The following is a 72,089-nucleotide window of genomic DNA, read 5'->3' as shown; positions in this document are numbered from 1 at the left end:
CATTGTCCATTCAATTCCATTAATAAAGGGACAAATAAATATTTATTTTTTTATCAGTCACAGCTTAAGCAGTATGTTTTAGCTTTTCCCTGAAGCTAAGAACCAATCAAGTAGACTTGAACCCAAGACCTCCCTTGTAGGAGGCTCGCAGCTAACTGTTGCATTGTGGTGTCATCCCCCAAGGGGACAAATAAATATTAAATAGTATGTTTATTAGGAAAAATGGGACATTGGAAAATGTGCCCCTTCAATTCTACAAGTGAAAAGTAAATTACATAAAAAAATATGGTGTTAGAAATGTATCTTTTGAGTGAGAAAAACAAAAAGTAAATGAAAGGCTTTTTGTGGCAACTCAATAGTCATGCATCCTAATGGATAATGGATTTTGCATGGCTATAAATATGGATGTTGGGGTCATTTGGAGACATCTTGATTTTTATCTCTATTAGACTTGTGTGAATAATGTTGTCATTGATGTCAAACCAGTCTTCTAGTTCTATACCAGATAGTGCTTGCAAGCCCGTACATCGGTCCAGACATTATGGATGTTATGGATATGCAAAGGTGTTGCAATTATGTAGATGTAGTTCAGGTGTTGTGGTTTTTGGTTAAAAGTCATTATGCAACATGGTAGGTCCTATCGAGTTCTCATTGACCTCGGTATCCCGGTGTTAGGAATTATGGTTGATCCCGGTATCAGTCATGTGTTTCGGTGTCATCAATTTTCATGTGCTCCAGTGTCATCAATTTGCAATATTGGTATCTAATAGAAGTATCTCTTCAAGTTATGTGATTGTGGTTTCCTTGGTATGTGTGAAGTCTGCATTTTGATATTGAGCGTGATCTTGTGGCGATAGGTCCATTCTTATATATATATATGAGTCTGGATGACCCTTGCCCTTCTTCTGGTAATCATGGAACATACATTGGTAATTGGAAGTATGCAAAGGAGTTGTGTAGAAGTATTGTGAAGGCCAACATAAGCTTATTGGTAACGTGTTGGGATTAGCCGACACACTATTTTGTATTTGTACTCTCTGATATATATATATATATATACATGTTCATGGGTGATGGATGAGTGACATATGAATGAAACATACTTGAGAGGATCAATCAAGAGTGATGTGCAAAATATTGTAGGCAACAAAAGAAGCAGTGTATGTGAGTATTGCAAACAATGAAGGAAATTAGTAGTGCAGTAGTCCTTAACTGGATCTATTGTGGAACAATAGTGCAGAGATCTCTAACTGGATCTTCTATGAAGTTTGATTTTTTTATTTGAGCTTAAACCTGAAATTGATCTCATGCATTCGTAGATGCAAATTCTCTTAGTTCAATCTTTTCTATTGCAGTGAGAAGTCCAACAGTTAGTCGTTTTTGCCATCTTTGTATCTGCAGTGAGTAGTCCGATAGTTAGCCATTTTTGTCATCTTTGTATCTGCAGTGAGTCGTTTTTGTAATTTGGCAGTGAGCAACCTGGCAATGAGCCACCTGTTTGTAAACATAACTATAGCTAGTTATATTTTCCAGAGAGTTAACACTCTCTATGGTTTTTCCCATTTTGGGTTTTCCACAAACAAAATCTGGTGTTCATCTTGTGGCTATGTTTCTAATGTTTATACTGAATTAATTGTTTTTTCTTCAGTCAAGTCTGGGTGATGTTTGAAGATAGCTTCAAAAAGTTTATTGTTTTCTTTTTAAATGGGAATATTGATTCACCTCCCTCCCTCTTAGTATTTTGGTGCATTCAACCTGATCAACAATTGGTATTAGAACTTTGGTCCCTTGCTTGAAAATCTTAACTGCTTGAGGGCGATCCATGTTGGTTGAGTCATGGTACCTATGTACTTGGATGAAGAGTTTCATATGGATGAATATTTGAAGACAACCCTTGAATATTTGGAAAGTGTTCAATCAAAGAATGAAGAACTAAAGGAGAATGTGAAGATAGCAAATGAATGTGTCCAGAAGCTAAGAGAGAAAATCCAAAAATTTAAATTGAGATATAAGAAGGTTAACAATCAATTGAATCAAGTGAATGACACCAACAAAGACTTGATGCAGAAGATAGAGGACAGAGATAAGACAAAGTAGTTCCTAAAAGAGGCTTTGAAACTTAAATTTGAAGAATGTGAGAAGTTTGAACAAGAAGTGAGGAATCTGAAGGTAGAAAACAAGATCCTTGACACCATCAAGCTCCTAGAAGATTTGATCAACGTGTAGCAAGTTAAGTCAGACAAAACTGAACTTGGTTACCAAACCAGTATGTGTCCAGATCAGAATGTCAATGAGGATATTAAGGAAGTCAAAGTTGATATAGGGAAGAAGTTAGAAGATGAGAAGAAATCCCAGAATCAGAAATCAAATGCAAAGAGACCACCAATCCGGCAACCCAATGTACAAAGGTACCCATCTTTCAATGGCTATTGTTTTAAATGCAATAAATTTGGATACAAGGCAATGAATTGTAGAAGAATTCAATGTTATAATTGCAAGATGTTTGGACATAATGCAAGCTTTTGTAGGAATCATGTTGTGAATCAAAATCATAACCCAATTGTTGCAAATAAGAAGATTTATAACATTCAAGGAAACTGTTAAAATTGTAATATCTATGGACACAAGGCTAGTCAATGTAGATATAGATCTTTTCTGACAAAGATTTCAAAAGAAAATCGCTAGTTGTTTCAAGTGCAATCATCACAGACACTATGCTAGCCAATGCAGGAAAGGAAATGAAGGGAAATCTATTGAAAAGAGTGCAATTAAGTGTGATTAGTCAAAGAAGAAGGAAAACTTGGTCTGGAGAAAGAAGAATGAGAACAAAGGAAGTGAGCCTGAAAGACTGGAATTCAATGCAGGCGCCTCTTCCTCCAAAAATTAAGTTCAGAGCTTCAGGTCAGGGGGAGTTGTGATCTAAAGGTGAAATCTCCCAACCTCCCCATTTGAATGGATCATGTCACTAATCTGGCATGATAGTAGTTGTATGGTATCTGGTATCTGTGAGGCCCTAGCTCGGCTCATCCTGGCATTTTTGTTATTTTCATGATGAGACTATTATGGATGCTTTATTTTTATGCATTATGGATTTAGAACTTATATGATTCCATGATTTGGATAACATTGACGTATATTGATGCTTCATTTTTATGCATTATGGATATGAAACTTTATATGATGCTAGAATAAAATTACTTTGAGATGATGTATGTCATTATTGGATTTGCAGGACTTCATTATGATGATAGAAATAGGATGCTTATAATATGAATGGATCAAATTTTGAGGATTATGATAATTGCTTATGTGGATCAATTGGGATATATGAGATATTGATTTATTACTGTCAATTGTATGAGTGTTTGATGTGTATTCAAATTCATGTGTTTAATAATATATTTGTGGTTATTTGGAATTACTAATGTATAAATTGAGATGCGCAAGAAAATTATCCATGTGACCATGAAAATATTATGGAGAACCAAACCTAGACTTATGTACATTTGTAAAGCCAGGGGTTGTCTATTTGGAGAGACAACACCCCGTTTGTATCGTAATTTATTTGTGAAAGTAAATGATGCATGTGTGTTAAATTGATTTTGTTAATTTGTGTAAATCCAACAAGAGACAAATTCCATGTGTAACTTTTATAATGTATTTTATTGTGTCACTTGACACATGTGCTGATTAGTGTCATTGATTTTGACTTGTCTCTTGGAGGGAGTTTGTTTCTACCAAAGCCCATTCCAAACATTTGAGTGTGGTCCCAAATTTGCCTTCGGTAGGGAGTCTTGGGAGTGGTTAACTCAGGTTTGACCCGTAGGTTAACTTCAGTTGGGTTTCTAAGGGGTCAAATGGACTCTTAGGGTTAGTTTTAGGGCTTTTCCAAAGGTCCAAAGGGTATACCTATGGGTTAGGGGTATTTTTAAACATGTGACTACTCCCATGTGACTGTTTAGTCACCTCAAAAAGTGGTTTTTCCAAGGTGAGCGAAAATTCACTTAGAAGGTTCCTCCTAGGATAGACAACCTTCCCTTTTGGTGTCAGACTCTCTTCCCCATCCTCTCTTACCTTTTCTCTTTCCAGTTTTAGCAACATGTAAGAGGTTGGGAAGACCAACCAATGGGAACTCTCACTCTATCCAAGGGGTTGGGAAGAGTGAGAGAGGCCTTCTTAGGCAAGGATTAGGGACTTAGAAAGTTAATCACCCACTCTCCATTGTTGGAGATTATGCAATTTTGAAGAATAGTTGTAGGATAGAATTTTTGGCTAAGTGTTGGTGAAGAGATTGTGTGGATTTGGGCTGCTCATCCCCAACTAGATCTATCACAACCTTTGGGCAGATTAAGGTTGGTTCTTACTCTTTTTTGTTTATGTTGTATATGCATGTTGGAAGAAATGCTTGTATGGAAGAGTTGTATATATGTATTTTACTTTGTGAAAGAAAGTGTGATTTTTCTCCTTTGTTCTTTTTATGCTTTTTCTTGTATTGGGAGTGTCCAAGGCCTTCTACTCTTGGGAGAGTAGGATGGTCTTGGGGTGGAAGAAGTTTGACAGCCTTGGGTGAGAGGCTCTCCTTTATGGAGAGTGATCTCAAGGGTATTCTTTGTGATCCTTGCTGCATAGCCTTGTTTATGCATTTGGGGGTCACAAGGAGAGATGAAAAAGCTTATATGCCTTTGGGGGGCATAAGGATGTGGGGATGTGTTTGTGTTGTATTTGGTTGCCATGAGGTGGCTTGAGATGTTCCATGCTTGCAGTCTCCCCAATGGTATTTGGTCCACTTCCACCCGTGGAAAATCATCACAAGTTGTGGTGAAGTGTAGCCTTGGTTGGGAAAATTGTTTGTTGTATGTTTACCCCTTTGCTTGTTGTGGTTGTTTGTGTGTAACCCATCTAGTGCTTGGTTCTCCAAGCTCGGGGGTGGCTTCTAGTAAGCCTAGGCTGGGAGGTGAGCACTCCATGGTCAAGCCTAACATTTTATTTGCAGGTTGCTTGGGATGGGAAGGAAAAAAAAAGATATAAGTTGCTGGTTTTTACTTGAGTTGCAGAAAAGATTAGGCAAAGAGAAAATGTAATTAAGTTGCAGCTATGTAAAAGAAAAGCCAAATGTTGTACTTATTTTTCAAAAGCAAATAAATGTATGTATTTTATTCTAAGTTCTTATTCAATGGAAGGGAGAGACTAGTAGGGTTTCAAACCCATTCGTTATGTTATCTACATTGCATTCTAAATATGCTTAAAGAAATGCATTATTCTACTTAGTTATTTTTGCAAAAATGATATGTATAAGTTTTATTAAGTCCTATAGTTACCAAAAAGAAAAAAAGTTGTTGCATTCATGTTATTTTTGAAATTTAAAGTTCTTTTATTCCCTCATGCAAATAAAATTATGGGAATGGGAAAAGCATGCATATAGACCTTTTGAGTTAAATACAAATACAAATTATGTTAAATAGGTTTAATATATCTATCTCTAAGTTGATTTTAAATGTTTCTAGGCTATTGTAGCTGCTGTTAAAACTTATTACATCTTGTCATTTTATCCATTGCAAAATATAAAATCTAGTTTATTTCATTCTGTCACTTATTTATTGTAGAAAATGTATTTAAATTTAAATAGTCATCTAATTCCACAGTTAGCATTAGATTAAAAAAAGAGAGAGAGAAATGCATTATTCTAAATCTACTAGCTTGTTGTTTGTGTTTAAAAAAAAAAAAAAAATAGTTACAGATTGTCTTAAGCAATGAAAATATAGTATATCCCCTCTAAGCTAGGGTTAATGTGCAGGAAAAAGAAAAAGAAAAAGGTTAGATTAGGATTTGTGATATTAATGAAATAGGATAAATTTTAGGGCATTCTCATATATTTAAAACTTACAAAAAAAAATAAACAAGAAAATTTACAGCAAGCTAAAGTGTGTTTATATATATATATATGAGAATACTAATCTTTTTATAAAAAAACAATGTCACTGTTTGGTGAACTTATTTTCTTTTTTACCATTATAACCCCAGAAAAAAAAGGAGATATATATATATATATATATATATATATATATATATATATATATATATATATATATATATATATATATATATATATATATATAAGTGATGCATTGTATTTTTTTTTTTTTAAATAGTATTAAAAAAAAAGGGGAAACGAATTTATTTTTGAAAAAAAATAATAAACCAGTGGATTTCGGGTGAAGGCCGAACCCCTGTGTTGGTGCACAGAGGGCGGCGCGGCTCATGCCGCCACTGTGGCTACCCACAGTGGACGGCTCGGCGCCACCACTGTGGGCAACCATAGTGGTCGGCACGGGGTCCCCCACTATGGGCAACCACAGTGGTAAGGACTCCCAGTCGCCACTATGTTTACCCACAGTGGGCGGCACCTGGCCACACTGTGGGCAAACACAGTGTCGCCCGGGGGTATCCCCGCCGACGCTCGTTGTTCCCACCTTCGCCCTTGGCCGCCACCACCCCCCTGCACGTCCACTTGGCCCTCCGCCCAGCATGAGTGCCTCGGCTCCTCCACCGTTGTGCCTTCCTTGGTCGCCGCTCCCTTCTCAGACCTGCTCAAAAAAAAAAAGTAGAACACACACACACACAAGCCCTAACCCAATTTTCGGGTTAGGGCAAAACACACATAAATAAATTAAAAAAATATACATGTGTGGGTTATAAAAAAAAATATATAAGAAAAAGTTAGGGTTCAATTTATTTTATTATAAAAAAAAGAAGAAGGGGGAAACCCTATTCGAAATTGGAATAGGATATTCCCCCATAGACTTTGAACAAGGTTATTACTTTATTTGCCAACTCTTAAGAATCTTTTATGGGGTTAGATATACCTGTGTATAAATGTATATATATAAATATATAGACATATATATATATTTATATATGTTTTTATATCTTCCTAAAGTAATAGTGCCTAGTTATATATGTAGTCATATATATACATATATATGACATATAAATTAAGATTTTAATTGGATTAATTAATCAAAAAGTGAAAGTTCTTTGTTATTGAGTAGAGTTTTTACTAGGGTTTTAATTATAAGCTAGTTCTAGAACCCTTTTTGGGTTTGATCCTTTGGAGAAATCATAATAAATACTTTGGGAATAGTTAGCCTTAGAAGTTAAATTTTATTGGCCAACTATAATAAAATTTTATAGCACAACTGCACTATGGGTTTAATCGACCCTAGAGTCATACTTTAGACAAATTATAATTATTGTTAAAATAATAATAGGTTTTATAAAGCTAAGTGCTAGGGCAAATTAATTTAATTTCTAGGCAATTAATAGGCTACTTGAGATTAATAAAATCTCTTGCAAATTTATTTCGAGACTTTTGTTTAAATGAAATTATTATTACTAATTGCTTGATGAGATAATAATAATTCTTTGGAGAATTAATATTCCGCATTTAATTTAGATTATCTCGCTTACTTGATCTAGTGTTTAGATTATTTATTAGATGAAAGAAATCCAATGCAGTTAAGACAAGACTTGTTAATGCATTATTTAGCAAATTTAGTTTTATTAGATTATGTTTTAAAAAAAAAATTATTCCATTTGTGCCCAAAAGTTTGGGCATGACAGTATCAGAGAAATCATGATGACATCATTGAAATGACAGTTCTTGGCAAAAAAACCCTAATGAATCTTTTTAGTGAGATAAGTATCGGTTCTTGAATCCATTTCTTTCACATCAGTCAAATTTTCTTGAAATCATTACGAATAGTGAAGCAGCAGTAAAGTAAGTAGTGAAGAGAACTCATGGAGGAAAATATGATCGTCGAAGGATCTAGCAGCAAAGAATTTGAATTGTGGACAAAGTGTTCCTAGAGGAATTCATCCCAGAGAAAATCTGAATTGTTGAAGCAGGCTTGAAGGATGATGAATTGCAGAGAGTCAAAGAGTTAGGAAGAAAATGTCTGGATCTATGGACCGAATTCCCGTGGTTCAATAATGTTGAGGTAATCGGGATAATCCTTAGCTATGTGCGAGATAACTGTATTGTGTTGGATAAACCCTATCCAATCACAAAGGAAATCATTTATGTGATCATTGGCTTGAGTGAGAGTGGAGGTGTCCCAGCTTGAACAAGGAAGTGGAAGCCCTAACTAGTGTGAAGGGTGATCAACGAGCCCTTGTCATCAATACAATCATTAATCTCGTAGTGAGGTATGTTGCCTATGGCATCTCTTACAAAGTATATTTCAAAAATAGAAGGATCCACCTTCGCAATTACAGTGTATATGGCTTACATGTTTGTGATGGAGAACATATTGTTTGACTTGTGTGAATTCCTAAGAGAATTCCTATTATAAAATATCAAGATGACCAAAGAAAATAATTATCCTTTCTGGTATGGGTCATTGCTTGTGTGTTTAGTCATGTGTAAAGCGGAAAATCGCGATCGAACCCTAGTTGTTCTCCCCTCTTCCAACTCCGAGGAGAGAGAAGGGAGGTTTGCTAGGATTCGATGGCTTTTCACTTAGGGGAGAGACTTTACATTCAAAAGAGGGGTTGAAACTCATAAGATCCAATCCCACACAATGTAAGGTTGGATGCTAAATGAATTTCAAGGGTTAGGAAAGCAAGGCTACCCTCTTTTGTAAAGAATGTTGTTAAGGAAATTAAGCTAAGCATGCATAGAAAGTCATAAAGATTCGCTTATAAACTGAGTTCGGGTTATAGGATGAAGCTGCAGACCTGGAATTAGCAGTAGAATGTCGATACGGCGCTGTCCTGCAAATTTGAGCAAAAATTGTGAGGACGATGGCGCCCGGCGCCACGGTCCTCCGAAAAATCCGCGAAACAAAGGGGGACCTATTCGTCTCTGCACAAGGATTCCAGATCTTCAATTTCAGCCGCGTACCTGCAACCTACACACAGAAAAGCGAAGACGATTGGGGGGTTAGGGATTGGGGGTTTGCCTTTAGGTCAAACCCCGGTTTTGGAATTAACCAAGAAATGAGCAAGAGCTGTAAATGTAAATGACTATAAAACAAGTACTAATACCTTGTTCTAAGGATGTTGGTATCCTTATGTGCGAAGGTTTAGATGTTGTATGTTGTATGTTGTAGCATGTAGTATATGATCTCCTCTTCAATGGTTGAATCCTTGACTTGAATGCAACACTTAGCCTTGAATGGAGACTTGAAATGATCAATTGCTTGAATGCTTGAATGCTTGAATGCTTGAATGTTTGAGTATAGTTTCCACGCCTTTTCCATCATATCGAATGAAAGAGGAAAATGTAGTTTATATACTTGTCATTTAGGGCTGATAGACTGATTTTCCCGACCTTAGGCCAACCAGGAAATGTAATTTCCAAATTGCAAACAAAAAGACCCGAGCCCCTTAGGAGACCGGGCCCAAAATAGGACCCAGGGACCAGGGCGCTGGGCGCCATGGTCCTGGGGACCAGGGCGCTGGGCGCCCTGGTCTTGAGGGACCAGGGCACTGGGCGCTCTGGTCCCACCTCCCGGGACATCAGGGTGCAAGGAGGTTCAGGCCAGGGTGCTTGAAAAATGCAGTTTTCAGTCTCGCGAGCAAGTTTTGGGGTCTCCATTCAGGTTGCGTGTTGTGTCGCCATCGTGAAGACCGAAATGCAGTCGAAATTGCAAGTGTCGCAATTTTAGGACGCTACATTTAGCCCCCACTTTAGCAGGAGTATAAGCGTATGCTCATACTTCCGGTAAAGTACAAGGAAACAACATTGAAAGACTTTCACCACGTCAAGGAGGCAAGATACACCAAGCCCCCAGTGGACTAAGGATCTTACGACTTCGATTGACAAAGTAAAAGAGAAGATCATGAGGGAGAACCATGACTGTCAGTAGTAAGGTTCCCTCACTATGAGTCATGCAAGAAAGATATCAAAAATTTTCAAGGCAAGGTTAAATTTACCAAGAAATTTTCAAGTATCTTGAAAAGATATGAACGGGATGTATACCCCCCTACGTTAAAGCGATCGCACACGCCTCACCGGGGGTGATTGTTTTAACGTAGTGATACATATAAGAAATGAGAAAGGAGCACGTTATCGCAAGGATTTAGCCCCCAAGTGTGAGATAAGCCCAAGGATAATAGACACAAAACACAAAGCACAAGGTGACTTCGCTTTCCTCGGGGTCAGTATGCTATATGATAAGTCATGTATATATCATATGTATGTATGCATAATTGTTCATCATTCCCCAATCAAGGAAGGTCACCTAGAAGAAGGGAACACATGTGTCTTTTGAGTCAACATGAGAGAGATCGAGAGATCTCAATGCTTTGCATCGTCCTCAAGTAGACAACACTAAGGACAACAAATAGAAGAATGAAAATAACATATAGAAGAAGTAACAAAAGAGAGGGGGAGAGAATCTGCTATGCTAATGTAACTAGTCTAGCAAGTCATCTACCCCCCGATCTTGCTGATCAATGTTTCGGGAAGGCAGGGAACACGCTAGAGGAGGAACATCCAACATAGCAGATGGAGCTATCACAAGATCCAAACAAGGGCTATGTTCATGTTCCGAGCCACATTGTTCTTGTCTAGGAGCTAGGATAAGTGCTTTAGAAAATTCATTAGATAAATGGTTATCAATATCAACAAGTTCATATTCACTATCAGAAGCAAGAGGAGTAACATTTTCATCATGAATAACATTTTCATCTATAGCATCATCAAGATTTATAAAAATAGGATCTTTAACTCGCACAGGATCAAGATCATCATGCATCTTATGTTTAGGAGATTTAGGCTCAATGTCCGGCTGAGGAGAAAATGGAATAATGCTTGTTGAAGGTGTTTTTGGAGATTGCAAAGTTTGAGAAACAGCTGCCTGAGCTCTAAGACGACGCTTTCGTCGGCGTTCACGTGCAGAATGATTTCGTCTAGTCTTAGTAGGAAGTGGAGAAGATTGAGGAGGAGGAATGTTCTCATCCTTAGCACTTGGGTGTTTAGGTTGTGGTCTCTTAGGCTGGATAATAGGAGAAGAAGAAGGTCTCTTCTCTCTATAAAAAGAAGGAGGAGGAACTGCTCCATATAAAGGAGGAATTTTTGGTTTAGGGAGAAGACCAAGTCCATCATGACGAGGAGGTATAGGTCTACTCTTAGGAAGTTTATTAGGCATAGACATAGTCACATCCATAGGGATGGGTTGAGAATCTTCTTGAGGAAAGACATTAGTTTTATCTTTCAAAGGAAGAACTTCCTTCTCAAGAATGATAGGAATGTCAAGTTTAGGTGTTCTAGGTTCACTTAGAGATAGGATCATATCTGTTTTCCACTTTTGATAAGATTTGAAAAGATGATCACTTCGCGGAGGAAGAGATTGGAATTGTTTAGGCCAAAGTAATCAAGAGGAACACTAGAGGTTCTTTCAGCTGGTTTAAAGAGACTATGATTGACAGTAACAACTTCACCATTGTGGGGAAATTTCAAACACTGATGAATAGGAGAAGCAATAGCTTTCATGGAAGATAGCCAAGGATAGCCAAGCTTCACATGAAATTGTTCGGAAGATGGAATAATAGCAAAGTTCACATCAAGAGATTTGTTATGGACCTCAATAGGCAATGTAATAGAACCAATTGCAGGAGAAGAAAATGCATCAAATAATTTCACAATCACATCTGTTTTGTCATAGATCACTTGATTCAATTGCAAAGTAAAAAGAAATTCTTTAGTAATAACATTAATCATGCACAAAGGATCAATAAGCACTCCACGGCAAGGTGTATTCTTGACTTTTGCAACTATGTATAAAGGACCATCAGGTGCCCTAATGGTTTCGCTAGAATCAAATGTGATGGAAGGTTCTTCAGGGATTTCTTGCTGCTCTACAAAGTTAATCACATTCAGAGTCATAGACACAAGACCATCAGATGAAAGAGAGGAATCATTAGCCTCAATTGCATTAGAGGTATGAGAAGGTAATGGATCAGTGAAAATCTGAAGATTTTGATTAGGAGGAGCTACAGATGTGTTGCCTTTATCATTCACTCCAGAAACAGAAATAGTATTATTATCAATCAAATCCTGAATTTTACCCTTTAAAGAAAAACATTTTTCAGTATCATGACCAGGCTGATGATGAAATTGACAAAAGGCTTTGTTATCAAAATAAGGTGAAGTAATCTTTGCAGGATCAATTTGTCTTATAGGAGGAAGAGTAAGCACATTTTGTTCCAATAACTTATTCATAATACTATGCAATGATTCATTCAAAGGAGTATACTTTCTTTCTTTCTTGAAAAATTTAGAAATAGGAGGCACACCTGATGCTGCATTCACATTGTTGTTGATGATGTTTTCATTGAATTTGATGGAATCTCTGTTCGGTTTAAACTTTCCAAATGGTTGTTGACTGCTATCACCCTTATCACTCAGAGCCATAGGATGTGATTGTTCCATTTGACTCACAGTCAGTTGATAATTGTGAAGAGTTGCACACAACTGTTGGAAAGAAGTAAACTCAGAAAATAGAAGTTTGTCTCGAATATCTTTTTGTAAATTATAAATAAAGATTCTTTGAATATCATTGTCAGGCACTGGAAAAGAAATTTGAGCATACAAATGCTTATATCTACCAATGAAATCAGTCACTTTTTCTTTAACACCTTGTTTACAATGCATTAAATCAATCAAAGTAACTTTAGGACTTATATTGTTTTGAAATTGTTGAATGAAAGCATTTGCAAGTTGTTCGAAAGAAGTAATAGAATAAGAAGGCAACGAGCAATACCATTGTAGGGCTTTGTCTCTTAATGTTCTAGTGAATAGTTTTGCAAGCAACCTTTGGTCATAAGCAAAATTAGTACAAATTGTTTGAAAAGTCTTAACATGTGTTAGAGGATCTCCTTTACCATTATAAAGTTCCAAATGCGGGATTTCAACATGTTTAGGAGGAACAGCTCGGACAATGTCAAGAGAAAGTGGGCTCGCAACATCAAATGTGGGCACACTAAACTTAGATTGATTCATAGAGGCAATTTGTTGCTGTAAAGAAGAGACAGTTTGTGCTAGATTGTTAATGGTCGCTTCAGTCGAAGAATTCATATTGGATGTGTTAGATTGAGATGGAGGTGTTATGTTATTGAAAGAAGGTAAAGAGTAAGGTGGTGGGACTCTATGATAATTAGTCATAGGAGATGATTGGACAAGAGGAACACTACAAGGAGGGATGGAATGGTTAAATGAATTGCCCCCTTGCGTCATGTTCATTTGTGATGATATAATAGGCACACTCATTGAAGGGACGAATGAAGAAATCGGATTGAATGAAGGAATAGGGTTAATTGAAGAAGAGGGATTGCCCCCATGACTGGTGATCACAGGAGGAATGTCTTGTGTAGAAGTAGCCATTATGTTTGATGTAAAAGTAGGTATACTAGCAATAGGAGTCGTCAAAGGAATAGAATGATTGTCTTGGGTAGGAGGTTGTGTATAACCTAAAGTTTCGGCACAACTCTTCATAGGCATCACATTCAAATCCACAATGTGTGCAATACCACGCAAAATATCAATTCCATTCTTATCACTTTGAAGCATACGTTTTAGACCCTCAATTAAAGGAAGAGCTTGACTATCAGGGTATTCTTGAGACATCCATTGTCGAAAATCGTCAAATTGGTTATCCAATTTCGAAAGTTGTTCTACAGAAACCTCATGGAGAGTTTCTTCATCATTAGGAGGATTAGAGGAATTACCCATGTCCTCGTTAAAAAGGCTATTCAAATTAGGTTCCATCTCCTCAGTAGTTAAACCTCGGAAAGACTTAATTCTACGGCTTCGTCTAACGGGAATAGTGTAAGTAGGGCTTATTGTTGTAAAACTCATGCACTAGAAAGAGAGAGAAGATTTTGAATTTAGAGGTAGCAATTTTCAGTAAAATCAGCCAATCTTCTGTATTTAAGCTGTTAAATGCAATCACAACAGTCTCCCGAAATTTCGGAAAAAATGTCCGGGACCATGGCGCCCGGAGTGCAACACGGTCCTTGCAACTTTTTTCGAAATTTGCAGGGATGAAAGGTATGATGATTTTAGAGCTAATCTGAAAAAATTGAGTGATTTTACGATCTGTAGATAGGCCAAATTAAAGTTGCAATCTCAAAATTGAACCCTATCAAGATTGTCAAAAAATGCAAAATTTGAATTTTGAAAAAGAGAGGGAAACTGAAATTTTGAATTTTATGATTTTAGAGGGAATGTCAAAAGCAATGCAAATTTTGAAATTTAAAAATTGACTCAATTTCACGCAAAATTCAATTTTGAAAGCGGAAATCGAAGTTGTTGTAATTAAGCACTTAATTTCAAAAGTCACAAAATGCAAGAATTTGAATAAAGTACTGAAATTTTTAATGAATGATAACACACTTTTCAGATTTATGATAATAAAAACGCAATTTTGACACAAAATTTTAATTTCAATGATTTTTGAATGATTAGAAGCCTTAGACCAAGCAATCGCAAGACCAACTTTGACTGTAATTTTGAAGGTGTTAAAATTGATAAAATCAGCCAAAATTCTGGATTTTAGCAGGAAAATACAGTAAGATCTCGCTCCCGAAATTTCGAAAAAAATGTCGGGGACGATGGCGCTCGGAGTGCAACATGGTCCTCGCAACTTTTTTCCAAATTTTCAGGGATGAAAGATATTGTGATTTTATTGCGCAATCCAAAGTTACAGCTGATTTGGAGATGTTTTGATCAATGAAATTGTCGGACAAAGGTTGAATCAAGAGGGTTTCAAAAATTAGGGTTTTGACACTTAACCACTTAATTTTCAGAATTAAAGCACAAATATGAATTGAAAATTTGTAATAGAAGGGCAGATCTGAAATAGGCATTAACATTTAGACATTTCGCAAGTTCAATTACTAAAAAGAAAATTTAGGGTTTTTATGCAATCACCTCTAAAATTTTGCAAAAGATCCAACATGGAAATGTAATCAATTTTTTCAGATCTAAGCATGAAAAATCAGAAAGGATTTTCACGTCAGGTTCACCAAAATGTAAAGCGGAAAATCGCGATCGAACCCTAGTTGTTCTCCCCTCTTCCAAATCCGAGGAGAGAGAAGGGAGGTTTGCTAGGATTCGATGGCTTTTCACTTAGGGGAGAGACTTTACATTCAAAAGAGGGGTTGAAACTCATAAGATCCAATCCCACACAATGTAAGGTTGGATGCTAAATGAATTTCAAGGGTTAGGAAAGCAAGGCTACCCTCTTTTGTAAAGAATGTTGTTAAGGAAATTAAGCTAAGCATGCATAGAAAGTCATAAAGATTCGCTTATAAACTGAGTTTGGGTTATAGGATGAAGCTGCGGACCTGGAATTAGCAGTAGAATGTCGATACGGCGCTGTCCTGCAAATTTGAGCAAAAATTGTGAGGACGATGGCGCCCGGCGCCATGGTCCTCCGAAAAATCCGCGAAATGAAGGGGGACCTGTTCGTCTCTGCACAAGGATTCCAGATCTTCAATTTCAGCCGCGTACCTGCAACCTACACACAGAAAAGCGAAGACGATTGGGGGGTTAGGGATTGGGGGTTTGCCTTTAGGTCAAACCCCAGTTTTGGAATTAACCAAGAAATGAGCAAGAGCTGTAAATGTAAATGACTGTAAAACAAGTACTAATACCTTGTTCTAAGGATGCTGGTATCCTTATGTGCGAAGGTTTAGATGTTGTATGTTGTATGTTGTAGCATGTAGTATATGATCTCCTCTTCAATGGTTGAATCCTTGACTTGAATGCAACACTTAGCCTTGAATGGAGACTTGAAATGATCAATTGCTTGAATGCTTGAATGCTTGAATGCTTGAATGTTTGAGTATAGTTTCCACGCCTTTTCCATCATATCGAATGAAAGAGGAAAATGTAGTTTATATACTTGTCATTTAGGGCTGATAGACTGATTTTCCCGACCTTAGGCCGACCAGGAAATGTAATTTCCAAATTGCAAACAAAAAGACCCGAGCCCCTTAGGAGACCGGGCCCAAAATAGGACCCAGGGACCAGGGCGCTAGGCGCCATGGTCCTGGGGACCAGGGCACTGGGCGCCCTGGTCCTGAGGGACCAGGGCGCTGGGCGCTCTGGTCCCACCTCCCGGGACATCAGGGTGCAAGGAGGTTCAGGCCAGGGTGCTTGAAAAATGCAGTTTTCAGTGTCGCGAGCAAGTTTTGGGGTCTCCATTCAGGTTGCGTGTTGCGTCGCCATCGTGAAGACCGAAATGTAGTCGAAATTGCAAGTGTCGCAATTTTAGGACGCTACATCATGTATTGTTTACAATCCCTTCTAGCAAAAGGCAATGTTATTTGGGAATCCGGTGTATCGATTGGAAGACAAATATTCAGACACCTGAATAGTTTGGATAGCAAAGAAGAAATATGCAATAGTTGCTTTAGATCATTTGTAGATATGTGGAGAGCTAGCCCAGTTTCTTTTTCCTTATCTTTTGGTCCTGGAGAATCATCTTCTGAAAAGAAGAAAAGGAGGAAGTTTGTTCCTATTGAAGCCTCAGTGCCAAATAAAAGCAAGATTGAAGATATTGTTGTAATTGATGATCCAGAATCCCCTACAGCTAGAGGAGTTTCAGAAATGGTTAAGCAGGAAGTTGGAGACTCGGATTATGAGTCTAATTTGTCAAAGCCAATTGTTAGTGCAGGTGGAATTTAGAAGATTGGTGTAAAATGGCTAACCTCGATTGAATCAGACAAAATTGGGAGCATTCAATTGAAGCACCTGATCCAGAACAATATCAGTCTAGAAGATGTTAATAATATGCTTCCGGAATCACTGACATAGGTCCTGAAAGAAAGAATGTTTGAACAATCATTTGAGGAAAAAAGTCTGGATATGAAAAGTATGCTAAATGGATGCACCATTGCTTGAAGTAATTTGTCAATATGCATAAAGAAATTAAAAGATTGCATAGAAAATGCCAACAAAATCTATAGGTATTGTATCTCTTGGCTGGCAACAGTTGTGACATATAAAGGTAAAATTGATGCTATTGAGGCCGAACTAATAAGTATAGGTAAATCCTTTGATTTTTTGAATGAGAAAAATGACGAGCAAAGGAAAAGATTAAATTCTCTTTAGGTTGAGTTTATTTTGTTGCAAAGATAGAAAGAAGACATTGTGAGCACTTTTTTAGAAAGTTAAGGAGATTGTGGAAGCCAAGCTAGAACACTTCTCAGGTTTGCTTGAAGATGCAAAAGAATATGAGCAAAATCCAACTGCTCCAAATAATTTTTCAAATTCAGTTGATGTGTTGGTTGAGTGTAGAATCCTTTCAGTGAGTATCAAGTTGGCTATGCATTCTTGGGAAGTCCTTCTTCTGAAACTGAAGGAAAAGTACAAACTCATATTTACAAAGAAGAGTACCTGAAGGTTTTCTTGTGTAAGATTCACATTTTTGGCTATGTGTCCTTTCTTTTTTCTTTCTTTTCTTCATCAAAAACATCCTTTTTGGAAACAATGTAGAAAACTAAGAGGGGGGATGAATCGGTTTGCCCAAAAACTTACTACAACTTAAACTACAATTCAGATCTGATAAATAGCAGTTTAAAGAATGAAACAACACCACAACAATAACACACATAACACCAAGATTTTTGACATGGAAAACTTGGTTAAGGGAAAAAACATGATGGAAACCTACCCACAATGAGATAATACCCTGTTAGGAGTAAATGAAATATTACAATGGGGAATGCACATGCATTCAGGCACATTGCCTAGAGCTCACTGCTCAAACAACAAACCCAAAAGAGCTACAACTCTTAGGAAAGGCTCACTGCCTTACAGGAAGTCTCATTTACTTACAAAATCATTTGGATTACATCTAGAGAATCCTGAACTGATGAAATAGCATCTCCACATGCCTGAGTACAATTCCAATTAAGCTCACTGTCAAATCTTCTCTGCAACACACTTCTTCGCATAACTTCTCACAACTTACCTGATACTAAATAGTTGATACAATATTCACACATAGCATGATACCTCTCAATGATTATTACATTCATTTATACAAGTCATCAACCCATGAAATAGAGGTCGGCTCAACACACACTATATATTACAAAAATATAATTACACATGCTATAACAATGCATGCGAACCAAAACAATGTCGGCTAGGACATAGTCTGGACATAAACAACCACCACAAATATGGAACACCTCCAAGAATTACGCCTCGATCATCTGCAACACACTACCACATCATGAATGTCGCATAACATGAAGAACATCACCGAACAAGAAAAATATTCAATACGCGCACAATAGTCAATGTAGACCATCAATACGCATAGAAAATGATCTAAAAACATTCACAAGCAACATCAATTGCACCATAACAATCACAACAACTTGGATTGCTAGAATCATCATCATCTCTCTATTGGAGCTCAAGAAAATCAACATAAATAACTATCAACTTGAAAGATTTGCTTTTGGATTTCCAAATCATGAACCAATCGAACTGAGGACACACACCAATGTCCAGAATACATCCCACACATCCACAACTAAAGATATTACAATTTTGGAGTAATACAAAGCACAAACCAGAATACTGAATAACATCCTCAATATCAAACCTCATAACTCAATCAAATCAACATGCAGACCTCTAAAAATTTTGTTGAATCAACTAGAGATAATTATCTCAAAACCCATTAATCTACATCAACTCATCTACAACACATAGGCTAAACCAACTCATCCAACCTAACTACAACACCGGAATACACAAAAGAATATGTTGACATCAATGACAACACACTATTCCAACAAACTTCCCAATAATCTCCCCCTTTGGCATTGATGGCAACAAATGAATGTAAAAAAAAATCAATGCAAAGAAATAAATAAACTCACAACAATCTTCCTCATAATCAAAAGATCAGCTCCCCCTTTGACAAACAACACAAATCACAAACCTCTGATTTCCTACCCCAAAATGCTTCAAGGTTTTTTGAATTCTCTTCTCTCCCCCTTTGACATCAATGACAAAGGATCCAAAGTCAGGATTCTCTCCCCCTTTGAATTAGATTCACAAATTTGTACATCTGCACCACTAAACACCAACACTGAATACTTCCCCTAAGTAGCAGCCTCACTCATCAATCTAGATCACAAAATATCTTAGTGAAGTTCACTGGACTGATGCAAATCCATGCATCTTAGTTCTCATCAAGAGGGGCAATCACCCCTAACTTCTCTTTGAGATACTCAAAAGTATCTTTAGGCAAAGGCTTCGTAAAGATGTTTGCAACCTATTCCTTTGTAGATACATACTCCAATCCGACTTCTTTCTCATTCACCTTCTCTCTCAAGAAATGAAACTTGATTGATATATGCTTAGTTTTGGAATGCAACACTAGATTCTTTGAAATATTGATAGCACTTTAATTATCATAGCATATAGAAATAGGCTCATCATAAATAACTCCTATATCCTTCAACATCTGCTTCATCCAAATTTCCTGAGTACAATTTCTAGCAACAACAATGTATTTTGCCTCTGTAGTAGATAAAGAAATAGCATTCTGCTTCTTACTTGTCAAGAGACCAACTTCTTACCCAAAAAGAATGCACCACCAGTAGTACTCTTTTGGTCATCAACATCACCTACCCAATCAACATCTTTATGGAATCCAATCTTCATCAAATACTTATCCAATTTGGCATACTAATGTCTAGGGGCTTTCTTCAATCTATACAATGCTTTCTTTAACCGGCAAACCATGTCCTTTTCATTTGTCAACTGAAATCCATCTGGTTGCTCAATGTAGACTTCTTCTTCCAACTCACCATTAAGAAAGGTCAATTTGACATCCATCTAATAAACCTTGAAATATTTGTGAGCAGCATAGGCAAGAAATAATCTAACAACTTCAATTCTAGCCACTAGAGCAAAAGTCTCCTTGTAACCAATTCCTTCCACATGTGAATAACCCTTACAAAGAAGTATATCTTTATTTCAAACGACTTCACCCTGTTCATTCAACTTATTCCGGAATACCCATTTAGTTCCAATTACATTTTTATCCTTAGGTCTAGGAACAAGAATCCATGTATCATTTTTCTCATTTTGATTCAATTCTTCTTCCATAGCTTTAATCCAATTTTCATCTTTACATGCTTCATCAACATCTTTAGGTTCAATCTTAGAAATCAAACAAATTTCTTCAACAAGTTTTCTCCTAGTCATCACACCTTTATTCTTATCACCAATAATTTGATTTTCTAAATGATTCAACCTCACATACTTGGGATTTTTAGGATTTTCTTGAATTTCAGGCTCTTGAACTCTTTCTTCTGCATAAGCATTTGCGCCTTTCTCTTCATTATCCGACTTTTTCAAATCAATCTGAACTTGGCTTTGGGTCTGCACTAGTTTTCCTTTATCTAAACTGGCATCCTGATCATCAGAATCATATCCGCAAGATTTGATTTGTCTTACATTACCTTCACCAACCTTCACATTATTACTTTCAACTATCTTTCTCAATCTTTTATTATAACACTGATAGGCCTTACTTCTAGTAGAATAACCAAGAAAAATGCCTTCATCACATCAAGCATCAAACTTTCCAAGATCTTCATCTCTTTTGATATAGCATCTACTTCCAAAAATTCTAAAATATCTAATTGTAGGGGGATGAACAAACCATAACTCATAAGGAGTCTTACCAGTATCACCTTTGACATTTACCTGGTTAAGAGTGTATACTGCAATAATCACAGCTTCTCTCTAATACATATGTGGAACATTTCCTTCAATCATCATGGTTCTAGCAGCTTCTTGAACTATTCTATTCTTTTTCTCTACAACACCATTCTATTGTGGTGTCCTATGAGCAGATAATTATCTCTTAACTCCATGCTCTTCACAATATGTACTAAACTCACAAGAAGTGAATTCTCCACCCCTGTCAGATCTCAGAAACTTTAGCTTCAATCTAGTCTCAGTTTCAACCATAGCTTTAAAAATATCGAACTTCTCCAACGCTTCAGACTTCTCCCTTAAGAAGGTAACCCACATCATTCTTGAATAACATCAATTAGCAACATGAAATACCTATCACCTTGTAATCTTCTCACTCTAGAAGGACCACAAATATCAGTATGTACAAGATCCAACAATCAATTAGAATTATACTATTTTCTCTTGTAAGTAACTCTTTTTTGTTTCGTTAATTGACATTCCTTACATACCAGATTAGAAAGCTTTATTAACTTCGGTAGATTTCTCACTGGTTGAGTAGAACTTATCTTAACCATGCAATCAAAATTCACATGACACATTCTTCTATGCAATAACCAACTTTCATCAATCTGAGAATCAAACAACTTTTACCACCAGCATTCAAGTGAAAGATATTGCCTTTAGTCTTTGTACCTGATGCAATCTCAGTTCCGGAGCTACTCAAGATCTCATTTTTGTCATTCTTGAATTGCAAGTTATATCCCTTATCAACCATCTCACCAACACTCAAAATATTATGCTTTAAACCTTCAACATAAAATACATCATCAGTATTGTGCTTACCATCAAGAGAAATAAAACCTCTACCATGGATTACACAAGCTTTGTTATCACCAAATCTTACTATACCACCATCATACTTTTCCAAATTTACTAATTTACTCTTATCACCTATCATATGATGAGAGCAACCACTATCAATTACTCATTCATCTTTCTCCTCAACTTTAGCAGACAAAGATTTCTCCTCATTAATGCAGCTTGTAGAATCTGTAGTTATAGGATCATCTTCCTTGATAGAAATGATCACAAATTCATCTCCTGAATTTCCTTTATCCGACTCATCATCTGTCACACCTTCATCAACAACATAATAACACTTCTTCTGATATTTAGGCTTATATGGCTTAAATGGCTTCTTATGATTTCTATCTCTTTTCGGACACCTTGATGCAAAATGTCCTATCTTATCACATGAAAAACATTTAAGAGGTAACTTTCCTTCATACTTACTTGCACCTTTAGGCAATCTTCTAGCAATAAGTGCTTCAAGATCCTCAAGCTCTCTTTCTTCATCTTCTATCTCTTTCATCGCTTTCTCATATCTAGATACTCTTCGAGAACTTTCTCCCGGATCATATCTTTGCTTCTCGAAAATAGTAGCTTTAGATGCAAATTCAGTCTTAGGAAGAGAGTCTCCAAACTCACTCAACTCAAAAGCAACAAGTTTACCAATCAACATGTCTCTTGTCACATTTGGCATGGTCCGGATCTCTTCAACAGTAGTAGCTATATGTTTGTAAGCAGGAGGCAAGGATCTCAACACTTTAGTAACAATCTCAGATTCTTCTAATACTCCACTGACACATATGATTCCACACACAAGCTCATTCACTTTCTGCATAAAAGAAGTAATGTTCTCATCTTCACTCATCTTCAAGTTCTCATTTTTGCCCTTCAAGCTCTACAACTTAGCAATCTTCACATGACTATCATCTTCATGCAAGGTCTCCAATTTTATCCATATTTCATGAGCAGTCTCTAAGTCCATCACATTAGTCATTTTAGAATCTGTTAAGGCACTCAGCAATGCTTCCTTATCTCTAATATTGAATTTTGCTTCCTTTATCTCATCTGTAGTAGTAGGACCATTCTGAGGAACATTATATACATTCTTAGTAATCTTCCAATACTCTTCTCCAATGCATCTCAAATAACATTGCATCCAGTTTTTCTAGAGAGTGTAGTTTGTTCCATTAATTCTTGGACTATCCTTCTTGAAAGAAAAGGTTTCCATCTCGGATCTCCTCAAGCAGTCAAGCTTCTCCTAGAGGATCTAGATTTGATACCAATTGTTGGCAACAATGTAGAAAACTGAGAGGGAGGGGGATGAATCAATTTTCCCAAAAACTTACAACAACTTAAACCATGAATCAGATCTGATAAATAACAATTTAAAGAATGAAACAACACCACATCACTAACACATATAACACCAAGATTTTTTATGTGGAAAACCTAGTTTAAGGGAAAAAAAACATGGTGGGAACCTACCCACAATGAGATAATACCTTGTTAGGAGTAAATGAAATATTATAATGGGGAATGCACATGTATTTAGGCACATTTCCTAGAGCTCATTGCTCAAACAAGAAACCCAGAAGGGCTACAACCCTTAGGGAAGGCTCACTGCCTTACAGGAAATCTCATTGACTTACAAAAGTATTCAGATTACATCCAAAGAATCATGAACTGATGAAATAACATCTCCACATGCCTGAGTACAGTTCTGGTTAAGCTCACTGTCAAATCTTCTCTACAACACACTTCTTTGCATAGCTTCGCACAACTTCCTTGCTACTAAATGATTGATATAATATTCGTACATAGCATGATACCTCTCAATGATTATTACATTCAATTATATACTTGTCATCAACCCATGAAATAGAGGTCGGATCAACCCATGTTACATATTACAAAAATATAATTACACACGCTATAATAATGCATGCGGACCAAAGCAATGTCATCTAAGACATAGTCTAGACCTAAAAAACCACTACAAATATGAAACACCTCCAAGAATTACGCCTCAATCATCCGCACCATGCTACCACATCATGAATGTCACATAACACGAAGAACATCACCAGAAAAGAAAAATCTTCAATAACGCACACAATAATCAATGTCGACTATCAATACGACTAGAACACGATCTAGAAACATTCACAAGCAACGTCAATTGCACCACAACAACCACAACACTCGGATTACTAGAATAATCATCATCATCTCTCTATCGGAGCTCAAGAACACCAACATAACTAATTTTCAACCAGAAAGATTAGCTTGTGGATTTCCAAATCATGAACCAATCAAACAGAGGACACACATCAACGTCCAGAATACATCCCACACATCTGTAATAATATCCTCAATACCAAACCTCATAAATTGATCAAACTAATGTGCAGACCTCTGAAACTTCTGCTGAATCAACTAGAGATAAGTATCTCAAAACCCATTAATTTGCATCAGCTCATCTGCAACACACAGGCTAAACCAACTCATCCAACCTAATTGCAACACTGGAATACACAGAAGAATATGTTGACATCAATGGCAACACACTATTCCAACAAAATTCCCAACAATCCTTTGTCCTTGATGTCAAAAAGGGGGAGAAAGTAAAGGAACATAAGTTCAAGGTTTTGAGGAATTTCACGAGTAAGGGGGAGTTGGTGCAGTCATGGTTTGAAACTATTTTTTCATCAATGAAAAAGGGGGATATTGTTAGACTTGTGTGAATAATGTTGTCATTGATGTCAAACTAGTCTTCTGGTTCTATATTGGACAGTGCTTGTAGGTCCGAACATCGGTCCAGACATTATGGGTGTTATGGATATGCAAAGGTATAACAGTTATGTACGTGCAATTCAAGTGTTGCAAAATTTTGGTTAGAAGTCATTATGCAACATGGCAGGTCCTATCGAGTTCTCATTAACCTCGGTATCCCGGTGTTAGAAATTATGGTTGATCTCGGTATCAGACATGTGTTTCGATGTCAGCAGTTTTCATGTGTTCTGGTGTCTCTTCGAGTTTTGGGATTGTAGTTTCCTTGGTACGTGTGAAGTCTATATTTTGATATTGAGTGTGATCTTGTGGCAATAGGTCTATTCTTTTGGGTCCGAATGACCCTTTCTTTTTTTTTTGTAATCATGGAACATATATTGGTAATTGGAAGTATGCAAAGGAATTATGTAGAAGTATTGCGGAGGCCAACATAAGCTTATTGGTAATGTGTTGGCCTTAGCCGATACACTATTTTGTATTTGTACTCTCTAGTGTGTATGTGTGTGTGTGTGTGTGTGTGTGTGTGTGTGTGTGTGTGTGTGTTCATGGGTGATGGATGAGTGACAAAGGAATGAAACATAGTTGAGAGAATCCGTCAAGAGTGATGTGCAGAAGATTGTTGGTAGCAAAAGAAGCAGTGTATGCGAGTATTGCAGACAGTGAAGGAAATTAGTAGTGCAATAGTCCTTAACTGGATTTGTTGTGGAACAGTAGTGCAAAGATATCTAACAGGATCTTTTATGAAGTTTGAGTTTTGTTATTTCAGATTAAACCTAGAACTGATCTCATGCATTTGTAGATGCAAATTCTCTCAGTTCAATCTTTTCTATTGCAATGAGAAGTCCAACAATTAGTCATTTTTTTCATCTTTGTATCTACAGTGAGCAATTCAATGGTGAGCCATTTTTGTAATCTGACAATGAGCCACCCGATAATGAGCCACCTGTTTGTAAACATAACTATAACTATTTATATTTTCCTAAGAGTTAACACTCTTCATGGTTTTTCTCATTTTGGGTTTTCCACGTACAAAATCTGGTGTTCATCTTGTGGCTATGTTTCTAATGTTTATACTGCATTAACTGTTTTTGCTTCAGTCAAGTATAGGTGATGTTTGAAGATATCTTCAATAAGTTTATTATTTTCTTTTTAAGTGGGAATACCGATCCACCCCCCCCAGTATTCTGGTACTTTCAACCTAATCAATCTCTCCTTTCATATTTTCAAATTTGCAGATATCTTCTTCAGTGGATGGAAACATGTTGGAGGAGGAGGCTTGTGGATGAAAACCCATAAGTTTTAGGTGATCAAAGGACAAAACACATTTGATTACAAAGGGAATTATCATTCAAAGATTATATTTAGGCTAAAGGGAATTAGTAACATTATTTTTTGCTTCTTTTCAATATTCATTGGGATCTTCGGGTGTTATTTTCAATGGTTTCTAAGTTTAGTTGTGTGGAATTCTAGTTGACTTGAGTCTTGTAGATGTGCTACAGTAGTATGTTGTTGTTATGATAGTTTTAATAGGATTTATATGCTGATATTTTTATTTTTAATCAAAACAATACCAATTTGTCGGGTTTTGAGTAAATCAAGTACACCAAATTTGTCACATATTTGTGAGATTGGTGTAAAATTTGCATGTTGAAAGCCAATATAGTTGTTGTTTATGTATACCAAATATAGTACCTGATTTTTTTTGTTGAATATCATAAGATTTATTTATTGGGTGTTCCATGAAGTTTCATTTGGTTTGGTATTCTTTCATTGAAGTTTGGAGCAAATTGAGTTGTCTAATTTTGACATAATTTTGTGGATTTGTGGGAGATTTTGGGAGTACAAATTTATAGATTGGTTGTTGTTGTAAAATAATATTTCAGACATGTACACCTATTTTTCATATCATAAAAATTAATTTTATGATGTTCTTTGAAAATTTCATTAATTTGTTGTCCTCTCTGTGCAAGACTACTTGACTAGTTTTGATGATTTCGATAAAATTTGGCATAATACTTTGTGAATCCATTTTCAAATTTGAAATTGTTATGAATATTTGGTTGGGGACATTACAGTGGTATTAGAGCTAATATCTTTTCATTCTGTAGGATTCAAAGTTGCAAATCATGGGAGGCTTTTATGAATTTATTAATTATTGCATTAGGAGAAGAAGTACCTTTGAAGAGAAGAAATCAATTCTCAACTCAAAGACAACTAGGGATATTTTACCTAATAATAAAGGAGAAGGAGTTGCCTCTATCATTTCAACAAAATATTCCTCAAATTTAAGGTAATTACTAGATGGTACAAGGATTATATTAATCAATCTGATTATTTTAAAGAAATTGTACCATTTGATAAATTTATAGATATTTTTAAAAAGGATCGAAAGAGGAGAAAAATTAAAGAATCTATATCATGCAACACTACCTGAAAAAAAGTCTACAACTCCAAAGATGAAAGAGACACAAAAAATGAACTCAGAAGAAAAAATCTTTATTTTATATGCAAGAAACATTGGGAGTTGTCATAAATGTGGGAGCAATGAAGAAGCATGTACAAACAAGGTGGTGGAACTAGAATAAATGATGAATACATCATTGCAAGTTCAAGATAAAGAAGAACCAAGTTAGATCTTGAATCTTGTCATAAAGAGGACACTCAAAACAACCCACTAGGCAAGAACAAGAGGAACTTGACAAGCATGGTGAAGGTAAAAATTATTTGGTGATTGAAAATGTTTTATTGACTCTTGGTGATTGTACATGCCAGGGAAATATTAATGAACTCAAAGAAGAAGAAACATCACTTGTTAGTTGAAAAGAACACAAGTCAGAATAATATGCACTGATATCTTTAAATATTCCAAATGGTTAGTGTATACACATAAAAATGGCTATGAGCAATTAAATAAATATTTTATATTTATTGAATAATTATTCTTCTATTAAATAGTTAATTTGAAAAGATTAATTTATTTAATTCATTTTTTGTGTATTTCTATTAATACATCTATCATATTCTTCTAATTAATTAAATATCTAATATTTAATTATTCCTCTAACCAATTTAATTGAATATCTAAATATTTAATTATCTCCTCCAATCAATTAAATATCCAATATTTAATAGTTATTCTCCTATCCTTTAGTCTCAAATATTAAATAATTTCCTAAATTATTTAATCTTTCTTTTCCAACTCACCCTCCATCTCCACTTCATCTTCCCTTTGCCAACTCATCAAACATGTGGCTACGGAAATTAATATTTCTTAAATATTAATTCATCATTTATCTTCAACCTCCAAACTTAATGAATATTGTGTACGTACACATATTTCATAACCATCTCCTATATTCTCTCCAACACACCTACATCTTAGGAAGGACTTGAGTCCACTTGTCCTATCATGCCTAAATCTTCTCCAACCATCCCTAGATTCTCTCAGTCAGCAACCTAGTCAAGATGAGATGAGTGACACTTGTCTTCTCCTTCCCTCTTTCTCTCAATCTTCACCTTTGCTCACAGCCATCCAAATCTGAAGACCTGATCATGACTGTTGATCTAAGCCACATCATCTCATCCTCTCAAAGTCTATAAAATTAAGAGCTTCAGTTGAGAGAGAGTGAGACTTCAAGAGACTTCAAGTGCATTTTCAAGCAAAACATTTGTAAAACTTATGCATTCATGAGCTTTAATCTTGAAGCAAAATAGCATAATCATGTAGTATTGCATATCATAGAATTTGTTAACTACCAATTATCAATCCATTCTTCACATGCCATCTTGGAAGCTATCAATGCATTGTCTGAGAGCACACCATCTGCAACCAGAAATAGTGGAGTTAGGACACAATGAAACATAAACCATGAAGATAATATTAGTATTTTTATTTCATATATATTTCATGTAGTTTCATTGGTTGAGTTTGGATTTCCTGTAGCATTTTCATTGGTATTTTGTGAAACTAACTTGTTTTAGGTAGCATTCTGAATATGAAATTCAAGTCGACATAGTTAGCCATTGTTCTATTTGCATAATAGCTTTGCAAATGGGTATGATTACATGAGGAATAATTTGATTGAAAATTATTCTAAGAATGTTAGTGTGACTACAATTCTTATAAATATTTCAAAATCCATGAGAGGTAAACATATTGATTGCTTCTTTGGTTATAGTTCAAAAATTAAGGATGATATTAGAAGAAAGAATTTATTGCATTATTTTGATAGGATGACATTACAATGTTTTGGTCATAATAAGAAATCTTCTAACAATAATGAAAGATGAAGGGTATCAAATGGAAATGGGGTACTTTCTCTCAATTTCATATCTCCTTATGCAAGATGATATGGGATCCTAGCATCATAGATAAAATCAACATGTAGATGTTGAGGAGATATGTAGTTTCCTTTATACATTCAAAGTTTGAGCCAATAATTGATTTTTAGAATAACATGGTGAACAAAGATGTAGTTGAATGAGCTATCTTGACTCATAAGGATGCATGTGTTGATGGCATCTCAATAAATTATTTTATGAAAAAAGAAAATAAGCAAGCTAGTTTTAGTCCTAGAGTAGCATGATGGAATTATGGTGACATCTCCCTAGCTTTTATCTTTGCAAGTGAGGATTAATTCCTTCTTGGTAAAGAAAGGTATGGAAAATATGCTCATTTTTTTAGATTTGTTTCTTCATTCCATGTCAATAAGAAATTCTTGTCACCACAGGGAGCATACTAAAAAGGATATTACAATTTGTAAAATTGGGAATATGGATTCCTTGTTTTGAATTCAAGATTATCTGATGCAAGAGCACCAGTGTAGTTCAAACTGCTTTGAGTAGTTAGTTGTGGAATTTCTTGGAGATCATGACATTTCTTCATGTTTGAGAATTTAGCGTTGTGGATTTCAATTTATCGCCTTGATTTTTTTGTCTTTTTCATATTCGAGACTCATGGCATTTGGATTTGATTTCGGTGAGATATTGATTCTGGTATTGGTCTGGTATTGATGTGTTCTTATCGGTTAGTCTTACAGTGTGTGGAGCAAAGCCGAATTGGGTTGTGATTGATTCCCATGACTTGTAGATCGTTCAGCGATGTTGCTTGAGCCTTGTCTGATTTTCCCGACAGACCGTGTGAAGTTCTAAGCATTTTGGTGATATTCTTGGTGATTTGGGCCGACGTGTTATTGTTTACACATTTCATCATGAACCGTTTGGTCTTCGACCGACTTGATCGAATTATTATTTCTTGTGGATGGTATAAAGGGAAATTTTAGAGATTCATTTCAGGACAGAAGAAGGAGGACGGAGATCAGAGAAAATAGAGATCGAGCAAGATGTACTTTCAAGAGAGATCCTGGTGTGGGAGACTGAAGTCTGGAAGGGCTGAAGTTCGGGTCAATGCATAATAGTGCAAACTGTTACCAGAGACCTATTCGTCGAGTAGAAGATTTGTGGATCTTAGATTTGTATGTTGATAAAGATTTCATCCGGTAGGACTAAAGCCAGGATGGCTGAGGTTCGGATCAATGCAGAACAATGGAAGTTGTTACCGAATGATGTTTTGTTGAGAGGATGATTAGCAGATCATAGATCTAAGTTGTAAGAGTTGCTTTGTAATCTTAGGTTGCGGTCCAGCATGTGGCACATGTAATTCATTACACTGTTATAAGAATTGTTCATACTGTTTACCGGTTATATATTTTGTGGTGTTACCAGATGCTCTTTCTGCTTTATCTATGTTGTGTTACAAATTACTGGTATATCTTGCATGGAGTTTGTGTTTAGGTTGCAATGTGGGGATGTCCTTCATTGGATCTCCCTACCTTGATTGCATTAAGTGGTATCAGAGTTGGTTTGCGTACCTAGTGTTGGAGAGAGTGTTGATTGTGAACTGGTTGGTTGGAAAGAAAGTTGAGGCAGCTTGTAGACTTGTTCAGATTGTCGAATGTGAGGCAGAGCAAGGCTTGCAGGTAGACCGTTGAACCTAGAGCTTGAGTTTGAGGCAGTTAGTGGGTGGAGACCTGAATAGATCGCCGAACCAAGGTAGGTTGCAGAGTGGACCAGTAGATCACCGAGGAGAGGCAACCAAAAATTGTAATCAGATCGCCAAAATAGATCAAGTGATGGGACTCACTTTTCAATTAACCATGAGAGTCAGATGCATGAGCATCAATGTAGTTCAAATTGGTTTTAGTAGTTAGCTATGGAATTACTTAGAGATCGTGGCATTTCTTCATGTTTGAGAATTTAGCGTTGTGGATTTGGATTTATCACCTTGAGTTCGTTGTCTTTATCATATTCGAGATTCATGCCATTTGGATTTGATTTCGGTGAGATATTGATTCCAGTATTGGTATTGGTGTGTTCTTACTAGTTAGTCTTACAGTGTGTGGAGCGAAGCTGAATTGGGTTGCGGTTGATTCGTGTGACTTACAGATCGTTGATCGATGTTGCTTGAGCCTTGTCTGATGTTCCCAGAGGACCACATGAAGTTCTAATCATTTTGGTGATGTTCTTGGTGATTTGGGCCGACGTGTTATTGTTTACACGTTTCATCATGAACCGGTTGGTCTTTGGCCGACTTGATTGAATTGTTATTTCTTGTGGATGGTATGAAGGAAAAGCTTAGAGATTCATTTTAGGATAGAAGACAGAGGACGAAGATTAGAGAAAATGGAGATCAAACAAGATGAAGTTTCTGAAGAGATTCTGGTCTGGGGAGACTGAAGCCCGGAGGGGCTGAAGTCCAGGTCAGTGCATAACAGTGCAGACTGTTACCAGAGACCTATTCGTCGAGCAGAGGATCTGCAGATCTTATATTTGTATGTTAATGAAGATTCTGGCAAGATTATGGTTTGGTAGGACTGAAGCCGAAATGGTTGAGGTCCGGATCAGTGCATAATAGTGGAAGTTGTCACCGGATGATGATTTGTTGAGAGGATGATCAACGAATCATAGATCTTTTGTAAGAGTTACTTTGTAATCCTGTGTTCTGGTCCAACATGTCGCATTTCTAATTCATTACATTGTTATAAGAATTGTTCATACTATTTGATGGACTTGAAAAGCATTGAGAGGGGGGGGGTGGGTGAATCATTGACTCCAAAACAAACACTACTTTAAACACTAACCTATAGATGAACTTAACCAAGCAGTTAAACAAAATACATGCTATCCAAAATGAAATAACAACATCCACATAAAGTAGAACATCCACCATAACACAAGTGTTTACACGTGGAAAACCCAAATAGGTAAAAACCACGGTGAGATGGAACTCACAAGTTAACTATCTGCAGTAATAGAAAACTGACCGGTTAAGGGCTTACAAAGAGCTCTGCTAGGAGCGAATCTTGTTAGAGATCCCAAGCTTGATTAGAATCTTATACCTTGTTAAGAGTACTACCGTTTAAGAGTAACCTTGCTGGAGGATTTTAGAATCCAAACTAATGGATCACCTTGTTAGAGGATTTGTACAATGAAGCTTGTTAGAGCTTACCCAGTTAGGGGATTTAGTTATGTTGTAATGATTAGAAAACAACAAAAAAGATTTGATCTGTTCTGAGTAGCACAAACTTGCTTGATCAGATCATTCTAAGTACATTCAAAACTGCTCTCCATCTAAACACTTATCGCTCTTTAGCAAAAGTATTTGCATAGAATGTCTCTACTATATTTGTTCTCTCTTTTTCATCTCGCACGAAATGCTTCACTCAGATGTCTTTAAATAAGCATGCAGACCTTATGTCGGCCATAGGAACACAATTTCCTAGGTGCAGTGTATCTAGACATTTAAGCATAACTCATCACAAAAATGACCGCCAAACAAACAGTGTTGGTAACGCATCACAAAATCAAATACCGGTTAGAGAAGTCAATATCAGTTGGAATAAAACTAGTGAATTGTTGTCCAGGAATCTTCCACTTGATCTTCACCTTCAACTTCATCCTAATTCTGATGCCGACTTAGTGTTACCACAAGTTGTCTCTTAGGCACATACAGGTTGACACAAGGTACCGGTTAGAGATAGACCTTGAACATATCAGTTAGTAGTGTAAACCAATCGAAGTTACAACGATAGACAATGTTATCATATATGTGTGTGAGAGTGTTTCATCAATGACAACAAGTGATGAATACATTACAATCATCATCAAGCCAATAATCTCGCCCTTTGGCATTGATGGCAACACTTAGAAATTTTTAGAGTAATACAATACCGCTAAGTGTGCATACACAACATATTTACACATTTACTCATATTCCCCTTTTAATGCAATACTCCCCCTTAGTATATGCATAAATACAAAATTTTCAAAAACACACATACATATTATTACTCCCCCTTTGACAACAATGCCAAAATGATAAATTAAAATATATACATATATATAGAAAATCTATATCAAAGAGTTCATCATATATTGCAATTTTAGACAAGTTCATGCATTAAATATTCTCATGAAAAAATTATTGAAATTCTGCTGCATCTCGGATAGAGCATTCTGCCATGATTCTAGTATGTGATTTGTATACTCTAAAGTAGACAGCAGCTGAGAATAGAATTCTTCCATTAAGTCAAGCGAGCACGTTGCAAGAGTAGCAAGAATAGCCTCTACATTGGATTAGGCTCTCTAAAGAATGTCAATCTGTGAGGTAAGTCGACTCTTGAGCTCTCTTAGAGATTGGAATCTCTTAGCTCTCTCATTATCATTCCTGATTAGTCTGTCATGTAGTTCATCTATAGACCGGTTAAGGCATGAATAGAGTCCTGGATTGGGACATATGTCTTGCATAACCTTTCTATTTCCTGCTCAGTCTCAACTTGATTCTCTGAAATATCAGAATAAAATAAAGTAATATTGGAGGTAAAGGCAAGATACTTTCCTCCAGATTCAATAGATTTCTTTAATAGACTGCCATTATAAGATAAAGTCATTTTGCTATTTTCAATGTGCTTAGCCAATTTATCTCCATATTCCTTCTTATGGCTCTTCTCAGTAGATATTTGAGCAGCATCTTCAAGTGATTTGATTTGATCAGATGTCTCTGCAACTAACTAACCAAGTTTGTTGATAGGAGTGGCAAGATGTGCGATAGAGGTTTCTGGTAGTAATCCAGTTAAAATTTCTACTGCATTCTGGATTGTCTCTGCCTCAATTCTTTGTTCTTTCAACCTCTTCTTATGTGCACGAGATTGCATAACACTGGCAATATTAATCATTTCATATGTACTCAAGGTATTCGTATCGATAGGACCTGAAATACTTAAAGAGTCTTCATCATCATCATCAAGTAGTTCTTGCTTTGCCGGTTCAGGGGGTGTACTCTTAATGATGGCTCTTTCTGTATTTCCTTTTGTTTTATCTTCTACTTGCTAAGTGGCATCTTCCTCAGTGGATTCCTTTCGAGTGATCTCAGTGACCGGTGGAGATTGGGGTTTCTCTAGTTGTTTAGTTGTCGGTATATTGACCTCCTTCAGTTGAGTACCCGGTTGATCACCTGTTGTATCCCGTACTTCTATGATTGAAGGAGGATCCATATCTGGTGCAGTAATATCTTAAGATAGGTCCACTGTATCCTGAATATCCTCATCAAAAAGAATAATGAAGTCATCCTTCTTGGTTGAATAGACAACATCAACTTGAACAATTTCCTCTTCATCCATTTCTGGTTGAGCAACATCTTCTGTAGTATCATCCTTACTACTTGAGTGGATGACATCTTCTCTCTGTTTGATTATACAGGCTAGCTGATGTGTCTTAGACTCAAAAACTAACCTTTTTCCATTTAGAAGCTTCAGTCTTCTTACTGTAAAATCAAAATATGCTTTGTATTCCTCAGTTAAAGCACTAATTCCTTCTAATGATAATGTGGGAAAATTCTATACAAATACTTCATCAATAATCTTCTTCTCTAACTGAGTGGCTTCTTCCCATTTTTCTAACAAAGTATTATACAAAGAGACTGAAATATCTTTCTCTAAATCATGTGGAGATCTACTATAATGACCCAAATAGGTTAGTACTTGTTGAAGTACTTGTTTCTACTCATCTTTAGTAAAAGAATCATAATGTTCTTTGACATTGTCAAACCTATTTCTTCCCAATGACTTCATTGTTCTTTCAAATGTTGTGCCAGGTTTGTAGGTGGCAATGTCTATAGATGTAGTTGCCTTCGGCACTACCTTTACCTTCTTAGGTGTTCTGTCAGCTGCCTTTTCCTTTTTAGGTTCTTCTTTAGATTTTGTACCCTCATACTCTGGTTGCAAAATCAGTTTCTTGTTCCTCTTCTTTGGTACACTCTCCTTTTTCTTAATTATTTTAGATGTTGGTTCCTTCTTGTTTAGGACACTCCGAGTCAACCTTGTAGTTTTCTTCACAGAAGATTTTTCCTCACTTTTCTTTTGCTTTCCTTTAGCTTTAGCTATAGGTGCAGTACTGGTTTCAACAGGTGCAACTTGGATTGCTAGAATGTCCAATTTTGCCTTCTTTTTGTCCATAGGCGATGCTAACAGGGTATTAGCATATCCAACCAGTAAGTCATGATTGACCTCGTAGCTCATATCTTCCATTTCTTCCTCCCTAGGTTATCTTGCTTGCATTAAGCAAAAATCAGTTGAAACCATGAAGATTGTGTCTTTTTAAAAATGTCTTACCAAATCTTCAGGTATCCTCATTCTCAAGCTCATTTTCTTCTAAAATTCATTAAAGTACCTATTGGTGGCAGCTAAAAAGGTATTCTTTACCACCTTAATGTTGTTTCTTATCTGAGCATTGACCAGTTGTTCTTTGGACCATTCAATGTCACCTATACTAGGTAGAAAATTTTGAAAGTAGAAAAATAACCAAATTTGAACTTCTAAGTATTGCCCTTTTTGATGGACTTCAAATTTAGAAATAGTTGGACTCTGATAGCTTCATAGATATCATAGTCTTCATTTCTAACAATCATACTATGTGTTGTATGAATTGTTGCGGATGGAACACTGTTAAGTCTACTGGAGTAAAATACTTTGTAGCCTATCACCATTGATGCAAGTTTCACCACAAGATCTTTGATATTGTTAATAGAGAAAGCACGCCCATCAGAGGTAGAACCAGTTAGCTTGAAGACAGTGTCTTTTGTAATTTTCCTCTACTCAGGAACTTTACCGGTTGAGCAATAACTCGTTACAACCGTAATGGCTTCCTTGGTAATCATGTGAGTCCTTTCCAAATACATATTATCTCCATGGACTCAACTCAGGATTATTCTTATGTGATCTTCCTCAAAATCTTCAAGAGGGTAGGTGGCATTATGAAATCCTTTTTCAAAAACCCTAGCATATTTAGCTTCAATATTTCCTTCCTTATCACAGAGTGATTTCAATTGAGTATAGATGTGAAGAGTTCCCAAATCTTCAATATTGCAATCTATATAGCTGGACAAATCTCCTTCGATCACGACTCCACTTGGGACTTGTGACAATGCATTTGTAAAGCGGAAAATCGCGATCGAACCCTAGTTGTTCTCCCCTCTTCCAACTCCAAGGAGAGAGAAGGGAGGTTCGCTAGGATTCGGTGGTTTTCACTTAGGGGAGAGACTTTACATTCAAAAGAGGGGTTGAAACCCACAAGATCCAATCCCACGCAATGCAAGATTGGATGCTAAATGTGTTTCAAGGGTTAAGACAGCAAGGCTACCCTCTTTCGTAAAGAATGTTGATAGGAGAATTAAGCTAAGCATGCATAGAAAGTCATAAAGATTCGCTTATAAACTGAGATAGGAATACAGTATGAAGCTGCGGACCTGGAATTAGCAGTAAAATGTCGATACGGCACTATCCTGCAAATTTGAGCAAAAGTTGTCGGGACGATGGCGCCCGGCGCCACGGTCCTCCGAAAAATCCGCGAAATGAAGGGGGATCTGTTCGTCTCTGCACAAGGATTCCAGATCTTCAATTTCAGCCGCGTACCTGCAACCTACACACAGAAAAGCGAAGACGATTGGGGGGTTAGGGATTAGGGGTTTTCCTTTAGGTCAAACCCCGGTTTTGGAATTAACCAAGAAATGAGCAAGTGCTGTAAATGTAAATGTATGTAAAACAAGTACTAATACCTTGTTCTAAGGATGTTTGTATCCTTATGTGCGAAGGTTTAGATGTTGTATGTTGTATGTTGTAGCATGTAGTATGTGATCTCCTCTTCAATGGTTGAATCCTTGTCTTGAATGCAACACTTAGCCTTGAATGGAGACTTGAAATGATCATTTGCTTGAAGGAATGCTTGAATGCTTGAATGCTTGAATGCTTGAGTATAGTTTCCACGCTTTTTCCATCATGTCGAATGAAAGAGGAAAATGTAGTTTATATACTTGTCATTTAGGGCTGATAGACTGATTTTCCCGACCTTAGGCCGACCAGGAAAGTTAATTTCCAATTTGCAAACAAAAAAGACCCGAGACCCCTTAGGAGACCGGGCCCAAAATAGGACCCAGGGACCAGGGCGCTGGGCGCCATGGTCCTGGGGACCAGGGCGCTGGGCGCTCTGGTCCCACCTTCGGGGACAGCAGGGTGCAAGAAGGTTCAGGCCAAGGTGCTTGAAAAATGCAGTTTTCAGTGTCGTGAGCAAGTTTCAGGGTCTCCATTCAGGTTGCGTGTTGCGTCGCCATCGTGAAGACCGAAATGCAGTCGAAATTGCAAGTGTCGCAATTTTAGGACGCTACAGCATTATAAGACATAATTTCATCTGCCTTTAGAGCTTCCTCAGGCTTACATCAACCTCCCTACAGACTTAGAAGTAGATGTCATTTTATATAAACAAGTTTCGAGGCGGTATACAAGGAAATACCTAGAATTTTGCACGTCGCTTTGATTCCCGGTTGGACCGATCAAATGCACTCCCATTCGCTTCTCTGCAGCTTCCGATTCAACTTGATTTATCTTAATCACAAAGCAATTCGCCAATTAGCACCAATACAATCTTGCTCTGCTCCGCAATCACTTCAATTTCTTTTTTCAAAAGAGTTAGGGTAAAAATGATAAGGTAAAACTTGTTTTTATCCTTTTTACCAACCATAATAAATGCTCATACTTTTAGGTTACAAACCCTAATTTCACCACTTAAGTGAAATACCAGTTGATAACACGTCAACAAAAAACACCAACATTCAAAATTCAGAAGAAAAAAAAACTCTCGCTTATTTTACAAAAGGGGTTCAGAAATGTTTTACCGTTATGCTCCCCTTAGCCGTTTTAGACAGGCTTAAGTCACCGGTGCTGGATTTTCTTCAATAGGTTAAGGAATGATTTCCTCTATAGGCAATTCTTCACTTTTCTTCTTCCATGTCCGGTTCATATATTCTCTTGTTTCCTCAACATCAATTTTCCGTTTTCCTTTCTAACCCTTGAAAGAGTTGATCAGTTTACTAATCCTTGATCTGCAAAACTTTGTCAGGTGCCCCAGTTTGTTGCAATGGTAACATACCATACCAAATGATCTCTAGGGTCCCGCATTTCCTCTTCCTTTTCTTTTTCTTCAGTTCATAGCCACATGGCCAAGGTTATTACAAAAGGTACAAACAACATTTGTTCCCTTTTCCATTTTAAATGGACTAAACTAATTGTCATAGGATCTTTCCCAGTTTCTGTTTACTCGGTTATCAAAATTCCTTGTCTGGTTACCATATGGTCTAGGATGCATGTGTGGTATAGGATTGTTTGATCCATATATGCACTCAATATGTTTATGTTCATACATTCCACAAGTGTAGCAATGTCCTTCAAACTTTCTAGACACATACCTAGCATTAATATTGTAACTCGCATTCATGTTAGGTTTTTTCCTACAAACATTTCCAATATGACCAGGCTTATGGAAAACAAAGTAGACGAGTTTAAAAGCCTTCTTACCAGTAGTCTTATTAACTTTAGAAGCAATTTTTTTCTTTGGATTGTTGCTCTTTGTGCCAAAGGATTCACCTTTTTCAGTTGTATGAAAACCAAGTCCAGAGATATCACCCTTCATTCTCTGTGATTGAATTTGTTCTTCCAGCATGGTAGAACTTTTGGCAAACTTCTCTAATTTCTCATTGGCTTCAGTAAGCTTTTTACAAGATCTTCATTATGCTTAGATAGGTTCTCTTGTAGAGATGATGCCAACTCAAGATCTAGCATTAGGTTTTCCTTTTCTTCTGTTTCAGCTATTAAGTCCTCATGCATAGTATCTTTTTTCCCATTTGATCTTTATGATTTCCTGATCTCTTACCTTGATAAGATCTTTAGCAGCTCTTCTGGCTTCCAGTTCCTGACTCATGCGAATAGTGAGACCTTCCAGCTCTCTTCTTAAATTCAATTTCTCACCCTGCAACTTTTCAACTTCTTCTGATAAAGCATCAATATTAGCATTTTCTAAAGAACTATTGTCAGATATTTCTAATAGTTTTTCAGATAGCTCTCTCCTCTTGACTTGAGAAGCTTTCAGTTTTCCCCTAAGGGATTCAACTTCATTTCTACTAGCTCCTATCTCTCTAGCCATCTTGAAGTAGCTTATGTCCCCCATGGTAGTTTCAAGATTCCCTTCTAAGCGGTTAGGCTTCAAAGAAGTTAAGCTCTGATACCAATTGATGGACTTGAAAAGCACTGAGAGAGGGGAGGGGGGGGGGGGGTGAATCGGTGAGTCCAAAACAAACACTACTTTAAACACTAACCTGTAGATGAACTAACACAACATCCACATAAAGTAGAACATCCACGAGAACACAAGTGTTTATACGTGGAAAACCCAAATAGGTAAAAACCACAGTGAGATGGAACTCACAAGTTAACTATCTGCAGTAATAGAAAACTGACCAGTTAAGGTCTTACAAAGAGCTCTGCTAGGAGTGAATCTTGTTAGAGATCCCAAGCTTGATTAGAAGCTTATACCCCGTAAAGAGTAACCTTGCTGAAGGATTTTAGAATCCAAACTAATGGATCACCTTGTTAGAGGATTTGTATAATGAATCTTGTTAGAGCTTACCCAGTTAGGGGATTTAGTTCTATTGTATTGAATAGAAAACAACAAGAAATATTTGATCTGTTCTGAGTAGCACAAACTTGCTTGATCAGATCATTCTAAGTACATTCAACACTGCTCTCCATCTAAACACTTATCACTCTTCAGCAAAAGTATTCACATAGATTACCTCTACTATATATGTTCTCTCTTTTTCATCTTGCACGAAATGCTTCACTCAGATGTCTTTAAATAGGCATTCAGACCTTATGTCGGCCATAGTAACACAATTTCCTAGGTGCAGTGTATCTAGACATTTAAGCATAACTCATCAAAAAAATGACCGCCAAACAAACAATGCTGGTAATGCATCACAAAATCAGATACCGGTTAGAGCAATCAATACCGGTTGGAATAAAACTAGTGAATCGTTGTCTAGGAATCTTCCACTTTATCTTCACCTTCAACTTCATCCTGGTTCCGATGTCGACTTAGTGTTACCACAGGTTGTCTCTTAGGCACATACTGGTTGACACAAAGTACCGGTAAGAGATAGACCTTGAACATACTGGTTGGTAGTGTAAACCAAGTGAAGTTACACCGGTAGTCAATGTTATCATATATGTGTGTGAGAGTGTTTCATCAATGACAACAAGTGATGAATATATTACAATCATCATCAAGCCAACAATTACCGGTTATATATTTTATGGTGTTACTGGTTGCTCTTTCTTCTTTATCTATGTTGTGTTACTGGTTACTGGTATATCTTGCATGGTGTTTGTGTTTAGGCTACAAGACGAAGATGTCCTTCATTGGATCTTCCTACCTTGACTGCATTAAGTGGTATCAGAGTTGGTTTGTGAACCTGGTCTTGGAGAGAGTGTTGATTGTGAATCTGTTGGTTGGAAAGAAAGTTGAGGTGACTTGTAGACTTGTTCAGATTGTCGAACGTGAGGCAGAGAAAGGCTTGTAGGTAGACCATTGAACCTAGAGCTTTAGTTTGAGGCAATTAGTGGGTGGAGACTTTAATAGATTGCCGAATCGAGGTAGGTTGCAGAGTGGACCGATAGATCGTGGAGGAGAGGCAACTAGAAGCTATAGTCAGATCGCCAAACTAGATCAAGTGATGAGACTTACTTTTCAATTAACCCCAAGAGTTTGATGCATGAGCATCGATGTAGTTCAAACCAATTTGAGCAGTTAGTTGTGGAATTGCTTGGAGATCGTGGCATTTCCTCATGTTTGAGAATTTAGCATTGTGGATTTGGATTTATCACCTTGAGTTTGTTGTCTTTATCATATTCGAGATTTATGGCATTTGGATTTGATTCTGGTGAGATATTGATTCTGGTATTGGTCTGGTATTGGTGTGTTCTTACCAGTTAGTCTTCTAGTGTGTGGAGTGAAGCCAAATTGGGTTGCGGTTGATTCTCGTGACTTGTGGATCATTGATCGATGTTGCTTGAGCTTTGTCTGATGTTCCCAGAAAACCGCGTGAAGTTCTAAGAATTTTGGTGATGTTCTTGGTGATTTGCACCGACGTGTTATTAATTACATGTTTCATCGTGAACCGGTTGGTCTTTGGCCAACTTGATTGAATTGTTATTTATTGTGGATGGTATAAACAAAATTTTAGAGATTCATTTCAGGACAGAAGACAGAGGATGGAGATCAAAGAAAATAGAGATCGAGCAAGATGTAGTTTCCAGAGAGATTCTAGTCCAAGGAGACTGAAGTTCGGAGGGGCTAAAGTTTGGTTCAATGCAGAACAATGTAGAATGTTACCGAAGACCTATTCGTCGAGCAGAAGATTTGTGGATCTTAGATTTGTATGTTGATGAAGATTCCGGTGAGATTCTGGTCTAGTAGGACTGAAGCTGGGATGGCTGAGGTCCGGATCAATGTAGAATAGTGGAAGTTATTACCGGATGATGATTTGTTGAGAGGATGATCTCCGGATCATAGATCTAAGTTGTAAGAGTTGCTTTGTAATCCTGGGCTGCGGTCCAGCATGTGGCATATTTAATTCATTACACTGCTATAAGAATTATTCATACTGTTTACCTCTTATGTATTTTGTGGTGTTACCGGTTGCTCTTTTTGCTTTATCTATGTTGTTTTACCAGTATATCTTGCATGGTGTTTGTTTTTAGGTTGCAAGGCGAGGATGTCCTTCATTGGATCTCCCTACCTTGACTGCATTAAGTGGTATCAGAGCTAGTTTGTGAACCTGTTGTTGGAGAGAGTGTTGATTGTGAACCGGTTGGTTGGAAAGAAAGTTGAGGCAGCTTGTAGACTTGTTCAGATCGTCGATCGTGAGGCGGAGCAAGGCTTGCAAGTAGACCGCCGAACCTAGAGCTTGAGTTTGAGGCAGTTAGTGGGTGGAGACTTTAACAGATTGTCGAACTGAGGCATGTTGCAGAGTGGACCGATAGATCGCCGAGGAGAGGCAATCAGAAGCTGTTGTCAAATTGCCAAACCAAATCAAGTGATGGCACTCTCTTTTCAATTAACCCTGAGAGTCTGATGCATGAGCAGCGATGTAGTTCAAACCAATTTGAGCAATTAGTTGTGGAATTGCTTGGAGATTGTGGCATTTCCTCATGTTTGAGAATTTAGCATTGTGGATTTGGATTTATCACCTTGAGTTTGTTGTCTTTATCATATTCGATATTTATGGCATTTGGATTTAATTCTGGTGAGATATCGATTCTGGTATTGGTCTGGTATTGGTGTGTTCTTACCGGTTAGCCTTCTAGTGTGTGGAGCGAAGCCGAATTGGGTTGTGGTTGATTCCCGTGACTTGTGGATCATTGATCGATGTTGCTTGAGCCTTGTCCGATGTTCCCAGACAATTGCATGAAGTTCTAAGAATTTTGGTGATGTTCTTGGTGATTTGGGCCGACATGTTATTGTTTACACATTTCATCATGAACCGGTTGGTCTTTGGCCGACTTGATCGAATTGTTATTTCTTGTGGATGGTATAAACGGAAAGTAGACAGATTCATTTCAGGAGAGAAGACAGAGGATGGAGATTAGAGAAAATAGAGATCGAGCAAGATGGAGTTTCTAGAGAGATTTTGGTCCAGGGAGACTAAAGTCCAGAGGGGCCAAAGTCCGCGTTAGTGCATAACAGTGCAGACTGTTACCAGAGACCTATTCATCGAGCAGAAGATCTCCGGATCTTAGATTTGTAAGTTGATGAAGATTAGGGTGAGATTCTAGTCTGGTAGGACTAAAGCCAGGATGGCTGAGGTTCGGATCAATGCAGAACAGTGGAAGTTGTTACCGAATGATGTTTTGTTGAGAGGATGATCAACGGATCATAGATCTAAGTTGTAAGAGTTGCTTTGTAATCTTGGGCTATGGTCCAGCATGTGGCATATGTAATTCATTACATTGTTATAAGAATTGTTCATATTGTTTACTGGTTATGTATTTTGTGGTGTTACCGGTTGCTCTTTCTGCTTTATCTATGTTGTGTTACTGGTATATCTTGCATGGTGTTTTTTTTTAGGCTATAAGGCGAGGATGTCCTTCATTGGATCTCCCTACCTTGACTACATTAAGTGGTATCAGAGCTAGTTTGTGAACCTGCTATTAGAGAGAGTGTTGATTGTGAACCGGTTGGTTGGAAAGAAAGTTAAGGCAGCTTGTAGACTTGTTCAGATCGTTGAACGTGAGGCAGAGCAAGGCTTGCAGGTAGACCACCGAACCTAGAGCTTGAGTTTGAGGCAGTTAGTGGGTGGAGATTTTAACAGATCGCCGAACCGAGGTAGGCTGTAGAGTGGACCAATAGATCACTGAGGAGAGGCAACTGAAAGTTGTAGTCAGATCGCCGAACTAGATCAAGTGATAGGACTCACTTTTCAATTAACCCCAAGAGTCTGATGCATGAGCACCGATGTAGTTCAAACTAGTTTGAGTAGTTAGTTGTGGAATTGCTTAGAGATCATGGCATTTCCTCATGTTTGAGAATTTAGCATTGTGGATTTGGATTTATCACCTTGAGTTCATTGTCTTTATCCTATTCAAGATTTATGGCATTTGGATTTGATTTTGGTGAGATATCGATTCTGGATTGGTCTGGTATTGGTGTGTTATTATTGGTTACTCTTCCAGTGTGTGGAGCGAAGCCGAATTGGGTTGCAGTTGATTCCCTGACTTGTGGATCGTTGATCGAAGTTGCTTGAGCCTTGTCCGATGTTCACAGAAAACCACATGAAGTTCTAATAATTTCGGTGATGTTCTTCGTGATTTGGGTTGACGTGTTATTGTTTACACGTTTCATCATGAACCGGTTGGTCTTTGGCCGACTTGATTGAATTGTTTTTCTTGTGGATTGAATAAATGGAAAGTTTAGAGATTCATTTCAAGACATAAGACATAGGATGGAGATCAGAGAAAATAGAGATCGAGCAAGATGTAGTTTCTAGAGAGATTCTGGTCCAGGGAGACTGAAGTCCGAAGGGGCTGAAATCTGGGTCAGTGCAGAATGTTACCGAAGACCTATTCGTCAAGCAGAAGATCTGTGGATCTTAGATTTTTATGTTGATGAAGATTTTGGTGAGATTTTGGTCTAGTAGGACTGAAGCCGGGATGGCTGAGGTCCGAATCAGTGCAAAATAGTGGAAGCTATTATCAGATGATGATTTGTTGAGAGCATGATCTATGGATCATAGATATAAGTTGTAAGAGTTGCTTTGTAATCCTAGGCTATGGTCCAGTATGTGGCATATATAATTCATTACACTGTTATAAGAATTGTTCATACTATTTATCAGTTATGTATTTTGTGGTGTTACCGATTGCTCTTTTTTCTTTATCTATATCGTGTTACCGGTATATCTTGCATGGTGTTTTTTTTTAGGATGCAAGGCGAGGATGTCCTTCATTAGATCTCCCTACCTTGACTGCATTAAGTGGTATCAAAGCTAGTTTGTGAACCTGTTGTTGGAGAGAGTGTTGATTGTGAACCGGTTGGTTAGAAAGAAAGTTGAGGCAGCTTGTAGACTTGTTCACATTCTCAAACCTGAGGCAGATCAAGGCTTGTAGGTAGACCACCGAACCTAGAGCTTGAATTCAAGGTAGTTGGTGGGTGGAGACTTTAAAAGATTGCCGAACCGATGCAGACTGCAGAGTGGACCGATAGATTATCGAGGAGAGGCAACCGAAAGCTATAGTCAGATCGTCGAACCAGAGTAAGTGATGGGACTCACTTTTCAATTAACCCCAAGAGTCTGATGCATGAGCACCAATGCAATTCAAACCAGTTTGACAATTAGCTATAGAATTGCTTGGAGATCGTGGCATTTCCTCATGTTTGAGAATTTAGCGTTGTGGATTTGGATTTATCACCTTGAGTTCATTGTCTTTATCATATTCGATATTTATGACATTTGGATTTGATTCTGGTGAGATATTGATTCTGGTATTGATCTGGTATTGGTGTGTTCTTACCAGTTAGTCTTCCAGTGTGTGGAGCGAAGCTGAATTGGGTTGTGGTTGATTCCCGTGACTTGTGGATCATTGATCAATGTTGCGTGAAGTTATAAGAATTTTGGTGATGTTCTTGGTGATTTGGGCCAATGTGATATTGTTTACATGTTTCATCATGAACCAGTTGGTCTTTGGCCGACTTGATCGAATTGTTATTTCTTGCGGATGGTATACAGGGAAAGTTTAGAGATTCATTTTGGGACAAAAGACAGAGGATGAAAATTAGAGAAACTAGAGATCGAGCAAGATGTAATTTCTGGAGAGATTCGGGTTTGGGTAGACTGAAGTCCAGAGGGGTTGAAGGTCGGGTCAGTGCAGAACAGTGCAAACTGTTACCGAAGACCTATTTGTCGAGCAGAAGATCTGCGGATCTTAGATTTGCATGTTGATGAAGATTCTGATGAGATTCTGGTTTGGTAGTACTGAAGTCACGATGGCTGAGGTCTGGATCAGTGCAGAACAGTGGAAGTTGTTACCGGATGATGATTTGTTGAGAGGATGATCTACAGATAATAGATCTAAGTTGTAAGAGTTTCTTTGTAATCCTGGGTTGCGGTCTAGCATGTGGCATATGTAATTCATTACACTGTTATAATAAGTGTTCATACTATTTACCGGTTATGTATTTTTTGGTGTTACCGGTTGCTCTTTCTGCTTTATCTATGTTGTGTTACCGGTTACCAGTATATCTTGCATGGTGTTTGTGTTTAGGCTACAAGGCGGGGATGTCCTTTATTGGATCTCCCTACCTTGACTAAATTATTATTTTTTCATATGAAAAAGGGATACAATATTTAATGTTTTGTTAAATTCTTTAACTCTTGCATTGACATTAAAAGGAAAAATCAACAATCTTATTTTGTGCACTCTAATGAAGTTGGAGTCCAATATTTTCAACTTATGAATTACTCATTAGAACTCAATCCCATGGTTGAAGATGGTTCTTAGCATACTCCATGGTCTTAGAGAAGAATTTATAAATGAAGGACAAGTTCTTTGGGTAGATAGTTGTTAAATAAAGAAGAGCATGCAAGGAAAGTTTTGGTTTTTCAAATTGGGTAATTGAGAAAAGCGAGTAAGGGGTATTAATACGACATATAGAGGAAAATTCTAAGCATGACTAGCCTATTTAAGATTTCAAAAATTGGTTTTAATCAATGGGTGATGAAGGGTGAAAAATAAAAAAATTTAGAGAAAAACAAGGCACAATTGGGACACAACAAAATGGGGATGCCAACACATTCAACCATTGCCTTACCCTTATTTTTCCTATGGTGTCAAGGTCTTTGGTCTTATGGTCCCTTTAATGAAAATTTATGTTTCAATCATAATAACCTTATAATATTAAATAGTGTTTGGCCTTTTCCAAAGATGAAAATAGCTAAACGAGATCATGACATTTAAAGATTTACATGATGTGCTAGTGTCCCATGATAGTTCATCATTCTATAGTTATTTATAAATATTTTACCACCTATTACCAATTGGCATTGGATTGTCATTGATGTCAACTTGGTGTAGATTTCATTGTCACGGAGAAGAAAAGGCATTGAGCAGATAAGTTGGCTTTGAGTAGATGAGAAGGGTTTAGGCAGATTGGACAAAGCTTGTAGGTTGCATTTGAACAGAGAAGACATTGAGTTGATATCTATTGGGTGCATGAATTGGTCTAAACCATTTATCCCACATTAGTTGTGTTGACATGGTTTTGGGTCTTTCTTATTAACTGATGCATAGAGTTCAAGTGAGCAATAGCTCACATGCTTTTTTCCACTCATCTTAGAGCATGTCTCAAGCAAGTTGTGTCGATGAGACACTACCCTTGGTATGAGCCATTTCGGGTCTCATCAACATGCAATGTTTCACCAATGTGATGAGTGTGTGGAAGTTCATCGATGAGACATAATGATTTTGGTGAGAGTTAATCTTTGTCTCACCGACATGGAATGTCACACCGATATGAAAGGTTTGAAAGGTCATGGTGGAAGTTCGAAGAGTGTTCGTCTCGGTCTCATCGATCAAGCAAAATGGGAAGGAATTCATTGGAATATCATTGAGATATCCTCTGTGTCTTGCCAATGAAACAAAAGGTAGAGTGTCGACTTGGACAAACAACATCGTAGATGAGGTGGTGCATGGAACTACTATAGTCAAAAGGTTTGAAGATCATTGGTAGGAGATGTGTGATCAAAGAGAGATATAAAATCCTCTCTTCGATACAATATTGTCACATTGATGTGGTACGCGACAATCTGTGTGGAACCCGCAAGCTAGTCATCGAGGTGACATGCTCATGTCTCTTAGATCAAGGATGTAGATTACCATTGACATGGCAATGACATGTTGATACGACATTTTGTATCTCTTATCGATTAATCAAGGCAATATGAGATCGCAGTAGTGTAAGGATGTGGTCAAATTGACTTGGTGAAGGTCTCATCAATCAAACAAGCTAGTGAGAGACCGCTGTGAAGTGAGCTTCTCGATCGAGCAGATATTGAGATATTGATAAGACATAATACATGTCTCATCAATCAGGTAAGGCGAATTGTGATATTGATATATCAAGGAGACTTTGGGTATGTCACATTGACTACATGAAGAAATTTTGAGTGGCAAAGCATCGAGCGAACATAGACACATAGATAAGACAATTTCTTTGTCTCATCGATCAGATAGCCAATGGGAGACTCGTGTGTGAGACTGTGGAGTCTCATCGATGGTTCAATGACAAAGAGGAATATTGCTTCATTGAGGAGACATGTACACATCGATGAGAGATTTCTCCAGTCTCATCAATGACATCATTTACAGAGCCAAAGATGGCCATCGATGAGATTTGGGGCATTGGCGAGACCTAAGAGATATTTCCATGATGACTCAATAGAGCATGAGATTTGACCAAGTTTGACCCGATGACGAAGAAGATCTTGAAAATGTGGCAAGTACAATGTTAATGCTATCTGACGATGATAATTATTTTTGTCTAAGAAAATTAATGCTGATAGAGAGCAGTTGAAATAATGACAATTGGACACCTGATCAAATCTGGAAGCAGAGAATAAAATTTGAAGAAGAAAATAATGTTTTTAATGTTGATGAATGCCAGATGGTAGAACAAGTGGAAGACCATATATGTTAGAGGCTTAAGGAGATTTGAAATATTAAATTAGTGGGTAATCAAAGAAAATGTGTTGGTGAAGTTACTAAAGATAGTAATCTAAACGCAAAGAATAAAATCTCAAGATGTAAAGGGTGCATTTACTGAATATGAAAAACAATCTGCAAGGAAGATGAAAGATCAAATCTTTTTGTAGACAAGAAGTGAAATCAATTTATGTATGGGAGGAAGTTGCTTGTGTCAAAAAAAAAGGGACTATCAAAATATGTTTTTGGAAATTCATTGTAGTGTAGTGTTGTGATGTAAAGTGAATAGAGGAGAATAACATAGAGTAGAGATTGCATAAAGGTTTGGACGCATATCTAAGAGAAGGTGCAGAATCGTAAGTGTGTGTGCATGACAAAAGAGGAGAGCACATAGAGTGAAGTAGCAGGGAGAAGAGAGTGAAGAAGAGAAAAAAGACCTAGAATAGAATATAACGAAGAAGAGGCTAAGAAGATTATTAGAGGACAAAAAGGAAAATTTGCAAATATAGAGAGCAATAGAGGCAAAAGTCTAGGATATATCAAACTTACAAAATTTCATTTTTAACAAGGTGCTTCAATTGTAATTGAAATTCATTATAATTCATCTAAGTGGGTGCTCAAACCAGGGGTTGGTGCTCCTTTGGGTTGTTGCTCATAAATCTTAGGGGTTGGTGCTCCTTTGGGTTGGTGCTCATAAAAGTTGTAACCAAAGTATTTCTATTATGAGGTTGGATTAGAGCAGTAGACTCTAGCAGCATTTCTCACCGAGGTTTTTCTCAACCATGGGTTTTCCTCATACATTTGGTGTTATGTGTTTTCTTTCTATGTGAATGTGTTTTGATCTCTTTGCATTTCAGTTATTAGCATTTATTTGATTAGAAAGTAAAATTTTAATTACCACTAATTCACCCCCCTCGCAGTGGTCTACTTGTGTTCCTTCATTACCTACTACTATTGGTAGTAACTACTCTAGAGGAAATTCGAATGACTCTCCAACTCCCATATCTCCCCCTTATTCCTTCTTTTGAACTTATCTCTCTCATTCACACATTCAAGTTATCAAGTGTTGCCCTCCACAATAGTCTTACCAATAATTTCCATCTTCCTATAACATTATTGAGCATTGTGGTTTTCTTGTGAGCATTCTACAACATACTACAACACTCCTTGAAGATTCAACAACAGTCTTCAATGTATTTGTTCCTCCTTTGGCTTCATCAATTTGGTGAGGTGATACTATTTGTTTATTTTTCTCTTACCTTCTATTGTTATTTTATTCAATATTGTGGAATCCTTTTGTTGCTTGTAGTGGCATTTATTATTTCAATTTTCTTTCTTTTGTACTCATTATGCACACTATTTGCACTCCTTGAGTTGCACTCATAGCATTATCATTGCTTTGACCTTCTTAGATACAATGAAGATAGAATCATTCTTTATTTTAGTTATTTATATATCTTGACTACCCATGGAGGTTGAAAGGCCAAAGTAGGGGTGTGACCGTTCATGGAAAACTCATTAGCAACCCCAAAAATTATCGTCTTATCTAATGGGTAATCATTTATAAATTTTCACAAAATAAGGGTTTGCATTCCTTTATCTCTCTCTTATCATTTCTATTTTTATTCATGAATACATATATCCAATAGTTTGTTTATTTTGTTGTCTTTATTTCCTATTGTGTAGGTGGGTTTAAAATTTGGTGAAAGCTTTGGAATTTGCAACTTTTTTGGATGGAATGCGAGATTGGGATGACAATTCATAAGGACTAACACATCACTTGATATCATCCTAGGTACTGATTTTCATCCTCTATTGCTAGGTTCTCTATTTTCTATTATTTCCATTTTTAGATCTAATTTGCCAAATTTGTACTTCTATTTTTTAATAATCTATATTTTTTTGTTACACATCTTTTAATCTATTTTCCCAACTCAATTAATATATTATTATTAATTTAAGGTAGCTTAAATTTTATATTATACAAGTGTAGTAGTCACGTACTCTACTTTAGTAGTGGACAAAGAAAAATATGAGCTATCTCTCACTCATTCAACTAATAGGACTACCAAACAAAGAAAACACAACCACTAGTAGACTTTTGACTATTCAAGTCACTTACTCAATGCACATCAACAAAGCTTTGTATGTTCAATATTTTTCCCACAACATTATACCAAAATAACTTAAGAAATAATTGAAAAAAAATCACAAATATATAGATACCCTCTTAACACAATTTCGATGCTCTTCACCAAGGTGAGACATAAACCTACCAAAAACTTCCATTACTTGAACAATCTCTAGTCTAGTACAAACCTTTGCATACATTAAGCTACCAAAAACACTAACATATGGTGCATTATACATATCCTCAAGATTCTCATTTGACTTAGTACACATATCTAATGAATTCCTAATAGTCATAGGTAAAGGAATACTTAGCCACTCACAAATTGTGTCAACATACTTAATCTAAATAAGATAAAGCTTTTTCTACTATCAATCCTTAAAAAAATTCATTTACAAGATAAAATTTTTCTACCCCTAAATCCTTCATTTCAAACATGCTAGAAATTTGAGTTTTAAACCCCCTAATCACCACTTTGTTGTTACTAATAAACATGTCACCTACATACAAGACAATAATTAGAATATGATCATCAATATGTTTAAACACAATGACTTTGTTTTCTTCTAACAAACAACTAAATAATGCTATATAATTGAAATTTATTAAGTCTAGATGTGTATGCTTTGATTTGTCATTTCATTGTGTTAATCTAATTTTTTGTTCTTTTCTCTTGTTTTTTTCATTTTCATCGTGAACCAAGAGTGATCTGAAACATAGATGACAAAAATAATTACTTAATTAAAATCCAAAAACACGCATATCTAATATTACGAAGTATAAAAATTTGATCTTTCATTTTACAACTTACAAAACATTTCTTTTGTTAATATTATCAATAATTTGCCCACATTTTAATATGTGGAACAAATATAACTTTAACCCTAAACATTATCAAATTAGGGATAATTTATATATACTTCCTCATTAACAGTAAGCTCTATCACATAATACTTGATAAGAATATTTGAAGTTAGAAACCATTATTGATTGTTTATATATTCACACTTCATTTGCAATCCACCTTCTAATGGCGGTGCTACTATAGAGTTCTAAAAGCTCTCGTGACTCACATTTCAAATACGAACATTGGATTAACGGATTAGGGAAATAGCACCAGTTACCGCCCATGTTCCAATTATTGTTCACTGAGGTTGCTCACTCAACCCCACAATTACTAACTTTAAATAAACAAAAAAAATGATAACTAAAAGCCCATTAATAAATTTCACATGTACCAATAGTCACCCACTTTACTCCTAGGAGTTAGAATTTTTGGACTTTAATTGGAGGATTGTGCAACTTTATTGGTACTCATAGTGCACAACTCTTGGCGCATCTGTCCATAAGTATTGGCCACTTTTGAGGTGATTCTAGTGCACGGTTATTGGGAAATCTTTAACGAAACCCACGGTGTGCATCATTACTACCCAAAAGCCAAAACAATAACAATAAGTACCATTTAGAATATATAAGTACGCAAAATTAACTATAACACTACTGATACGCTTCCCCTACTTGATTTAAATAGTTTTAAAAAAATACTCTCGACACGAGGTAGGTTGTCTTTCTGCCATCACCATATTCTTTGTTATACTGTAATATAGCTGGCATGCTTGACTTATGCAAACACACATCTTATTGATTAACTAGCAAAGTCATGGCCTACACCATTCAGTTCTTGACATATCATGTAAACATGCAACCCCTGAACAAAAAAGTGCAGTCACCAGAGCTCCATTCTATGGATTAGAAATTTAAAATTGTAAAAGTATGTTTCATGAAAACCGTGGGCAATGATATTTATGAATTTACTATACAGGAGAGTGGCATTTATTCCAGTGCAGTGGTCACAATAAAGCCATGTACCAACTCTTAGTTTTATATATAATTTCGCTGTCACAGCTAATAAAATTTGAATCCATTTACAATAATTTTTTATAGCTCGTACTTCAGTTCCCCTGCATCTGCCAAGAGATATCCCTAAAGATTTGGCAATAAATAGGGTAGAAAATGATACAACATTATGACACGTGAGCTTATCAAGTTGGTGGCTTGGATGAATGTCTAACTTGTGCAACTTGGTAACAGATATGCAGCTTAAAAAATAAATTGTTATTTTTTTAATTGAACAAAGCAAGCAAGGAATAAAACCTGCAAAACTACAGTCCATAGCCAGAAGAGAACAAAAGCTCCATAAGCATGAAAGTGACATCCATGCACAATGATGAACACTGTACAAATCAGGTAACTGTATAAGAGAAGACCAAATTTTAACAACAAAACCAGAACTCTCCTGTTCACACCATAGAGGGGAAGACAGCATATTAGGATGTGTGAATGTTGGATGTACAAACTCTTTCTACAGTCAAAATATTTTCTAAAAATATCAAATGAACACACAATTACTTTTTCTAAACCTTTCAGACCTCTTCTCCTCCAACACTTAATTATATTTCATTAAATTTTTTAAATGTACTTTGATGATTCTTACATATGGGTTGGGCAAAGAACTTTCTTAACTTTGAGATTTTTAGATGACAGTCATGTCGGAAACTCTTTTCACATTATGATATTGTTATCAGATTTTAGTTATGTAGTTTTCAAGTCACACTCATTAATCTATGTTTCATGAGTAGTGATTCAAAAGAATCCATCTCTCATGAATGGAATGACTAGCGTTTCATGAGTAATGATTCACAAGAACCCATCTCACATGAATGGTACACTTAACATTTATTGCATCTAGGTGATGCTCACCGAAGTGAAACATTCCAAAGTCATCCACCCCAGTACTACTCCAACTTACACTTCCATAAAATTTCCTCCAAAATTAATCTCACTTAACTTGCAATCTCAATAAACGTTATACTTTATGACAACTTGTACTTAACCATAGAATTTCCTGCAAAATTAATTTCACTTAACTTGCCATCTCAATAAATATAACTATTCATTATGAAACCCCTTTATTCTCATTCGATCATTATAAAGTCCAACTCTTGTTGTAATCAAACATTTTCTAAAATATCAGATGAACTCACAAACTGTCTTTTTTGAAACCTCGAGCACCTCTCCTCCTCTAACACCTAAATAGAACCTTGCAGAGTAATCTATATTTCTTTTGAATCCTTTAAATGTGCTTTGAATCTCAAATGAAACTTTTGAAAAACACCCTAAACTTTGACCGCTTAGATGACAAATATGGACCGATTCCTCTCGCCATTGTTTGCCGTTCAAACAGTCGCTGTTTAACTTCCAAATTCAAACTCTGTTCCCACGCCGAAGTTTATTGGACACCCATAAATATTTGATTGCATAAAACAACATATACTTGGTTGCTGCAGCGGACAGAAGACATGGGTGGCCTCACAATGCAGTGGCACTGTTTCAGCACATGCAACAAACAGGTTTCCACCTCAATCACTTTCTATTTGACAGGGTACTCCCGCACTGGGCTAAAAATGGGAGTTTTTTGAACAGGGTATGGAATCGATCAAGGCATAATGAATGGAGATTATTGTCAGATACTACTGTTGGAAATGCTCTGATAGACATGTATGCAAAATGTGGAAGCATAAGCAGGGCACGTGAACTGTTTGCTCGCATGACTCAAAAGAAATGTGGCCTCATGGAATGCCATGATTGAGAATATGTTCAAAAAGCTTTTATTGAAAAGGATTTATAAACTTTCAACCTAATGCAACCTTTATCCGCATTCTTCCTGCCTGTACCCAAATTGGGGTTTTGAAACAGTGTATGGACATCCATAACAGGATGAGCAATTGAGGAATTTTGTCAGATGTTGTAGCTGCAACTGCCGTGGTAGACATGCATGCAAAATGTGGAAACATAGACAAGGCACGTGAAATGTTTTACAGAATGCCTCCAAGAATGGTTTGACAGAATACCATGAAAAATATGTATGCAAAATGTGGAAGCATAGACAAGGCACGTGAACTGGTTGACAGAATGCCATGAAAAACATGTATGCAAAATGTGGAAGCATAGACAAGGCACGTGAACTGTTTGACAGAATGCCTCCAAGAATGAATTGACAGAATGCCATTATTGCAGGATATCAAAATGTGGAAGCATAGACAAAGCACGTGAACTGTTTGACAGAATGCTTCTAACAAATATGTTCTCATGGAACGCCCTGATTGCAGTATATTAGCAAAATGGACTTTTTGAAAAGGCTTCAGAAATTTCCAACCAAATACAATTGGCAAGTGTATAGCTAGACTTTACAATCTTTGCTGACATCTTTCAACCTCCGCCAAATAGGAGCATGGACATCCATCAAAGCACAATAAAAGAATTTAACTGTTTTGGTAGACATGTATGCTAAATGAAGCTACATGTTCATGGGACCTACACATTCAACTTTCAGAATAATTTTGATACAATTGGTAGTTGTAGCTACAATTCATCGTACAAATGACAATAATTTTGATACAATAGATAGTTGTATCTATAACCTTTAGGTTGAAATTAGTGGAATAATATTTGTTGAATGTGTCTTATGTGATTATGACTTGTTATGTTATTAAATCTTGGTGATTTATGTCTAGAAGTTCTGAATTTGATTGTTGTGTGAATATTGCATTGTATGTTTGTGAATTTATGAGTCTCTTGGTCTCATGTCTAAGTTGGGCTCATTGTGTATGAGTTTAATCTATTTTAGCACAACATGCATTTGATTCAATGAGAAGAAAAACATTGTGGACTAAATAGTTGATCATTCTTTAGACCCCAATGAAGTTATACAGTCTCTAATTTACAAAGAGAATAGCTCCATGGTTATTCATGCATAAAGTAACATAGTGGTTATTTTGGTGAATAAAAAATCCCAACAATGGTTATCCTCGTAGATATGGGATATTTTTTACATCAATTACAAGTTGAATAGTGTGTCTTGTCATAGTGAGGTGTTGCCTTGATTACCAAGGTGTTCTTAGGATGATTGCTATCTTAAAGTTTAATGATGAATAGTGTTGATTTGGTATGGCAAGGTGTTACATTGTGATCAAGGTATTTCCTTGTCAGCATGTGCTAGGGCCCATTGGAGTGGTTGTAGCCCCACAAATTGTGTTGAATGTAATTGTGATTCGGATGTTTAGAGATTTGTGTATCTATATACATGCATGTTTGTGCATGTGTCAATTGGCCAATCTAGTGATATTGAGTTCTCGATTAACTGAGTGGGGATGCCATAAGTTTCCTAGATTGGATAAGTGGTGGATTTCATGGTTATCTTGGATTAGTTCTAGAAATTAGCTATGAAATTGCTTAGATAGTTGAAGCCCTACACCAATCAAGGTGAAGACCTTTGAATGGCCAAACACCTCAACAACATCCCCATGAAGTTGAATACCTCATTGTAATGGTGTATAGGAGGAAAAGTAGGCATAATACTTGGGTTGGCCTCCAAGAAAAGTATTGTACACTCTAGTAATATATTGGTAACAAATGTTCTTACATTTTGTGAATTAATGAAAAAATTTGGTTGCAATATTATCTTTAAATTCACGACTCTAACTACAATTGTATTTGACTATTGTAATGAACTTTGTGGTCTTTGTTTACCCAATATGTCTATGGGAAAGAGGGGTAGAGATTGCTTGAGGACTCCATCAAAGATGTCTAGTAGGAAGCATTAAAGATTGTTGGGTGATAGTTGACAATCATCAAATTATTGGTTCAAGATCAAGAGGCTTGTGATTAATTTATCATAAGATATTAACTTATAGAGTCTAGAGAATTGTATAAGGAATGGGCCCACATTTGCTACCTAGCAATCAAATCTCAAAGTTTGTTCTTTAAGCTTGACCTCACACATCTAAGAGTCAATCAAATCTCAAAGTTTGTTCTTTAAGCTTGACCTCACACATCTAAGAGTCAATCAAATAGTTGAATGGTTTCTTCTTCTTCATGCCTTGCAAGTCTAGTAAATCGGCATTTACAAGTCCCTCTTTAAACTCTCTCCAAATAAAATGCATGGTTGTAGAAACCTTTTTCCTCTAGATATAAAGGCCCTAAAAACAAATCCTTACCCTCCTTTTTAAACTAATCTAAAATTTCCTTTTAGATGGTTGCTCTCGTTATAAAAAGGTGGCTCCTTTATCTTTTGGTGGAAAATTGAATGGGAAGTGCTAGGAGAACAAAGAGTTATTTTGAGATAAAGGAGGATATTGGAAGTGGTTGACATTGGAGGGAAAAGTAATGTTCGACCGCTTAGAGTACAAACCAGAATCGGGAATTGTAGAACATTGAAATTCAAAATTGTAAAACTTGTGTTGCATCACAATTTTATCAATAAAGATGTTTCTTTTCTCATTGTTGTGAATTTGTTTTTGGTTGTGTCCACATAAGTTGCATGCTTGGGTTTATCCCCGGGCTCAACTACTTCAAGTGGTATCAGAGCCAGACAAAGAGAAGGTGTCAAGACAAATATGAAATTCTGAGAAAGGATTTTTTTGTTGTTGGTAGGAGAAAATGGAGAGAAGACCCACAGTTGTAGAGGACTTGTGTATAATGGCACTCAGAGAACATGGTAGAGGAAGAGGGGGTAGGAGAGATGAAAACCCTGCCATAATGGAGATGTTGAGAGGAATAGCAGCCAAACTTAAAGCTATTAAGACAACATAGTGTAGAGGTATCCATGTTGAGGACGTCAGCTAAGATGAAGCGGAGGTTGAAGTACCAAGAGGACAAAATCAACCTATGCCTGATCAAGAAGAAGAAAGGTTTCTTTGAGCCATGAATAGAATAAATACCGGACCCCATTTTGATCCTCCAAATTATATTGGTAACTTGAATTCAGATGAATTACTGGATTAGATCTCTGAGATGGAGAAGTACTTCGATTTTGAAGGTACAGGGGAGGGTAGGAAGGTGAAATATGCCTATACAAAATTGAAAGGGCATGCATCCCTGTGGTGGGATCATTTGGAGATTAACAAACAACACAGAATCAAGGAGAAAACAAAATCCTGGGATAAGATGGTGACTAAATTGAAGGAAAAGTTTTTGCTCACAAACTATTACATTAGTCTATTCAGGAAATTGCAAAACTTGAAGCAAAGGGACACAAGTGTGAGAGAGTACACAGAAGAATTTTACAGATTTAGCATATGAGCATACTACATAGAGGATGAAGTGGAGCAAGTTTCCGGGTATTTGAATGGTCTACGAATGTCAATTCAAGATTAAATAAGTCTGCTTAGATTGCAGAGTGCGAAGGAGGCCTATCAATGTGCTTTAAGGGTTGAAGATAAATTGTTGACTAGATTCATGTCAACCTTAGCCTTGTTGAAATCCGATTTGAGATCAATCTTCACTGGCTAAAACACTGAAAAGAGCTTCTAAATGAGCCCTAAACCCTAAACCCTAAGGTTTTATACCTTTAATTCTATTTAGGGCTTTGAATTTCTATTTTTATGTCAAGCAAGCCAACCGGTCAAATCACTTAAGGATTACTGACTGGAGGGTTCCTCCTTCATGGCACAATCGGTCCCTTTCACCTGCTACGGGTTGACGGAGTTCTTTTTATCGCGTTGTCGTGTGGTTGGGAGCTTTCTATTTTTTTTTGCTCCATGTTTTGATCTTCCATTTTCATGTGACAATGCGATGGGAGATAAGGCGACCTCGTGGGGTAATAAACAACACATAACACATGGCTTCCCCGCCACACCGCAGTGTATTTTAAAGCGCTTAAGGGAATCTGCGAGGTAATAATGATAAAGCCTTCCCCTCTATCCCACAAGCAATTTCATCAGGCCAAAGCGACCTCACGGGGCAACAAAAGAAAGGTGTTCCCCGCCATCCAGTGGTAGTATTTTGATAAAACAAGTGACCTCACGGGGTAACTATGATACTTGTTCCCCGCCATCCTGCAAGGGATTTTCAATGAACCAAAGGGGCTTGCTAGGTAACATAAGCATAGAAAGATGATGCCTTCTCGCCATCCTACATCGGAGAATCAGGACCTAGGCGTGATAACACAGACGTGACGCGATCTCAGCTGTCCAATTTCACTAATGAGGCAGATCAAACGACCAAGTTTTAAACTTCTGTTGAACCCTTTGGAAGGTCTCATGGCACGATCTGAAGCACCCATCTATGCGTGATAGGAAGGATCAAAAGGCCCAAATTCAAATCTATTGCAGAGAGGTTGTTGTCGACTTGAGGATCGGTAATTGGATGATTGCCTTGTCGACAGCCGAGTCAAGTCAAATCTAATAAATTGTAGCTCATCTGCTCTCATGACTTCCTCCATAACTCTAGACATGACTTTGCAAGTGCCTTCCAAATGCTACCCATGCTCATTTATTGCAAAATGAATACTTTTGCCCTACATGTGCTTTCCAGATGCCTCGAATGCAAGGATTTTGGTTCTTCCCAGTAGGGGAAAATATTTTCAGAGGCTTGTGTGCACGCAACCATCCGATCAACCAACCTAATCTGATCCCTTCTCAAATTTTGTAACCTAACCCTAGATGGTTAGGGTTTCTAACTGTAGTTCAATCTGAGTTATGCCTAAACAACAAAGGCAATTTTGTAGCCTGTTTTTAGGATCTTCTCTCTTTTCTCCTGCAGAAATTCATCTGGCCTATTTGCCTTACATTAATAGAGTTACTCCTTTTTCCTTCATTCAATTTTGACAAGTTTTGTAAAGTGTTACCTTCTTGTTTAAAATGCATTCTCATTTGTTTCTTTAGGCTTTAGTGATTTTGTTGATCCCTCTTTGGATGTCACCTATGGACTATTTTAGTCGCTCTTGCCATCTTACAAGAATTCCAACCTTCACTCTTCCTTAGGGGACTAATTAGAATAGGATTTTGTGCATCCTTGGGTATTCTTATTGATGTTTTGTTCAGCTATAGGCAGGGAAGATCACAATTCAATCTAGGTGCACACATTTTCCCTTTCAAGCATTATTTTTCCCTTTTCCCCCTCAGATCAATAGATTAGGATTCATTAGTGTTGGGTTAGACCAACACCTGCATCAGATTGATCAGGAAGTCATCCTTCTCTAGAGACTCATCCTCACAACATGCAAGGTCCCACACTTGGAGACTGTTTCAATGTGTCACAAGGTTGATGATCAAGTTTGTTCATCAAGGGTGAAGACTTTTGTGACAATAGTTTCTGGCACGCTTTGTGGGACTAACTGAACTAGTTCTAGATTAGGATTTCTTATCTATTGTTGATAATTAGTGTGTCTATTTGAAAACTCGGCCTTTGGAGGTATCATTCACATACCTAGCAACTCTACAAAGAAGATCTATTGGTTATTAAGACTAGAGCTTGAACAACTGAAGATCTAGTGTGTTCTTTAGTCTCAATCCTTTGGAGGTGTCATTCTTCAAGCACCTAACTCAAACAAATTTTGGTGAATCATAATATGTCACCCTTTCTTTGGCTAGGCAGATCATTTTTTCCCTTTGCAAGCATTTCATTTAGCAAAATCTATCTCTTTTGAATGCTTCTACAATGAGTACATACCACAGGTGTAATTTCTATTCACCCCCCTTTTTTGAAAATGTAAATCTTTCGCCCTCCCCCTACCAACAAGAGAAAACTGGGATTGCTCCTAGTTTAAACACAAGTGGATTTGCTCCAGTAGCATGTGGGTATTTTCCTAATGCTTACCACCCACCCACCCCTGCTCAACCTTCTCGGCAGCCCAATCAGCCTTAAACAATTTTGGGAACCTTAATTTAGAGCTAGACAATATGATGACATACTTTAAAAAATAGTTTGAAGATATTGACAAACAACAAGAGCTTGAGCCACAGCGGGATCAATGGGCTTATCAAGCCTACCTACATGAGCAAGACTTAGAAGATCAAAGGATACAATGTGATAAGGAAGTGCAGTAGAGAGATTATCAAGCTCATCTCCATGAACAACAACTCAAAATACAAAAGAAATAATTTGAGGAGGGTCTCAAACAAAGGATTGTTGCAGTTGAGGCTAAGATTAAAATATCACTTGCAGGTTGTGAGAGCCCCAAATTCAAATTTCCTAGTTTTAGACTAGATAGGCCTCATGCGTCTCCCAAGCCTGAGATTCCAAATTTTAGGAGTCCCCCCTCTTTTCAAGAGCATGTTCTTGAATAAATACATCCTTATGAGGAGTGTGAGATTTTGCCAAGATCAAGGGCACAATGAAAAGCATAAAGAGAGACAATAGAATCACAAGAACAAACTGTATTCTCATCAATATACAAATGATCAACTAGATTAACCAATACAATGAATATGAGCCTTCTTATATAGGCAAGGCCATATGGATATACGAGCACACAATCATGACATGTGGCTCAATGAGAAACAAGGATAGGTAAGAAATACTAGGGGTAGGTACGAGAAATAATATAATATTTCACAAGAGGTGGATAACCCACCGAATGTGGAGTGTAACAGCAAGATAAGACCACAAAAGGTGGAATTTCTCCTACAAGTTGTATCCCTATGTGCACACTTCCCTAAGTGTCTCATATCCAAACTACGAAGAGATGCATTATCCTAAGTTAACTTAAGTAAAGTGTAATAATATCCATGATGAATATTTATTTACACCAACACCCCCCCCCCCCCCCCTTAAGTGCAACTTAGGGGAATGAAGACTCAAGTCAACAATGCAAGATGGGTCCCGGCTACTAGGCCATGATAGGTACCCATGTACAAAATTCAAATACAAGCAAAACTATGCAATGTAATCTCTCACAAATGGAGAAAGGGAGAAAACCCAGTGGGAAAAACCCCCCCCCCCAAAAGAGAGATGAATGTACAAAAGACTCTCAAAGAAGAAGGACAAAACCTTAAAGAGGAAAAAGTCGCCCCCCATAAGAGAGGAAGGAGAAGTCAGCTGAACCCCCCTAATGAGACATCCCGCACCCCCAAGAGAGCTCACAACTACTGGAACTTACTCTCACTGAAAGGTTTGGTGAATATGTCTGTAACCTGCTCCGATGTAGGACAATACTGCAAATCAATGACCTGCTCCTGAATCAACTCTCGGATATAGTGCATATGGATCTCGATGTGTTTGGTCTACTGATGCTGGATTGGGTTCTTCGAGATTGCAATAGCACTCAGATTGTCGCAATGTAGAATTGTCAGTCGTGGAATGGTGAACCCAAACCATGTGAGAATCTGTTGAAGCCAAATGGTCTCAGTCACTGCATTAATAGCTCCTCGATACTTAGTCGAAGAGAGAGCAATAGCATGCTGCTTCTTTCTCTGCCAAAAAATGGGGTCCGAACCAAGGTGAAAATTGTAACCTGAAGTAGACTTATGATCATCAAGATTGCCAGCCCAATCAAAGTCTGTGTAACCAACCAAGCGAAGTCCTGTTCCTGCTGCATAGTGAATCCCATAGTGATGGGTACCCTGGATGTAATGAAGGATGCATTTGGTGGCTTTGCAATGAAGCTCATGTGGTTCCTGCATGAAGCAGGAAACCATGCCAACTGCAAATGAAATATCAAGGCGTGTGTGAGTCAAGTAAATGAGACTACCCACGAGCTGATGATACAATGTGGCATCAAGTAGTGGAGAAGAGCACTGAGCCTCAAGCTTGACTCCTAAAAGAAAGGGAGTCGGGGTAGGCTTACAATCAGCCATATGAAAGCGTGCAAGGAGATCAAGAACATACTTGGACTGCGATAGTGTAATCCCGGGAGGTGACTGTGAAATCTCTATCCCGAGAAAATAATGCAAAAGACCCAAGTCAGTCATAGCAAATATGTCATGCAAAGCAGATTTGATCCTGCTAATGATGGATGCGGTGCTCCCTGTAATGATCAAATCATCAACATAGAGCAAGAGTATCAAGTGAGAGTCATCGTGTCGCAAAATGTAGACATTTGGATCAGAATGACACCTGGTGAATCCTACTGAGAGAAGAAAGGAATCCATCTTGGCCTACCAAGCCCTAGGGGCGTGCTTAAGGCCATAGAGAGATTTCCTTAATCTGCAAACCAAGGAAGAATCTTGGATGAAACCCTGTGGCTGCTCCATATAAATCTCCCCATCAAGATCCCCTTGAAGAAAAGCACTCTTCACATCCATCTGATGTACAACCCAACCATGTGTTGCGGCAATAGCAAGTGTCAAGTGAATGGAGTTCATCTTGGCTACGAGCACAAAGGTCTCAGTATAGTCAACACCTGGAACCTGAGAGAAACCTTTCGCAACAAGTCGAGCCTTATACTTATCCACACTACCATTCACGGCAAACTTAGTCTGATAGATCCACTTACATCAAACCATCTTTCTCTAGGAGAGGGACTAACTCCCATGTGTTGTTCCTCACCAAGGAACTATACTCTTCCTCCATAGCGTGGTCCCACTCAGGAACCCCTGATGCTTCCTGAAATGTCTGTGGATTGGAAGTGGTAGCAATGAATGCATGTGGAAGGTCTTGATGTTGTGATTGAGTTCTCTGTGTATTTCAAGGATCCCCAACAAGAGAACCCGCTAAATCAAGTGTTTGTCGAGCCCAACAAGGTCTAGGTGGAGGTGGAGAATGAGGCTCCTCAACTGCAAGTGGACTCGACGGAGGTGTAACCCTGCGAGTCAGAGTTGAAGGAGTCTCATCATCTGAATCACTGACATCACTATCCACAAAGGAGGAAGGTGGAGGAGGTAGAGAGGCTAAGCTAGGAGAGATTTCCTCAAAATGAACACTCCTCTCAATGAACACCTCATGTCTCTCAGGATCCATCAATCTATATGCCTTAACACCCTTAGGATATCCAACAAATATGCAAGGCCGACTCTAAGGTTCCAATGCCTTGTGGTTTTGTGGAGGTATGCGATCCCATGCTAGACACCTAAAGACTCTAAAATGTCTCACAATCGGTTTCCTACCAGCCCAAGCCTCAAAAGAAGTAATACCTTGCAAAGCTTTGTGAGGAACCCGATTCTAGATGTGTGTGGCACAACAGATAGCCTCTTCCCAAAAGGCGGGATCAAGAGAACATACATGTATCATACAACTAGCCATTTCCTTGAGAGTTCTATTATTGCGCTCTGCAACTCCGTTCTTTTATGGAGTGTATGCAACAGAATGTTGAAGATCAATCCCCTCAAATGTACAAAAATCCTCAAGTCTTTTGTTCACATATTCTCTTCCATTATCTATGTGAAGAATCTTGACCACTTTCCCGGATTGCTTCTCCACATGAGTCTTGAAGTCCTGAAATCTGTCAAATACTTCACTCTTATGAATAAGAAAGTAGACCCAAGTGAAGCGGGAGTAGTCATCAATGAAGGTGAGGACATAGCAGGCCTTACTAAATGAAGGTGTTGGAAATGGATGTGCTACATCGCTGTGAACAAGTTGAAGAGATTCCAAAGCTCTCCAAGCTTTCCCCTTATCAAACTTCTCCTTGAGATGCTTGCCCATGGAACAACATAAACATACACCCTCTGAAAAACTGAACCGAGGTAGACCTGTGACCATGTCTTTAGTGCTGAGTTGCTGAAGATAGCAGTAGTTGAGGTGACCAAACCTCTCATGCTATAGCTTACTTTCTGAATTTGAATGAGTAAGAAAGGCCCTAGAAGAGAACTTGGCAAAAAGTGGGAGAATGAGTAAAGCCTTGAGCTGTCATTGACTTGTCCCACTGCTACTAAGGCATCATCATCAAGTTCCTTTAACACAACTGAATTAGGTGTAAACTCAACCTTTTTCCCATTCCCATAGTGAATGATTTGGTAGATAGAGAGAAGGTTGGTAGACAAGTTAGGAACATAGAGAACATTCTCAAATGTTCCATCATCCATGTAAACTGAACCTTTCCCTCAACCTCAACTTGTGTATCATCACCTATGTAAATGTGAGGTACTTTTGATGGCTCTAATGAAGAAAACTACTCCTTTGTAGAACCCATGTGATAAGAGGCACCTGAGTTAAGTATCCACAGCTGTGAAGAGTCCGTTGTTGCCACAAATGCTTGCCCTTTTCCCTTAGACTATGAGGAAGAGGAAGGAGATGAATCCTTCTTTGTGTAGGCGGATGGCAAGTTGATGTTGTTTTTCTTAAGAAGATTTGTCAACTCATCAACTTGCTTAGTGTGGCATCGATGCTCATCATGACCATACTTCTTGCAATATGCACAAGCTGGTTTATCCTTCTTAGGTGGAGTCCCCTTCTTGGAAGAGGATGAAAAATTGCCTTGTGGTGGAGAGGACGATTGCCCTTTTTCCTATTGTGGCTTTGACTTAGATTGCCTCTTCTTCTTGTTGGAATCTTTGCCTTGACTCCCTTGACTCCCTTGATTAGCCACCAAAGGCTTGGACTTTGAAGACTTGAAAAGCCCCATGTTCAACAACTTAGATTGTTCCAATATCAAAATCTATGTGAAAGCATCAAATGAAGGCATAACGTAGGAACTCCCCACTGTCAAACAATGAGTTTGGAAGCTTGAAACAAATGCTGCATATTCTGGTGCAAGCTTGTCCAAAAGGTTGAATATCAACTGAGCATATTTTTTGTCAATTCCACAATCCTTAAGCTTTGCTCTTAGATCAGTTGCTTTGGTGATATAATCTTGGATTGTATCAAAACTCTTGGGATCCAAGTTGGTGAGCTCATTGTCAATCTTGTAACCTCTGATTTCATCAACTTAACCATACAATTTTTGAAACATATCCCAAGCCTCTTTGATTGTAGTACACTTCTCAATGTGAAAAATGAGGTCATCTAATACATACTTACGCAAATTTCCAAGATCCATGCAATTCTTAGTGAGCCATCCTAACTGAGCATTAGGATCAGCCTTAGGATTAGGTGGTGCTACTATTGTTCCATCTATGTAATGCGTGAGACCTTTTTCCATTAATTTGCTCCATACTTTAATTTTCCAAGATGCATAATTATGTGGAGTTAAAGGTGGAAATTTATGAGGACTCATTGCAACAAAAATGAAAGAGCACAAGGAAAGAGAGGCACAATCACACAAGACACTCTCCCAAATTCACTCAATCAAAGAACCCCCCCCCCCCCCCTCCCCCAAAATGATGATTTGGCACTTTATACTTAGTGCATGTACAATGGGCCACTTGCAAAAAATGGCAAAGTGGACTTCTGATTTCAACTTTAAAACTACCTAAATGAGGCCAAAGGAGACTCAAACTAATAATGCAAGAGATCTAAAATAAGATCCAAGCAAATTACAAGAACCAAATAGGCCAAAAAAGACCAATATATGAAAGTATAATATCCATTCAAAATATCTGAAAACTAATCATATATTATGAAAGTAGACAAAAAAATATGCACTTAAAAAAAATGACACCTAAAAAGGAGGTCGTATGAGCTCAAACAAAGCCTTCAAAGTTGCGAAATTGAGGATTAGACAAGTACAATTGAGAGAATCCAAAAATTTAGAACAATTTGTGCACCAAAATCAGAAAATAACCACACTATTGCGAAGAGCACGAAAAATTAGCCCAAATCAAAAAAAATTGCACCCAAAAAGGAGCAAAATTGAGCATATTATGAGCCTCCAAAGTTGACCCAAAAATCCAAACTGCTGAACAGAGAGGTCTGAAATTTTTCAAAAAATGATGACGTTAGCAAAAAACTGTAGTAAATTTGACAGTCGTCTAATCGTCAAAATGTTCGTCGCACCCCTGTAGTAAATTTGACAGTCGTCTAACCGTCAAAATGGTCGTCGCACCCCTGGACCAGGCTGACTGGGCACTGATTGGGCACTGACTGTGCGCTACTGACTGGGTAGAAGGTACGAACCCCCAAAAAAAATAAAAAAATTTCTAGAAAATTATTTTTTCAGAATTTTTTTTTTGAAAAAATCCGAAAATTTCTTACCATACTGCCCAAATTGGGCAAAAAATTTCTCCAACACCCAAAATTTGACTTTCGCCAAAATAGGTTGAGTTTATACTCAATTTTTATAGAAACAACCTCCCGGACGCAATGGTGAGGTCGAAAACGCTCTAGGATGCCTCCTAAACGTGCAGTACCTCAACTCCGAAAATAGAAGCCTTCCAAGATGTCTCCCAAAACCAATCAATGAAGACCCAATAGCTCTGATACCATGTGAGATTTTGCCAAGATCAAGGGCACAATGAAAAGCATAAAGAGAGACAATAGAATGACAAAAACAAATTGTATTCTCATCAATATACAAATGATCAACTGGATTAACCAATACAATGAATATGAGCCTTCTTATATAGGCAAGTCCATATGGATATACGAGCACACAATCATGACATGTGGCTCAATGAGAAACAAGGGTAGGTAAGAAATACTAGGGGTAGGTAGGAGAAATAATATAATATTCCACAAGAGGTGGATGACCCACCGAATGTGGAGTGTAACAGCAAGATAAGACCACAAAAGGTGGAATTTCTCCTACAAGTTGTATCCCTATGTGTACACTTCCCTAAGTGTCTCATATCCAAACTACGAAGAGATTCATTATCCTAAGTTAACTTAAGTAAAGTGTAATAATCTCCATGATGAATATTTATTTACACCAACAAGGAGACCCCAGAGAGTCCTTGTTTTAAAATCCCAAGTTTTAGGGGACCTCAAACTGTTGTTATACAAGAACCAACTATTCAAGCCCCTTAGTGCCCTTTGCAAATTTCCCCACCTCCTAGGTCCTTCCCGAATACTATCTACCTTTTTAAGGTTGGACCTATTATATGGAGGGAAGATGGTAATCATCCTCATCTTAAGCATAATATGCAACTCGTTGCTAGTGAGGATAACATGGTAAAATTAGAAATGTTGCAAGAGGACATTGGGAATAATTAGTTGCAGCAGGCTAATATTAAAGAGGTCGCGGGGGGTGATGTTTTTGCAGCAGATGGAATGGTGGATGGGTCAAGCCATGAACCTAAGGTTATTACGGTATATTTCCAAGAGAGAAAAAAAAACAGAGAGAGAATATAAAGATTTTAGATCTTCCTATTGTTGGCAATATGAAGGAATTGATTATGTGATGCATTGATGTTTTGTCATTGATGCCAACACTAGCTGTTATGATTGGTTATCGACGGACAGATTTTGGTTACCGGTAGAAGAACTAGTGTTACCGGCAGAAGGGACTATCAATTGGATACTATCGACATGTTTGGATCAATGGAATATGTTTGGTTTGATGTTTTTGGAGTATGTTTTGTTTAGTTGGTATTGACTTGATGATCGGATGCTATCATACACTCTAGTAAGCCTATACCGGTAAGGGTTTAAAGTTTTACCGGCATAGCTTTTATTGAGAATCTTTGACAGGATGCATAAGTGGTGTTGGTGCAGCTTCTAGATGGAATTCAAGATGCAAAAGGTGATCTTTGTTCATGCCTTGACTGATTGGGGACATCTCTTTGGCATGGTGAATCTATTTGGGTCCAGGTTATGGACCGGTATCATGTTACATGTTCTCTACACGTTACTGGGATGATTTATGGATTGGTTAATGTTGTTTTGGTCTAAAGACAACAAGGCGTATCATTGTAATGTGGATGTATGTAATGATCTTATTGTAATATATTTTAGGTGGCTGACCTAATTGGTTTAGGCCTTAGGGTTTGTATAAATTGATGTAAGATCTCATTGTAGATCGTGGTGGTAATGGTCATGGAATGAAATATCATATGCGAAGGATATTTGGTCAATCATAGGTGATCGAATTGGGTTTATGTAAGAGGTCAAAGGCCTCTGGTATTGAGCTTAACTGGGACTGTAATCAGGCATGGTAGATGCTATCATTGGCAGTTCATTCTTCTGGATTGTTGTCCAATTATATTGAGGTGGTTATAACCTCTCTATAGTCAGTGAGACTCCTTTGTAATGAGCGGTACGCTCTAGGCAGTGTGCCTTATTGCATGTGTAGGCCCCTTATTGTATCACATACTTCTTGTAGAAGTATTATCTGACTATGGGTAGGCTTCCCACTGTTGTTTTTTCCTTTACCTGGTTTTCCACATACAAATCATGGTGTTATGTGGTATGGTTGCATTGCGTTAATTCTTTGTTTCATTCTTAAGTTTTATTGCTTACCGGTATTTGTTTATGTTATTCTGGTATTCAATGTTTATGTGCTCTGGTTAAAGGTTATAAAGTGGTTTGATTAATATGATTTGTTAAAAAATGATTCACCCCCCCTCTCAGTTGTCCACCAGTTATTCTAACACCTATGAGGTTTCTCATAAACCTAAGTTTTGTGCGGATAAACTAGGTATTACCACATGCAATTATGATGTATGTTGATTCTCCCTTGTCCCTGAATGTGATGATGTTGAATATGAGGTCTTCATTAAGTGTGAGGATGTTTCTTTTGGCATTAGGGATAATGTGCCTAAGAGTGAATGTTTCACTTGGGACCAACATACCAAGTTTAATTATGTTGAGCAACAATGTGTGGATCATGTGGACAGTCTTTTGGTTGCTCAACTTGATAGTATACCCGAGCTTCAAAGTTTCCACTTTGATGTGTCCGAGGAGCCCCCTTACGCAGATCAAGACAAGGATATGGTATACTTGTCATCCTCATGTGAGTTTGAGGCCTTTTATTTTGGTTTCAACTCATACCAGGAGCACGACAATTGTGATAACAATGACTCTCCCTTGTGTGAAGAGGTTTCTTTCTCTTCTATAAAGGATAAATCTGATATTGGCCTAGCCCTGGTTTATCTTCCCTTTGCTGTTGAACTTGTGTTTGATGTGCCTCCATGTGTTTCAGAGGCTCATTTTATATGGATTCCTTGTAGTAGTGAAGTGAATGGTGAAGTGTTCTTTCACAACGAGTAGTATGTGTGATATGATGCATGCATACAAGAGACATTAGTTGTTACAACCAGGTGGTGGTTGCAACTATGGCCTAAGGGAGATCAACTCCTTCAGAAGGATCACTTTTAACAAAGTCAAAGACATTCATCGTCTCTGATTTGTAATAATGTAAATATTAGTTAGGTTTTCAATTTTTCAAGAAGTGCACGTGCACAAGCTATTCTTTTCTAGAATGGTAGAATTCTTGACATTTTGTGGGTTGCAGGGGCAAAATTTTTATCTTTTTTCCATCTTTTCCCCTTGTTTGACTCTATACCCAATGAACTACTTAAGGCCTCTGGTCTTATTTGCCAAGTAGGATTGTTACCCCTTTGAGTCACAAAAAATGTTGAGTAAATTCATGTCATTAGCCCCACTAAAATCAGATTTGTGATCAATCTTCACTAGCTAAAACATTGAAAAGACCTTCTAAATGAGCCCTAAACGCTAAAACCTAAGGTTTTATACCTTTTATTCTATTTGAGGCTTTGAATTTCTATTTTTATGTTGACTGGGCCAACTGATCAAATCACTTAAGGATTACCGGCAAGAGGGTTCCTTGTTCATGGCTCAATCGATCCCTTTCACCTGCTACCGGATGATGGAGTTCTTGTTATCATGTTGTTGATTGGTCAAGAGCTTTCTATTTTTTTTGCTCCATGTTCCGATCTTTCATTTTCGCATGACAACGTGATGGGCAATAAGGGGACCTCGCAGGGTAACAAACAACACATAACACATGGCTTCCCCGCCACCCCAGGGTGAATTTTAAAGCCTTAAGGGACCCTGTTGGGTAATAATGATAAAACCTTCCCCACTATCCCACAAGCAGTTTCATCAGGCCAAAGAGAACTAGCGGGGAAACAAAAGAAAGTTGTTCCCTTCCATCCAACAACAGTATTTTGATAAAGTAAGTGACCTTGTAGGGTAACTAAGATACTTGTTCTCCACCATACCGCGAGGGATTTTGAAGTAACAAACAACATAGATTACAAGCTCTCCTGCCATCCCACAAGGGATTTTAAATGAAACAAAGGGGCTTGCGGGTTAACATAAGCATAGAAAGATGACGGCATCCTGCCATCCCGCATCAAAGGATCAGGACCTAGGTGTGATAACGCAGACATGATGTGATCTCAACCATCCAATTGTTGGCATTGTGTTGTCATTGATCTCAACCAGTATAGAAGGATACAACCAGTATGGGAGAGTGTTGATATTACTGTCATTGATGTCATTGGAGTCACTAGTACACAAGTTAGTGTTTGACTTATGAAGAAGATATCAACAAGAGACCGGTATGATATAACAACCAGTAAATGCTGACATCTATGAGTGGACAAGATGTTGAGTTGTTGATTGTGATGAAGAGGCGGAGTGTTATCTAAATCACATCAACACAGGAGGAGAAGGATGTACAGGTCACTGGTACACTGTGTGGATGCAAAACAATACAACTCCCACCTGATAGAGATGCAGTCACCATGTGAAGAGATGACTAATAATGAATGTGCACAATCAGATCACATGTTCTTGTTTGAAGATATTTTGCACAAACAGGGAAGCCATGTGAGTGCATTGCAGGATGCAGATGATAGGGATCCACTACCACCGGTAAGTGGAGCTTATCTCCTATTATGCAAAGTGTGCATCATAGTTATGTGAGATAATGGAAGAAGAGGTAGAGTCAAGTGTTTGAAGGCTCACACTGGATTTACTAGTGAATCACAAAGATGCCTCAAGTGCATGAAATCAATGTTATGCACTGGACAGATAGAGAAGGCATGATGAGTTGTCAGGACAGATGAAGAGTGATGTGTTTGTCACTTCGACAAACCTGTTGAAATATTGTCTAGACTGATGATGAAGAAGGAAAGAGTGACCAGCTACAGGCCGAGAGTGCAACTGACATGCAGATGCCTCAGATGGAATTAGTTGAAGGATGTTGACATGGTGTCATCAAGGTGTTTACCGATAAATATGTCCACCGATAATGCAACAATGTGCAGATGCAAAAGAATCACATCTGATGAAGATGTGCATAAGGTAGGTTAGCAAGAGTGTTGACCGGTTGAGTATTCCACCGGAAGAGAAGCCGAGTGCAAGGTTGAACCGGTAAGGGTTTGTACCAGTAAGAGGGTTTGTTAGATGATCAAGTGTGAACCGACCCAATGTCGATAAGTTGAATGTTGAGTTGGATGCCGACATCTACAATACGTAGGTGTCAAGTGGCAAGAAGGTAGAAGTCGGTGAAGGTGTTTATATCATCGAGGCATGGTAGGTGTTTTTACAGTTGAGCATTTAATATAGAGCCTCTAATTTGCGGATCAGATCAAAGGATTGCAACTCAAAGAAGAATGAACAATAGAGGGAGATCAGGGAGTTGTTGGCGCCAGGATCGAAGCAAGGAAATCAGATTGTGGGAGAATCTCGAGAAGGAAATAGTTGGGTCATGAATGTGTCAACAAATTTCAAGGCCGGAAAACAAGGTCAGGTTTCTATTCTTGGCGAACATACTTTGGATAGATGGAAAATGTGTGATGGCTTATCCCTCCAAAGCAGGAGTGCAATCCAAGGCAGATCGGATTAGATTGGATGCAAATTTGGTTGGTAGAAGAAAACCCTAACCACCCGAAATTTGAATTGTCTTTTGGCGAGAAAACAAGTTTATAAATATGCAAGCCAAAATTGATGGACGTTGCCGTTGGATATGAGAGTATTGTTGTTGTAGAAGGAAAATCAGTCAAGTGCTCGCCAAAAAGGAGAAGAAGAGACTGAGTGTGAGTAAGAACAGGGTTGAAGTGTTCAACCGACATTAGAGAGAGAATTGGTAGTCAGTCTTTCGGTCTACAAAAGGAGTAAACTGGTAGTGACAAAACTGACACAATAAGAGTTGCAGAAGACTGCAGAGAAGGCAAGCAAGAGTACTAGTAGGGTGTAGTACCAGTGGAGAGAAACAACATAGCAGAGAGAGCCGATAGAGGAGAGTACCAACAAAGAGAAGAATCGACAGAGAGAGAATCGACAAAAAAGAGGAAGAAACTAAACCGGTGAAGGTGCAGCAAAGTAGTAAGTTGCATCAGAAGATAGAGGTACATTGGAGAGGTGTGAAGAGAACCAA

General features: G+C 37.5%; 1 protein-coding gene across 1 annotated transcript; it reads left to right on the top strand.

Moving 5' to 3' along the window:
• Positions 1-16,438: 16,438 nt before the first annotated feature.
• LOC131051174 (putative pentatricopeptide repeat-containing protein At3g08820) lies at positions 16,439-53,798 on the top strand. The gene is made up of 2 exons (XM_057985564.2): positions 16,439-16,685; positions 53,497-53,798. Exons 1-2 carry the CDS (start codon positions 16,439-16,441, stop codon positions 53,796-53,798), a joined length of 549 nt encoding a protein of 182 aa, XP_057841547.2.
• Positions 53,799-72,089: the final 18,291 nt, after the last annotated feature.

This window comes from Cryptomeria japonica, chromosome 3 (genome assembly GCF_030272615.1).
Source record: "Cryptomeria japonica chromosome 3, Sugi_1.0, whole genome shotgun sequence".
In the NCBI taxonomy this organism is placed as follows: domain Eukaryota; kingdom Viridiplantae; phylum Streptophyta; class Pinopsida; order Cupressales; family Cupressaceae; genus Cryptomeria; species Cryptomeria japonica.
The sequence above is the reverse complement of the archived record's forward strand: the minus strand, read 5'-3'. Positions and strand labels throughout refer to the sequence as shown.

Bases quoted from the DNA above. Each gene is read 5' to 3' on its own strand.
- LOC131051174 (XM_057985564.2), top strand. From the start codon at position 16,439: ATGTGGAGAGCTAGCCCAGTTTCTTTTTCCTTATCTTTTGGTCCTGGA. The intron at 16,686-53,496 runs GTGGAATTTAGA...TGGTTGCTGCAG, and splicing joins AAAGCCAATTGTTAGTGCAG to CGGACAGAAGACATGGGTGG.